Source organism: Macaca mulatta, chromosome 1 (assembly GCF_049350105.2).
Source record: "Macaca mulatta isolate MMU2019108-1 chromosome 1, T2T-MMU8v2.0, whole genome shotgun sequence".
Classification (NCBI taxonomy): Eukaryota; Metazoa; Chordata; class Mammalia; order Primates; family Cercopithecidae; genus Macaca; species Macaca mulatta.
In genome coordinates, this window is record NC_133406.1 from 56,527,449 (window position 1) to 56,599,537 (window position 72,089).

Consider the following 72,089-nt stretch of genomic DNA (forward strand, 5'->3'; position numbering starts at 1 on the left):
GACACCCAACATTTAACTAATTTGCCCAGAGTACCAAGGTGGTAAGTAGTGGGCTTAAGACTTGAATTTGAAAAACGAATACATTTATATATGTATACTTCCACAGTCTGTGTTCTAATTACTATCTTCTGCTGTTTCAGTAGCTTCCAGTTCTCTCGGAAAGTAAGAACATGTTGTGGGTAGACTAAATGACTGAACTGGTAATCAGGGAAGACAAATCACTAATCTGGATATTTTTATTCCAAATTTTAATTTAGATTCAGAAAGGTTACATGAGGTAAAGTCCAGAAGTTCCCAAGGTTAAGGCCAGAACTGTCTGAATCAAAGGCTCATGTGATCACTGCTATAGAGACTGGCAAGTCACAGATAGTTAGTCATGACTGTATAATTTATTACTGTATGACTTTGGGCAGTATTCTTTCTTTGTGCTTCAGTTTCCTTAGTCACAAAATGAAAAGATTGGGCTAGATAACCCCTAAATCTTTTTTCTGTTTTTATAGTATCTTATCTTTAAATATTAAGTCCCCAAAAACACTCTGGAAAGGTTTGAATAGTTCTTATCTGCCAAAGAGATGAGTAGATATTATCTGTGAAGAGAAACAGACAAGGTATGTGAGAGAAAAGGGTTATTAAGGAGGGCAACTTGGTATAACAATTCATATGTTAGAAAAAGGGCACATAAATATTAGACTGGTGTCACTGAAAAACAAAGTGAGTAGAGGGATAAGATGGATGTTTGAAGCTGCTAAATTTTCTGGGCTCAGAATATGAAAAATTTTTAATTCTTGGTAGGGAGTATGGACTTGATTCTATGGGTAGCAGAATGTCTAGACAATTGCAACACGAAGTTATCAGAGTCGTATATATTTTACATGGTCAGTGATACATCTACTTTATGGGCTACAGTAAAAGTCTATTTATTTATTTATTTATTCATTTATTTCTGTTTTGAGACAGGAGCTCACTGTTTCCCAGGCTGAAGTGCAGTGGTGTGACCACAGATCATTATAGCCTTGACCTCCCTGACTCAAGAAATTATCCGGCCTCAGCCTCCCAAGTAGTTGAGATCACAAGCGAATGGCATGACGCCCAGCTGATTTTTGTAGTTTTTTGCAGTGACAGATTCTCCCTATGTTGTCCAGGCTGGTCTTGAACTCCTGGGCTCAAGCAATCCACCTGTTTCAACCTCCCAAAGTGCCGGGATTAAGGGGTGAGCCATTGCACCCAGCCAATCAGTTTCTTATTTTAAAAATACTTTCAATTTGACTTGAATTGTGACAAGTGAAGGTGGAGAAGCAAGAGACAGAGTTTAAAAAGTTATTGGAATACATTACAAAGGTGTAAAAATAACTTTGGGAGGCCTTCCTTCCTCTCCTCTACTTTCTATCCTGTGCTGTGTCTTTGTAGACTGCAAGGCATGAGGTTCCTGCTCTTACACAGCCTATCACAGCATAGACGAGAGCATTACATAAACAACACAGAAACTCATTCCCCAAATCACTTGACCGTGTACAAGGTGTAAAAGTTAAAAAAAAAATCTAAATTGAATGAGGTGAAATTTAGAGCTTTTAAAAGGCTATGTGGACATGTAACGGCAATTGTAGAGAAGAGTTGTAGGGTTTCTTTAAGTAGTTAGTTCAATGGTCAAGAAAATAAAGAACAATGAAAGTTGCAGTTGCCTGTCCTCCCACACGTTTATTTTTTTCCCTCCTTTCTTTTCCCCTCCTCCTCACGCTTATTTATGCTTTGCATAGCCATCTGTGTAAAAATCTCAAAAAGCTTCCTTTAGAGACTGTGATTCACCAGTCATTGCACAGTATTGCATTTCTTGATGACTCACATGTTGAGTAACCCATGTGCACCCTTCGTTTTGAACTGGAGATTGTGTCTTCCCTCTATAGTTGCTGAATATCATTTATAATGTCAGTTGCACATGAGTTCATCTACCACAGAAGCCATAGGAAAAAATCAATATACAGTTTTCAGCAACACGATGTAAAATGCAGTACGGAAATTTAGTAGAAATCCACTTCAAAATAGATAAGTCAAAAAGAAAAAAAATGTAAAATGCAAATGCAAAGAAGTACAGATGTCTAGACTTTGACCATATTAGACAATTTCAGACACTTTCAAATCTAAAATTTTAAGTTAATTATTCAGTATATTTAAATTTAAATTTAACTACATTAAGCCAAACCACATTACCAACATAAAATAATGACTCCATTCTAGAAATGACTGTAGTGTCTATCAATATACTGTATTCAAACATGAAATTCATTGCATATGATAGTGATTATTTCTGTAAAGCAAAGGAATTATTGCACTAATGGTTTTGATTTATATATGTATATGTGTAATTTTATATTATATATGTATATATTTTAGTAATATGCATATGTATCTATTTTTTAAATTATATAGTTGCCTTGCTTTAAGTAGTATGTATTTTTAGAAGTGAACTAATAAGTCAATATGCTTTATTTTCCTTTTCCCAACAGATCCTCATATTCTGAGCAATGACAACCACAGACACCCATATTATTTCCCCACTTTGTTCTTTTTCTTTCTTTGTTTACTTGACTGCCCTGCATATTTTAAATCGAAGCCTGAATTTACACACCTACCCTCATAATATTTTAGAATATATGTCTTGGTTACCTCCAAACTGTTCAAGTTTTTAAAACATTTTGGGTCTCACATTTTGTGTGTATTTTTACAGTAAATATTTTAAAGTGGGAGGAAGAATATCACAGAAAAGAATGACCACTTCCCAAACTTTAACGCAAATTGATTTTGGAGAAGTATTTTCTCATAGTCAGAATGCAGCTCTTCCAAAATAAATGACTATATCTGCGCCCAATGGCAGCAGGCTTTTCACAAAGTTGATGTCTGAGAGATAACTATTTCTACTTTATGTGAAAAAACTTCAATGCAATTAGTTGATCCATGATAAGGAAAACAAATGTTATTCATTTAAATGATGAAGACATGAGGGCAAATAACCATTCTCATTTAGAAATAAAATTGTGTTGTACTAATATTTCAGAATGTTTGCATTTTTAAATTAACGTTCATATCCAAATTATGTTTCTCTTTTTTTTAGTCAACTCTATTTTAGCTGCATCTGAAAATATTTTAGCATTATTACCAACTACTTTTTACCAACAAAATATTTTGTCCTTTATTTCAGCCTTAAGGAATCACTAAGCTCCATTTTGTTTACCACTAATGAAATAAAAATGTTGGAGGAAGTGAAATCAATTTAATAAAAGCAAAATGAACCTAAAATTGTCTGCTCCAGGAGACAGGCACTATGTGAGCATTGATAAGAGCTTGTTATAGCATAGGTATTACTGACAGGTTTAGAATACAGATCTCTTTAGTTGAAAATGTAGCCCAGCAGTTGTAAAGGTGATAACAAACACTCTTGTAATACCAAAGATGTAATACTATTATTTTTTTTTAAGAGAAACACAGGAAGGGGTTCTGGGGCTGTTTTTAAAAGTACCAGTCACATTTTATGAATTATTATATGAACTATTATTTATTTCATAGTTCCACATTTAAAAATTAACAGTGCCTTTTGCTCCTTCTTTTTGGAAATAGATTATGATGAAAGGAGCAAAGATATTTTGATGAAGTGACTACAGGGTGAAATTTTCAGGCCACATAAAGAGAAGGATAAATTCACTACACCTGTGCTTGTTCTTTTACATGAGCCTGTGGAAATCACAGTCCAGTTCTTTGACACGAAACTGGATTAACCCAAAGGATAATGAGTAGTTACCTTTAGGGGATTTCCCTCATGTGTTAAGGCATGAATGATATTTCTATTCACTAAAATTCAAAAAGAACTAAACTACAAACAGTCCTCATGATAATTACTAAACTTTTCCATGCATAGATAAGCACTTTGGAAGATACCAAAGTGTATTATTATCTAGAGTTACTCATAAAGATGACCTTAGGTGGCAACTCCAAAAGGTCTGGATTTGAAGCACCTATACAATTCCTACCATATCAGTTCAGGGCAAGTAGGATTTGTAACTAAGCTCAAAAATATGTTTAGTACCACAAAAGCATTAATGCTCCCTATGACTATATTGAAGGAGATTTCTGCAGTAATTCTTAAAGTCCATGGGTCTGGATGTTTGAGAACTCTTCCCAAACTCATCAAATCTAAATGTGGTGCTCAGTCTCCCGATTAAAGAAATATAGCATAGGGCAAGTTACATACTTAACTTAATATTTAAAATATGCATTCAGTATACATAGTTATGATTTTATTGCCTGGGATAAAATATTGTATGTTAACATCAGTAAAAACTAAATGGCAGTCATGGGTTGCATAGGTTATGGAACAAGTATAAATTAAAAACCAGAAGATTTGAGATATTATTATACCACTTATCAGCTATGAAATCCTAAGGAAATTATTTAATATCTCAAAGATCTATTTCTCAAAAGAAAATGAACAGCTGCCAACTCTGCTATCTACTTCATGGTGTTTTGGTGAGGAATAATTTAGCTAAGAAAGGCAGAATTTATTGTGGATAAAATGCATTTTGATACCAGGAAGACTAAAGTTTGAACTTTGATATTGCAAGTTTCTAATTGAAGGACCTTGCACACTTTACCTCTTAAAATCTGTTTCGTCTCCTGTAAAATGGTCAAGAAATGGTTGAACGAGACTGACTTGACTATCTATCTAGCTATCTATGTATCATTTATCTGTCTATTGGCTTATGTATCAAACAATCATCCGATTGTGAGTATTGGCAAATATTAATGAAGTAGAATAAAGTATTTTTTCATTAGTATTCCATGCAAATGTAACCCATTATTAAATGGAGTAGCATGAAAAAAAAGTGTTTATAAAATCTGCTCTTCAAATTAGTAACTTTACGTCTATACTTAAAATTCTAGTGGTTTCATACTATTGAAATTAGAATACAGCAACTTGGATATTGTATCAATAATGCTTGTTCATTTTTAGAAAATTAAATGCATTCATGTAACAAAAAATATTGTAAAAGAAAATATATAAAACGTGTATTGTCTCTATCCTTCCTTCTGCCAATCTAAAGAAAGTATTCTTAGGGTGTTTTGTTTTGTTTTGTTTTGTTTTGCATTGAGACACGGTCCAACTCTATTCCCCAAGTTGGAGAGCAGTGGTGCGATCTCGGCTCACTGCAACCTCTGTCTCATGGGGTCAAGCGATTCTCCCACCTCAGCCTTCTGAGTAGCTGGGACTCCAGGCACACGCCACCATGCCCTATGGTGTATTTTGTATTTATTGTAGAGATGGGGTTTCGTCATGTTGCCCAGGCTGGAGCTCAAGCGATTCACCTGCCTCAGCCTCTCAGATTGCTGGGATTACAGGCACGAGCCACCATGCCTGGCCAATCTCAGTTTTCTGTTAACACCTAGGATGGCAACTGCCCAGGATGATAACTAATGGGAGTTCTTAAAAACCTTCATAGGTAAAACTAATTGAAAGCAGAGACTAAAAAACATATTTGTATACCTCTGTTTAAATAAGCAGTATTTACAATTACCAGAAGGTAGAAGCAACCTACTGCCCTCTGTTCATCAATAGTTCAATGGATAAACAAAATGTGATATATATAATACCTTATACTGATGATCATATATATTTTATATATAAATATTTATAAATGTAAATATATAAATACATACACACACACACACAATGGAATACTATTCAGCCTTAAGGACAAATATTCTGCTACAATATGGATGAAACTTGAAGACATTATGCTAAGTGAAATAAGTCAGTCAGAAAAACATGAATATTACATGGTTCCACTTACATGAAATAACTAGAGTAGTCAAATTTATAAAGACAGAAAGTAATATGGTGGTTGCCAGGAGATAGAAGGAGGCAGGATAGGTGTTAGATGTTATTGTATAATCAGTACAGAGTTTTAGTTTAAAAAGGTAAGTAAAAGAAGAGGTAGAGATGATTGATGATGATGTTGCACATGCACAATGATGTGAATGTACTTAATGCCCCTGAACTGTATACTTAAAATGGTTAAAATTGTTAAATTTATGTCATATACATTTTACCGCAATGAAAAAAAATCTATCTAGCAATTTTCTGTACATTTCTCTGCTTTCTTTTACTTATGATTATAATTATAATCTTCAGGTTTGGTGTTAATATTCAGTATTTGCAAAAGTGATTTGAAAAGGGTATGGGAAGAAAAATGAAATGGGTCATTTTTGCACTGGCTCAATCCTTAAATTTTAATCTCCATTTCCTGAGTTTAAAATAAATTTGTTTAATTAATATTAAGATAACCAAAATGAATTCTGGCTTTGCTTCCTCTTCTAGGTAATAGATTTGGAGAGAATGCTTGTTGATTGATTTAGCAAGGCAAGTATTTTATAAAACCCCTCAAGTAGCTACTTATAAATAGAATTGATGCCTGTGTATAAATAATACTTGTAAAAATGATTAAAGTATTTAATATTGGAAAATATTTAGGTCTTTTAAAAAGAAGCTTGTCTAGTTTTATATTAATATAATATGCTTCATATATATTCATTAGCATTTTAAAGTTTTACCTTCCACGTATATACCTTAATCCATCCACAAACCTATGACTCAGAAATTTCTATTCTAGTACATACTTTAGAGCGTTTATTGCCCATGTGCACCAAGAGATGCATACAAGAATACTTACTGCAACAGCTTGTGTAATTCCAAAGCAGATAACAATTTAGATGTCCAAAAAAGAGAACAAAAAAATAAATTAAGAATACTTACATAATTTAATATTATACCCCAAGGAAAAAATTAAACATACAACTGTATGCAGCAATGTAACAATTAGAAACATATTTTGACTGAAGAAAAGCCAGTAGTTGTAAGAATATGTACAAAATGTTACCATTTTTGTAAAGTTCAAACCAAGCTAAACTTTCATTGAAAAGGTAACCCTGAAGGTCAGGAGGATGGAAAACCATCGTGAAAATTTGTGTAGGTGATGCATGGCACACTTTAAGGGGCATCGTTCATATCAGAACTGTAGGCCTTCCTTAGATTTGTAAAGTACACAACCTGCGCAACTGTGTGTGGAGACTTGGTAATAGTAACTTCTGAGAGAGAGAAGGGAGAGGAGAAGTACAGAGGTTGCTTTATCAATTTTGGTGCTGCTCTAGTTCTTAAATTGGATAGCAGATTTACAAGTGTTCATTATATTGCACATAATCTTTAGTATGTATCAAATAATATATTCCCAGAAATAATTCTGGGAATTATCCTAGTGCTGTGGGGTAGAAGAGAATGGGGATATAAAATTAACGATTTTCCACACAAAGAAAAGTGTTTTTTCACTCTGTTCTTTTGCCTCTGAAAGCCACTATTTTTTTTTTGCTCCCAATAAGAATAAAAGTATTTTAATGAAAATATTGCATCATATGTTCCCACTTAGCTACATAATATTCTGACAATAATTTCTTATTTGACAATGATTTCTTATCAAATGTCAGCCAAGTATGGAGACATCCAATCCTGATTCAATGAGAAAGTGTTATAATAAATCATCCCCATTCTCAATAAATACCTTCTGCATTTTTTACCTGGTTCCTCTGCTAAGTAAAATATGTCAAAGTTTCCTTGACATTTCCAGATTGAGAAAAAGACTTTGCTCCTCAAATCTGTTATGTTTCCAGTAGCCCCCTTTATTTCTACTCCATATGTAGCAAACAGAAGATGTTATTTTCTACATAAAAATAATAGGAATAAAAGTCAGTCGAAATCAGAATCAATTTATTGTAATGGTCAGCTTTTTCCAAGACAGATATACATATTCTCATAAATATTCTCAGTTGATTTTATCTAAGATAGTGTCACTTTAAAGAAATGCCTCCCATGGCCATGTTAAAATCACTTATCCTCAACAAGCATATTGCATCTCAATCTTAAAATGAACATGTGACTTAAAAATTCATTATATTTTCAAGTTATTTAAATCTACCCTTAAAAAGGCATGAAACTCCCTGTTGTATTTTGAAGCATGAAAGCAAAGTTATCCATGAGTTACTAATCTAGCACACGCTCCTGGAAAAAAAAAATGAGTTTTGCTTTTTAAAATGGCTGTAACAACTTATCAATATATATAATATTAGATATCATGAAGGTATAAGTTAACTGTGTATTCCTGATTATATCTATTTTTGAGAAAAAGCTCATTGATTCTGTAGAAAATGTAACATCTAGGAGGATGTACAGCTCAGTAGTAGAGTATTGGACTGCAGATCAAGAAAATGTAACATCTTCTTTTTATATGTACAGGAATATTCTGAGTAAAATGCTAATTTCCAGCAAGATTTTATTAAGTTACTATAATAAACATTCTGTTAGAAGTACATATTCAGATGAAAACTTATCTCTCCAGTGACATTTGAAACACACCATCTGCATTATGTGCTATAGCAGAATTCAGAAAACAGCTCCTTTCTTTTATATATAATAGTCATTCTATTATAAATCAGTTTAACATAAAATACTTTGCTTAGAAAAAGCGATACTTTAGCTATCATTTTCTGATGGGAACAATTTTTATTTTTCATGTCGCAAATGTCTATAGTATGCCATGTGCCGTGTGATACATTAGAATGAAGAAAATCCTAAAATCAAACAAACAAAAAGGTGGAAGAGGTGTATCGCAGAACAAAAAGAAGAAAAAAAATCTTTACGTTGGTTTAAATGTATTAAGTTGGAATAATGTAAGCCAAAGTATGTCTCTGTCTGTCTTGATTAGTTCAACTCATAAACCTAGTTTAAAAGGCAGTTTACTAAATTTTTCTACCAAAGGAGAAAAATGAGGGCAAGTACAGTATAGAAGAATTTTTAAATGAGACATACTGACAGAATATAACATGGTGTCCCATCAGATGATGTGGTATGATGTGGTGTTTTGACTGCATGGCTACAGAGGGCTATAATTTAAATGCCATTAAAGACACATAGGCTTTAGCACGGAGACAGGAATACTGTAAAATCTTTTAGTCTGTAGTCACAATGCAGATAAAATTGTTCCTTTGATCTTGCAATGCCAAAGTCTGTTGTCCAGAAGGGAAATGTTTTTGTGCTTCCGTCGTAAACTAAGACAGATTTCATTTGTTTAATCGAAGCCATTCTGTGAACACCATGTAAAATAAAGTGCATTTTATCAAGCAGAGCTTAGTTTTCTTCCATTGTTATTTTAGGTTACATTATGATTATGTAGTGCCCAAAAAAATGTGCCCAAAATACACACATCTGGGTTTAGAGTGACGAGACGCTAACTTCAAACGTCTTGATGTGGACAGTTTAGTGGCATTTGTATGCTAAGAGTTAAGAACATTGTAGTTCTCTTCTTTATATGTGTTTCTTTTTCAGCAATAGTGATATATTTTGTCATAAGACTAAGCAGAACATAAACACACACATTTGACCTCTGTAAGAAACCTCAGCAACTAAAATCTGTAATAAAATATGTGCTGCACGATTTGTAAAATCACACCCAATGCTCTCCAGATCAAGTCTCTAAATTAAAAAAAAAATTGTAAAATGTTAACAATTTTTAAGCATTAAGTTGTAATTTTAAATGTACATATTACATGATTAAGGGGAAGCTACAATGTGGGAGATTCTCAGATTCATTGTGTCTTATTTCTTTAAAAAAACTAGGAAAAGGAAGCAGTTGTTGGGATTTGCACGTAGTCTTGATGGCTCATTGTACATGAACTATTACATTTATGCCAAATATATACATAATTTTTGAATGACAGTATGTCAATGATAGCTTCTAGCACCTAATGTATTTTAGGTCTTAATGGCTTATATTGTGATTCTCCTTTATATTAAAAGATGAGCAATATTATTTTTACAAGGTAGATAGTGAGTTTGAGTTAGAGATACAGATATTTTCGCCAAGATTAAATCTAGTATTAAAAATGTTACTTATTTCTCTATTCTAATTAGACTTAAGAACTGTTTCCAGTTTCTTTCCTATGTGAAAATTTTGGGATGATTAAAGGCTGTATGTTTATTGGCCAGAACTAACATTTCCATTCTGTCAAAATTTATGTTATCAGGTGAGAAACTTTTGATAATAAACTTCACTAAAGTCAGGTTTGAGTAGCTTAAAGGCAAAATGCCTTATGCATAAATCATGTTTCTTTTATTTTCTGCCGTGATACATTTTATTTTATTGTGGCATAACAAAATTCTTAAAACCAACTTTCTGACCAAGAGGTCTTTGGAAAGTAAAGAGTGATTTTTATATGTGTAAGGAAAAGGGGGGGGGGGAAGCTTAATCAGCACTATTTCTGGCACAAATCATGCTCAAAGTGAAGCAATTAAAACATATTGGGCATTTCTGCACAACACTTATCAACAAGCAAACAGTCAAAATCAAAACCTGTAACTGAACTCTTCAATCATACTGTTATAAATATTTGATAATTTCAACCATTTGTCATGTAGCAAAGGATATCTATAACTTTTAGCTGAAAGGATGTGTTTTCTTTGTTCTAAATATTTGAGATCAGTTTGTATTTAATAGAAACAGAGGCTCAGTTTGCTGTCTGGCCCAAAGTGGAGACTAATGGAAATGCTTCTGTTGAAAAGATTTCACTTAGTGTATTTTATTACATTTGACATATTATTAGTAAAGATTCTAGAGGATGAGAACAGTCTCCCAGGTATCCTCTTTGTGTTTCCCCCAAAGCTCAATATGTATGTCAAATGATGAGTGCCCTGACTACAGAATGGTGTGCCCATGTCTCCTTTGTGTAAGTGGATCCCTTGGCAATTAAAAGTACATCACTGGCATTTTGTCCAGACCTCTGCAAAACATCAATGATGTGTAAAGACACCATTATATAAAAATAATTCTGCTTTGCTGATTCTGAAAATAGTTTATCTGACTATGAATGCCCAGGAACAACCCCAGATTGATACAGAATTTTTTATGACTCATTGCAGGCTGATGAAAAGTGAATTTTAGTTAAGATAAGAAAGGCAAGCACCATGAATGGCAAGAAAAACAATCTTAGAAAATGTGTTGTATTTTTTTGTGTCTGATTTTGAAATAGCTTTTTAAAAACTTCCTATCAACGTCTTTCTAGAATCCATAATTGCTAATGGTTACAAGGATCAGCCCCAGGCAAATTGCCTAGTGAGATTTTCTGCAGCAGTGAAGGTAAACAAACCAGTCACTTTCTAAACAAACATTGCTTTTATGGTTATTTAAGCCTGCAGTATACAGTGGAGCATTAAAATAATATGAGAATGCACAGTATCTTCTGGTTACATAGGAACACTTGGATAAAAGTGATCAAATGCTTAAACATACACAGAATCAGTGTAATACAAAATATATTATAAATACATTGCAAAAATATTTTTAACCAGAAGAGGATATCAGAAATTAGTCACTGAATACAAGGCATCAGCAATCACTTAAGATGAACTATTAAATTGTGTGAGAGAGAAAGAGAGAATAAAAAAAGAAAGAGAACAAGAGAGGGGAGATTGAGATTTAATCACTATGAGTGTAAAATTCCAGAAGAAATAATTAAGCAAGGAGAAATATTAAATTTAATTGGAAATTAGGTCAAATAAAAATATACATTGAAAAACTTTGCCAAATTTTAAAAGAAAGGTAGGGAAGAGGGAAAATGGAAATAAATAAAATTTATAAACAAAATCAAAATCATATGTAATTAATTATATTTTTGCAGAGCTTTTCTGTGAATCAAAGCAATCCTCCATCTGTTCTGTCGCAAGACAGTCTAGTTTCTTGGAGATCATTGGCAATCATTTTGATTAGCAAAGTAATTGTGGGGCAGTACTAAAATCCATTTCATTCTTAATTTGATGAACAAAAGACACTAATGCTCTTAAAGTGAGAATAACAATTATTTGTAGCCATTTCAAAGATAAATTTACAGTAAATCAATCCAGCAGTGATCCCTTTGATTATTTTTAAAGAATAAGAGCACTCTGACTAAACAATATATAGGTTTATCAGCTCAAAAACACAAAATAATTTTAGGCATTTGGTGACGCTAAAATGCAGTTGGATTTGCCCAACATTGAACAGTTCTGCTCTTTTTTTGGAGGTTTCGATTTCTAGAAAATTAATAAGTATCTGAAAATCTCTCCTAACAGGGGTGCTATGTGGGGAAATACAGAGCAGGATAATTCTCGCAATACTTACTCTCTAACTTAAATTAATTAATTCTCTTCCAATGATTTAAATAGGAGTATATATTTGGGTAGTCTTCTTCCATGTTGATCATTTGAGAAAATGATGGCAGAAGTGAATATGAGCAGAATGAGGTTTAATTCCCTACTATACTACTCTATATTTAAAATGATTACATTTGGAATATGATATCATTAAGAGAAAGACAACATTAACACCTGTAAGTTGTTCAGAATGTGACATGTTGTACATTTGTGTATAATTCCAAAATGTGGTTGCCACAAAATAATGTGTTCACCAATATCCAAGCTTTTTGAGCTGCCAGAAAATATCAAAACAATTGGTGCTCTTTGGAATGTGTAGTTAACTTCCTGCTAGGAGAGGAGTCACAGCTGCTACAGTAGCAGTGGGTTTCCAGATGTCAAGGCTGTGAGGATAGTGAGGTAATTGCAGGAAGGAAGGGATACAATTTTGTTATCACAGATTACCCTCCCCATTGAAAACTCTGGATACAGCATTAGTGTCAGTGCTTTGGATATGCACATTATGAACTGGAGGTCTTCATGTTGAAGTGTAGAGGTCTGTACATTTGCTTCAGTCGAAAAGGCTGGGCCAGACTTATTAAAATATGTGGGAAACAGAGTAAATGCTCTCAAAGCTGTATTATTGGATTTATAAAGCGTCTGTAAGTGTTAATATGCTTTATCAGCAAAAGTTGGTCTTATAAGGACAATAACCAAACAACAAAGTTTAACTATAAATGTTCCAGTACTATAGCTCATCCACCGAATTAAGAGAAAACAAAATGTTTAGATACCAATAAATTAATCAGCAAATCTGCTTAAGGCCTTCTTTGTATACTAGTGACTGAGTAGAGGAAACAGATGATGATTTTCCCAGTATTCAACCTAGAAGAATTTCTTTCTCAACTTCTCGTGCTATGTAGCCAGGAGAGTACAAATTACTGAAAACTCTGTTTTGCATTCAGAAGCTAGAATCACGGTGCCATATTTCCATATGGGAATTTTAAAGACTACAGTATTTTGATATATGTTAGTGTCAAAAACAATACATATTTGTCCACACAAATTAAAGTGAAATTAATTGAAGAAATTCACTTTGACAATTTCTGTTTTTTTTTTTTTGTTTTTTTTTTTCGGTTGAAGGGTCCTTAGGACTTATTGTACTGAATATAGATATTAGCTTAAATTTCTTTGTATATGAGTGGAATAATGGGTGCATTCGTTTCACCTAAAATAAGGCAGGGTTGAGGATATTGCGAGAGTTATGTGAAGTTGCCAATTCTGGATTCATTCTACCAGCCATGAAGAGAGGAACTTCTCATCTCACTCATACCAGATACACTATCCTCTGCTAAAACTCTAAGCTTTTCCTAGTTTTTGAGGACAGTTACATATCACCATTGAATCACACTGAGCTATTAATGGTCAACTAAACAGCCGAAAATCCCATGTGCCATTCTTACTTCATGTCTCCCACATTCTGTAGAATTTTGAAGTTAGAGATAGAACTTTATGCCTGTCTTGCTAAACCTGGCCTATTATATCTGACTAAGGGACACTGGATTGTACAATTCCAGAGAGTGCCACTCCTATCATTAACTCATAAATTTTCTTCCCGAGGTTACACAGCCTCTATGGCTGCAGGTGGCCTTGTCTACCTTTGAATTCTTTTTTTAATCATGGATAATTTATTCACTATAGTGGATGCCCTCTAGTTTAATTAGTAATATACCTTAAATTTAATAGAATCCTGTCAAACTCTAAATAAAGTTATTGAATTAGTGGGGTCTTAAAGTACACTTAGGTGATGACATATGGAAGGACAAGAGCTATTGGTACTTTAGGGAGGGTTGAAGACTGAGGACGTAAAATGATTAATTCTTTTGTGGCAGGTGAAATAAGGACAATTGTGGGAAAATATAAAAAATATTGATAACAAAGTTTTTGCTAGTCTAGGAAGATGAACTTTGACTTTGTAGTAGGCATTTGAAAAAAAAGGTTTTGGCGAATTCAAATCCCCGTTTAGGAGTTGATTATCAGTTTTGTTTTTCTTTTAAGGTTTCCTGTCTTTCACTGGCATGTAAAGAATCTCTCATTAAAAACAACCACTCTCCTAAGTCATTCTTTCCAGTGGTAATGCTGATTTGGTCTATTGCAAATGAGAAAACCCAAATGAATACAATTTCTTTATTTTTATCTACACTGCCTTTGCTATTTTAATAAAAAGAAAGTTCTCAAGTCAAAATAAGTTGTACCTAAAACTAAGCATGTCTCCAGAACAATGACTCTCTATAGTACTGGATCACCAGAGAACTTGTTAGGAATGCAACTTCTCAGAAACTATGAACATGAAGCCCAGCAATATGCATTCCGATAAACCCTCCAAGTAATTCTGACACAGCTAACGTTTGAGACACTTTGGCCTAGCAAATCTATAGTAGCTGAGTGTTTCTTCAATAACTAAGCTGGAAGAACTAGTGACCCAGTACTTGGTTAAAGGAAATTGTAATTTCGTTTCAATTTGAACATATTCACTATAAACATGTTTTGTCACATTTCAAATATACTGGCAAGGATAAGTTCTCATATCCACTTTTCCCCTTTATTGCATGTCATATTATTTGTTATCAGGGAAAGACTTTACTGTAATTTAAAAGTGCAACATACAGAAACAAAGCATTGTTACCCTAAGCTCTTCATAAAGAAAAAACTTGAACTATAATCATGCCATCATTTTATTATTTAGTTACTACAAGTTGGACTATAAATCCTCCCAAGTTTAATATCTGAATTTTGATACTACAGATTCATGGTAATATGTTCAGCAACATTACAATTAATACCTGAAAGGAAATGATCCCATATCTATCCTTAGTGAACAATGCTGGGTCTACAAAAGAAAAATGTATTTTAACATTCATTGATCTAGATAGCTTATTAAAATCTCAAATTTTTTTGGCCGGGCGCGGTGGCTCAAGCCTGTAATCCTAGCACTTTGGGAGGCCGAGACGGGCGGATCACGAGGTCAGGAGATCGAGACCATCCTGGCTAACACGGTGAAACCCCGTCTCTACTAAAAATACAAGAAAATTAGCCGGGCGAGGTGGCAGGCGCCTGTAGTCCCAGCTACTCGGGAGGCTGAGGCAGGAGAATGGCGTGAACCCGGGGGGGCGGAGCTTGCAGTGAGCCGAGATCGCGCCACTGCACTCCAGCCTGGGGCACAGAGCAAGACTCCATCTCAAAAAAATAAATAAATAAATAAAATAAAATAAAATAAAATCTCAAATTTTAAAAATATAATCAAAGAGAAATACTGGTATATTTAAATTTTGGGACCTTCACATCACCTAGTAAAGGGTTTTAAAGTAAGTGACCTAGAGAGGTGAAGTGGCTCATGCCTGTAACGTCAATACTTTTGGAGGCCAAACTTGAGTTCAGGATACCAAGACCAGCCTGAGGATTTCATCTCTACAGATAATTTTTAAAAAAATAGCTGGATGTGGTGGCACACATCTATGGTTCCACCTACACTGGAGGCTGAGGTAGGAGGATCGCTTGAGTCAGGGAAGTTGAGGCTGCAATGAGCTGTAATCACAGCACTGCACCTCAGCCTGGGCAACAGAGCGAGAACCAGTCCCCTAAATAAATAAATAAATAAATAAATAAATAAATGATAAATAAATAAATAATTCTCAGGAGCTTTGGGGAAAAAAAATCCATGAAAGTCATAAAGAATAAAGGGCAAATCAGCTAAGTCATTCCAGGTGCTCAATAAGGAAGCTATATACGCAAACACACACACTCATTAGATAGTTATAAATTTATACTGAAGGGAAATCTTCAACATTTAATAAATCATGAATAGTGCATGTAGCTTTTTTCTTTTTACAGATGAGCTAAGCTAAAAGTTACTGGTTTAACAACTTTCACCATTTTTAAAACAATAATGGATCAATTCCATATAATATATTTTTTTTTATTGTGTAAAGCTTAAGGTTTCATACTACTCTAATATTTCTCTTTTATTGACTTGCCTCCTAAGCTTCCATGTAACTATATTCCATGTAACTGTTATTTTTCCCTTTCTTATTTATTTCCACCAAAACAAACACGCGCGCGCGCACACACACACACACAGAGGTGTATTAAGTTAATAGCTTCTCTACCATCCCATCATTAGTTAAAAAAAAGTTGACAGTCCATATTTAAACATGATTATCAGCTCAATTTAATGATGATTTCCCAGGTTCTTTTCAGGTTTTATCTTTCACTCTCAATATTTGTCATCTCCCAAGAAATCCGTGCTTTAATACATGGACAAAACCAACATTTATGGAAAGGCACAGTGGAGGCTACTCTTCGGTTAAAATCAGCTCCAGGTAGAATCATCATAGTAGGGTCTTGTTTTGTTCACTGCCAAAGAAAGTTACCTCTAAAAACCTATTACCGTATTTATAACACACAAGAAAACTTTTTCATGCCCAAAGGCAAACATTTTGCATCTATTTACCTTATTTACATTGCAAATTTTCAAATAATGCACAAAATATGAGCCTACATTCAACATCTTTCAACATTCAACATGTGTTGTATAGCAAATATTTCAAGAGATGAATATACTATTGATATTCTTATTTTTATATCCTGCAGAAATGTTTGCATTGTAGAGCTCTTCTTAACTTACTACATAAACTTTCCCTGTGCAACATTCCTATTAATGTTAATTCAAAGGACCAATCAAACTCATTTTGCATAAAGTTAAATGAAGAAAGCAAACTTGCCTAGACAAATAGTCTAAGCAGATTTTGTTCTCTAGGGAACATTTGGGAATATATGGATATCACCATAGTGGGAGGGGGTACTATTGGCATCTAGTGGGGAGAGGTCAATAATCCTGATAAAAATCCTCAAATGCACAGCAAATTTCCTCAGGACAAAGAATTATCTGGTCCAAAATATCAATAGTGGCACCTGTTGAGAAATTCAAGCCCAGAGAAAAATAGTGTTCTCTAGGCCAATATAAATTGGCCATAGTTACTGTAATTTCCATGTTTCCTACTTGAAAAATGAAAGCCTTCCATCATAGCAGTATAACCCTGCAACATGAATGAAATTCACTTTTCTTATACTCAAAATCTCTGTTTCCACTCTAATTCTCAACTCCCAGGGACAGCTTTCCTTCTAAGTGCAGAAACTATGACTAATTATTACAGACCAGCATTGAATCTTTATTTATTAACTAATATTTTTGCACTGGCATTTTGAATTATGTGGTACATTGCCTTGTGTGAATGTTTAGCTTTGTTAATCACTTTCTTTTTCTGAAAAGGAAGTTATTACATTATGAAATTACTACTCCTTATAAAAATTAGTCATTTCACTATCTATATAATTACTATTCCTAATAAGACTTTTATTTCTATTTCATGACTTTCTAAATTTTCTTGTGATTGAAAATTAGTTGACAAAATACTAAATCACAGTCAAATTTCTAAACAATATAAGCTGTTGATCAAAATATACCTTCCATTGTGCCTTTTAGTTTTTAAAGGCACAATGAAAGGTATATTTTCTAGAAATGTTTTCTCTAGTGTACATTATGATGTTTTTATTTTTTAGCCAAAGGATGTTTCTAGGCTTCCTTGTCTAAAGATGTCACTCAAAATTTAGTATAATTTGCAACATAAAGATAACAATAGACAAATGTTGCTGTGAATTTATAATTTATCTAGAAATATAAAAAATAAAAAATTGGGAATAATGTATTTTTGTGCAATCTGGTTTCAAGTTTCATTGAGTTATATCCTTCAGTGCTATTTGTAGAATATGGGCAGGTGATACACAGCTGCACTTCCTGTCCCTGAAGATTCTAGGAAAGGCAGTTGGCGTGAAGCCTAATTATTTCTGCTATATTTGATTATAGATACCTTTATTAATACCACAGATACTGCACACCTACAAATTCTGATGATATTTTCATATCAATTGTTACAGAGAAGTCTATAGAAACAACAGGAAAAAATAGTCATGTTCGCTCTCCTTTGTGATGATTTCCCTCTACTTTCTTTGGCTAAGAGAATTCAATTTTCCATATATACAAATTAATTATATGATACTAGTTTATATTTTTGACATTATTATTTGAATTATGACAGCCATTGAGACAATTCAGATCTTGATAATATTCATCTGAATTTGGAGCCCATAAAATACAAATTAAGCCTGCCGACTGCCACATATTCTGATTTCTTAAAAAGAAAAAAAAAAAGATTATTTTTATTTCACTGAGATGTGTCTTCAGTGTTTTGAGACTGAAACATATGCTCTGAATAAATAATAGGTAGCACTTAATTGTGGAAATGGAGAACCCTTTAAGTATTGCTATTTCATCAAAATGTTCATCTTTAACTGAATAGATGACCATATTTTAAACATTTGAGTCAAAATATGTTTAGAATTAGAAAGCTAATTAAATTATGATTACCTAAATACATCTAAGACTTGCATTGTTAACCTTAAGGCAGTCTTGAAGGCTTTCAGAGCAATGACTTTTTGCTTTTTTAGTTTTCAAAAATCCTCATTTTCAGTAATATCACCACATACACTTTGTATGATATTTGAAATACTAATCTGAGTGGCTATTTCCTTTAAAATTGCTTTATTTCTCTAGAAAAACTAGAAAGCCAGTTTAGGGGTGTAATTTAAATTTTAAAAGCCTTGTTTAACAAAAATATTTACTGGCATATTTAATATGTTGGTTTTAAAAATATTATGTCTATTACATCTTCAAGAACAAACTATATTTTCTGTAGAATAAAACTGAGTGTCCCCAATAGTAGGATATAGCTGTTTATTGGTAATGCATTTCCTCCCCACCTCACCACTGACAATTTTTATGGGAATTCTTATGAATGAGAAGATGAGAGTTTTTTTCCTTCTTTTTTCTTGTTTAAGAATGCAAAGCTAATAATAGAAAAAAAAAAAACTTCTGATTTCCAACAAAACTGATGAAATAGCTTACCTTCTTTTCTTCTGGATAATCCCTTTGTTCTGGTTAAAACTATAGAACTGTGAGTAATAATTAACTGGAATACACAAAAGTGAAATAGGGATTGTACTGGTATCCAAAAATAATATTTATTTATGTACAGAATTTGGTTGGGTTTATATATTTTATACATATACAGAGATCAGGAGAGTTATTAGCAATTCAAGTAAGTTTTGCTATATGAATAATACACTCAGGCAATTCAATACATATTCTTGCCTATGTTGAATGATGGATGGTTACATTTTACTGTGGATATATTTTGATGATTATATTTCTTCTCAAACAGTTCTAACCAGTTTCTGAGAAAGTATTTCCTTCGCCTAAATATATGCAAAACTATAATTAAGCCAACAGCACTTATAGACAAGCTGAATGGCTTAGGACAGTTGATTTTCTGTGCGTCATTTTCTTCATCTGAATATGAGAGTTGTATATACAGTTTCTATACTTTCTACCAGCTCTGAGATTCTGTTAATTCTAATGAAAAATAAGAGTAAAGACAAATTACACATTGAAATTCTCAAGATCATAGTGAATATTATGCAAGGTAAACAGGTACCTACATTTATCATTTCATTGGTGATCCTGCTTCTATCAAAATTCATGCCTCAAATTATTTCATCTACAAATGTTTCTGATACCCATAGAGCACAACACCTTCAAACATGAACTAGTGGACAGGGGACTTCTGAGATGCACTGTCTCCTTTCTAAACATACTCTGTTTTCTGGGGACATCCAGCGTGGAACAGTAGTCAGAGGCCAAGAAACTACAGGTTAAAAAAAAAAAAAAAAACTGGGAAAAGGGGAATGAGAGGAAGGAAAGTAAAATATAGAATTGTCAAAGAGATAAAATCAAGTGGAAAGTGTGGAGACACAGCAATGGGTCGGAGAATAGAAACTAAGTGGGAAATGGATTCAGCGAGGAATCACCTACAGTACATCTTCAAAACTGGGAGCCTGATTCACTGTCAGACGCAGAAGTGTCTTCTTCCCAGACTCTGAGCTCCAGTAGCCACATCTTTAAATTGCCTGACTCCAACAGCTGATTTGGTTGCCACCACATAAATAGAAATTATAGCTTTCAACCCTTCATTTTATCTCTCTTACCTATAATCCTCTAGTTCCAGTCTGTCTGACCACTTGACAAAGGTTTTTTCGTTTTTGTTTTGTTTTGTTTCAACATTATTGCAGCATTGGGGGAACACTTAAATACGTTTTACACATAGAGAACAGTAGACAGCCCTGGAAACCCTAGATGAGAAAAGATATATCCTGCTGGGAACATAAAATAGCACACAGGACACACATTAATGATTCTTGTAATTGTGATTGTCATATGTCTTATTAAAAGCCATCATTTACCTGGAGGTCTTTCTTGAAAAAAAATGCAAAGATGCTTTACAGATTTTACTTAAGAATGTTTCTCAAAGCCTTACTGATCTATTTTCATAGGTATGTTGTTTGGTTAGGTCCTTCAAAGGGCTTCAAGGTTTACTTTTATATTTAAAAAGAGTGAAGATGAAAGCTATTATTTGAATACAGCATTGCATTCAGTGGCACCAAGATGCTTATTACAAGTGCCCCGATGAGACAGTTGAAGCGTCTCATGGAAGCCAGTCTCCTCTAATGTGTATTTTGGTGCCCTGTCTGCTGGTTCGCCTAAGTGATGTGGCATACATTTGATGAAAGGACAGTAAATGACATCAATTATAAAAGACATCTACTAATGAGAGGAAGAAGAGGAAGAGAGAGAGATTGAAAAAAAGAAGAAGAAATTCTCCACAATTGAAACAGCAAAGCACTTCGATTGAACTAAAAGAAATGACGTACCTTAATGATGCCCTAATTTTAGGGTACCACCAACCAAGCTACTCACTTTTCTTTGGAAACATGACATGTTTCTTCAACTTCTGTACAACTGTCATTGAAGATTTAAATCAATCTGCCTTCGGTTTCCATCATTGATTGTTGGTAATGTTGCCAGGATCTCTGTACAAAACAAAACAAAAAGATATTATGTGAAACTCAGGCCATGCTGAGCAAATTAGCTGAAATTTATTTTTATCCTCTTATGGGGATGTTTTCCAGTTCAACAATCCATAGGGATCTGCCAACTTTTCACATTCTAAATTTTCTCCTTTCTAGGGCTACTAATTTGGTCGCAGAAAACATTTTTTTTTTTTCCTCTATAAATAAGCTTTGTCAAATAGCAACCAGAGATTAGTGAAAAGATAAACTGGTTTTGGATATTTCTGGTATACTAATTGAATATAAGGTCTACATTTTCTCTCAATGCATATTCCATGCAAAGAAATGCTTTAAAATATTACATTAAATATTAGCATAATTGTTAAGAAAATCTAAGATTTTATTCTCAAACATCTTATATAAATATACTTGCTTTTAAATCATCCAGTATCTCTAAAGAGACTTTATCTACCTAATAATAATATTATTATTTTATGTTAACAACGTTCTTCTAGTCTATGATAATAAATTTTCAAATAAGAAAATATTAAACATGATTAAGAAGTGTGATTTTCCCCCTTCAATTGTGCTAAATAAAGATAAACAAATCTGTTTCTTTTCTTTTCAATATTGAAGTATAGAATCCTGATATTTTGTTTTAAAAAAATACTGTAAGAGACTGCTTAGAATTTATAAGTTTGATGACCTTCTTAGGTTAGTCATTACATATTCTCTCTGCAGGAATGAATTTCTATTACTTACATTTCAAAGCACTATCAATATTTTCTTGAACATGTTCTATATTACAATATGTTTTCTTCCCATGGTATTCTATATTCAAAGCTCTAGAGACTGCTTAGGAAGCACAACTAAAGAGGTGTGAATGACCCTGTTGGCTGAAACTGCAAGGAAGTATATTGAAAAGCTTTACATGTCATCCACTGCTGTTCTTGCCTTCCAAGGCAGAGGCAGTGGGCTTGGCAGACTGGGAAAGGGCATAATCTTGCCTGCTTTTTCTGGCTGGATTTTTGGGTCACTCTGGTTCACACTGGCTCACTCAGCTATTCTGTGTACATATACTTAGTAGTTAAATGACTAACAAAGGAAGGGTGAGTTAATATCAATCAATCATATAAACAAATATAAATAAAGCAGATATACTTTAATAAATTAAAAGTCACAGAGTATCAGATTTAATTTTATAGCATGTGAAACATTCTGAAAAGTGAACAAATACACAAATCAACTGGTCTTTGGTGTAGTGACTACATAGCTTTGGAACCTTTGGACTGATTTATTTTACTGTATTCACCAGGGACTTCCTGTCCTTATTAATACACTGAACTGTTCTGCATATCAAGCTTGAAAGTTTTAAAAGACAACAAAAGTTTTGCACACTCCCTTCAACTCGACATATTAGCGTTTTGTAGTCAGTGCTGGCTTTGTAGATTTAGTGCCCATTTTCTTCAGTTGGCAAAATTCTTCATATTATAGATAGGTAAACTAAGGCTCTAAAACTCACTGAGATTTCAGAGTAGCTGAATAGGGCTAAAAAGTCCAAATTCCCAAACCAGTGCTCCCATTTGATAAACAAATAGATGAATACTCACATTATTTTAATATCTCAAATGAAATATTAATTTTATTAATAAATATTTTAACTACCTTGTTTAAATACTCCACAGTATTTTTCTTAGATTAGAAATGATACTGAAAATGTATCCTGACATGAATGTTGCTCTGAGACTTAAAGAGTTTGTATAAAACATTTAACAGACATAGGATTTACCTAATATTCTCTTTCCTTTCAATTTCCTTTCAATTATCTCTCATTAGATTATAAAGTAATTTCTCAGTCTCTTTTCTCTGTCTGATCCTCCTATTGACCAAATAAACTTAAGAAATTCAGGAGCTTGGAAGGGGATGAGAGAGAACAAAGTGTGTTGTCAATTTTTTAAAAATTTGTTGTAAAACTTTCTTTTTAATTAAAATGTCCCCAGTGCAATTTCTTGGTCTACTACTCCTGACAGCTACTATTAATTATACTTTCACCTGTTAAGGGTCTAACACTTTCTAAAACATATTAAGCCAAGTTTTCTGTAAGTATTGAGCCTATGTGTTAAGAACAAAATGATACTGAATGGATTTGGGTGAATATGTAAGCGGGCAGGAAGAAAAGCGTAACCATCCTTAGTAAATGACAAATTTTCTTTGTCTCCCAGTCCTAGGCTTTATACCTATGCACTGCCTGGTGTGGTGTGGAGGCCAAGCAGACGGCCTTCACTGTTAGATGCCAGAAGAAGGGACTGCAGAAGCCAAGGCCCTGGGCACACAAGCTAAAACTTGCATGCTTGGCAAGGCTCAGATGCCAAGGTTTGAATCTCTAATAAACCACTCGCTGCCTCTCCAGTAATGATACCCTGGGGCTGCTGGGAGGGGATTCTTTTTATAGGAAACATACTCATAAGGATTTAATATTATCTTTCAGAACCCTTTGATTTAATGGATTTTTTTTAAAAAAAAACTTTTCCCCCTTATTTTGTAGAACCTGTGATGTGAGCCAGTGTTAATTCCTAATCCAACAGTAGTATATAATCAACATCTCTCTACTGAGCTCAAGATTCCTTTTCCTTTTTAGCCATGTGCTTAAAAAAATTTAAAATATCTTGCCACTGAATGTCTTTTTACAGACTGAAAAGACTTTTAGGTTAAACAACATTTGTTAGGCTTTGATGCAATCAAATGCAATTTCAATCTTGAATTATTCAGCCCTGCCTCTCTGAAATTGCACATATGTGTCAGCTTTCAATTTTTCTCACTAGTGTTTTACACATGAAATCTATTTTCACTGAGAAAATGGAATCTTTGTGTCTTTGTCTCTAGGAGCGCTGCTTTCAGGCATGTTCTGGCAGGGGCTTTGACTGTCTAGGCACTGGGGGAGGGGCCTGGCAGTCATTTGTCAGCTTTTCTTGCATCTGTAATTTCTGGCCACTCAGCAGTATTAGAAGGTCTTAGAAACGGGGTGAGGAGGGTGTGGGGAAGAGCTTGTCATTGATGAAAGCCAAACCCCGAATAACTGCCCAATGTTAATGACCAAAGAGAGAAGGGAGAGTCTGAAAAACTTTTATTGTGCTTTAATGAAAAAGACTTTTTGGAAATGGCTAATTTACAAAATTGCACATGGTAACATTTTCAGATCTCAGTTTAGAAAGCCCCTGTCCATATTGTGTTACCGATTTCATTGCTTTTAGCTTGGCAAGGGCTCATGAAACTATTTTAATTTTCCACCAGTGGCTTCTGGTTATTTCTGCTCTTATTTCCTTGTAACAAAACTGACAGCCCAATTAAACATCTGCATTTTTTAATCTGAATTTCCCCCATAACTATTTTGCTTTTCTTCTAAAACTTCCAGATGTTTTGGTTCCTTTATGATTTTAATGCATGCGAGTATATTTCTTCCCATTTCAAAGAGAGAGAGCTAGAGGGACTGACCAGATGTTTCTATATGAAAAGCTTTGTAATACACCAATAATCAGGTCAGTATTTTTGTCTCTTTATGAGTATATTTACATTAGAATACATCTCATTGTCTTTGAGCACTTTACAATTTGAGTCGATCTATGCAACTTATTTTTGTGGGCCATTAGATTTCAGAATCCACATTGTGATCTGCTAGTTAATCCTTGTGGCAAAGGAAGAAAGTAACCCTCTGTTATCTCAGTATCTAGTAACAGGGACAGAAGCTACTGTGATTTGTTTCTTATTACTTGTCTCCCCTCTCCCACTTCCCACTCTTGTGGGAGATAAGAAGTTGTAGGTTATGTGAAGCAACAATGTATTTAAATTCATTTTCCAGATTTGTGCAAACATTGACGGAATCATCAATATCTTGTCTTGAAGTATCTGGACAAGAGTTTAAAGAGTCTCTTGTATATTTCAAGAAAACCTGTTTCCCTTAATTAATAACAGGAAGCCTGGTAAACAGACTTTTGCTGACAAATGAAACTGAAACAGTAACATATACACAGAAACATGGGAAAAGAAAACAATAAAGCATTGTATGGTTATTCCAGAAGAGTAGCTCAGTTCAGATACACTTATGCAATACTCACATAAAACCCCAAAGACAAAGATTATTAATCGTATATTTCTGACCATGTAAACACATGCTTGCAGAGTACAATTATTTATCCCACTGCTTACTATTTGAAAATGATCTCTGGCTATTTAGACATTTAACATTTAGGCAGAAAATCATTATTTCCTGGAATATAGATTTTCCAGACTATCAAGTAAACATGAAGAAAAACAATCTTTATAAAAACAAAACAAAACAAAACAAACAAAAAAATTATTAGAAGATTGTAAAAGTCCATTCTTGCTGCATACTTCTGGAAATGCAATGGGAACACGTAATAAGATAATTTTAGTGTAAGTTTTTTTTGGGTGGGAGGAATGTATATCCTATTTGGGTAGTGTATATTTATGAGGTGTCGGGCACACTAAATGCAACAGTCATTAATTAGAGAGTTCACTGTGCAACTTGACCCACTTGTGCTTAAAGCTCTGGACAATGCTGCCCCTGGAAGGAATGGGTCTTTATCTTCCAACTGTATCATAGAATGGGAACTCACTGATCCCAATATTGACCTTGACAGTAGCAAATTGAGGTTATACGTAGTGTCCCTGCTTAGAAACACTGAGTTTGAGTTTAAAATTTTTGTTTTGATTTTTAAAAAAGAATTAGTTGCTTAAGTTACAGTTAACTATTAGGAATGAATTGCTTGATCCTTAAGTGATTTTTAAAAATTACGTGTTAAAAGTGATTAGCTGAGAATGGTTAAATGTAAAATAAGCTTAAGCAGATATTTATTTCTGTTTATTTTAAGATGAATAAGCGAATAAGCAACAAAGGGGAACATAAGAACATGCTTTTTTAAATGATGTATTATATTGCACATTAAAGGATGTATTTTGATGATTTGAGAGTAATTAAAAGACCTAAACTGTGCTACATAAGTAGAATTACTTGACTTCTTGGTAGGCTCTCATAAGTCGTATCTCAACACTAGAAAAATGAAAATGGAAAGTGTCCTGGGTGGCAAGGGCAGTGGTTTGTGACATGTGTAATATACATTCATGCAACTGACTTAGGAACTAAAAACCAAATTTATTTTTTTCTTAACCATACCCACAGTGGATATAAAATTGAGTCAAGGAAGTTACACTCAAAACGGAATAGGTCCAATTACAAATAAACAACACTTGTTTCATATTTTATATATATCTGAGTGAAAGAGAAGTACATATGACACACTTTAACTCCAGAATCTTATATTTATTGTGGAAATTGGAATCAACCAAATAAATACTTTGAATTTAAAGGAACTGTTGTGTTGGAATAATTATCAGAGTAGACCTTTGCTAATTGCAAGAGAAAGTAAAACATGTCCTTGGCTGTAAAATTTCAGTGAGTTTGTAGGTAAGCAAGAACAACATGCAAAAATTTAAAGTGATGAAAGTGTACTTATTTGAATTTTTGTTAAGTATAGGATGGACTCTATCTATTGTTTTTTAGGTATATATTAATTATTTGGAGAAGCTTTTTGGGGGAAAAAAGTGTTAATGAATCCTAAATCATAAGAAATGTCAATAGAGCTGTCGTTTGTTAAATCCTTGTAAGAAGAAGAGAAAATCAATCAGGTTTCTTACTAGAATTATGCTATTTGCAAATTGATGCTTTGGAAAATATAAAATATCTTTCAAAAATTTTAGATAAAAGTCTTCTTGGAAAACTTTTAAGTATCAACTAACTTATAAGTAATAATCATAAATTTATATAAAAACAAGGAGGATATCCAAATTTAAAATAATGATTTTCACAGGCAGATTCATTATCATACTCTCATTTCACAATATTTAAAGGTATTCTTGGAAATGGTTTATCATAAAGACCATGTACATGATATGACTTACATTGTTTAGTGATATGATCCCAGAGTCACCCCAAATCTAGTTACACTTATTTCTCAGGTAGGTTAGGTTGAATAGAACTCCCAATACCTGGCAGGAATAAAATTTCTCCTCCTTTCTTTGGCTCCATGAGAGCACAATGTACTAGTCTTTAGATGAATCTAACAGGAAAAATTTGGTGTATACATTTCAGAGAACAATGAGCTCTGTGCATAATTGTCAGAGCATCAGTAAATCATCTTGCTTGTGTAGGAAAGTACGAAAGAAAGTTTCATTTCTTGAAAATGAGACCTGGAAGAAAAAACACTATTGACCTCAGCATTATACATGCCACTGAACTTGAACAAAGATTCTAATCAAAGAACTGAAATATATAAAGCAAAGTTCCAAGTTAGACTTTTGTAAATGTTCTCATAGTAACGTCTTTTGGTTCAAGTGGTTTGTGTATGGTGTATAAATTTCATTTTTGTTTGCTCATCCTATAAACACACGATTGGTGATTTCTCTAGTATACTGTCTTCTAGTTTCCATTTTCTTTTTAGTAATCTGCCCCAGAAAACAGTAAAAATTCGCATCTTGACTTCTGCCTTTCCCTCTATTATTAATTTATTCATTTAGCTAGTCTTTTGTAAATTTTCTCTAACAGATATTCTAAAGGGATAAAATATATGGGCATAAGTGGAAACTGAAAAAATTATTTCTTGACTACTTGGTGCCTTCTAACACTTTCAGTAGCTCCTTTAATCCATCTGATACCTAGTAAATTTCCAATACAAGCAGAGGAATTTCTGTTGTGAATGTCAGGTATGAACAGGGTAATCCCCTCAACAGAATTTGCTAAAGAGCAAGGAAACAGTATTGGTAAAATTCTTTGACAGAGAATTTAGCAGTTTCAACACCTCCCTTCCTGCTCCCTTTTAAGATTCATTGTTATCATCAAACAAAACTCTAAGACTATTTCAGACTTCCCCAAACAAGGAAGTTCTTTCAAACTCCAACCAAGTTTCTGGAGATCTTTTTGTCTTGCATTGTCGTGTGCTTTGCTTAGAACATCCCAATAGATTTCCTGTCATTGTCATCATTCTAAACACTGTGACCTGTAATACACACTGAGCCCACTGGAGGAAAACATGTTATTTTGTTAATAATGTGCTAACAGCAGAAATTATTAAGATTGAAGAGCAGTTTTTAAAAATCTATTCAAATGTGAATAAATGATGGTTTTGATAGGACCTACATTAAAGTAACAATTACAGTTTTATTTGTAGCGTAACTTTAGGTCAAGGCTGGACATGCACATTTACTATAAATATCAAGAGTGCTGATTCTTCTTTAATAAACAACAGAACATGCCTAACATATAAAAATCAACCTTTTTATTTTGGCCTTACAATTAAAACAAAATGGTGAATCATTGCTGCCATCCAATTAGCATCCTTTTTTCTAATTTCTCACCATTTACATGTCTTCTTCCTTCAAAGAGAAATCAAATTTGCTTTGCTAGAGTGTAAATTATGTTTATAAATTCAAATTTTGTAGAGCAAAAGTATAACATTTGTCTTGGTGGTTTAACAAGTAGAATATTCATAATATATCTCATCCATAATATATTCAGAAACACATTTAGCTCTGCTTTACAAAAACTATAGATATTTAAAAATGAAAATAATTTTGAAGTATAGTTTCATTTTTTTTTGTTTAAATGAGAACTCAAATGGTATTGCTTGCGAGAATTTCTGACTTTTAAAAACCCATGGATTTATTTATAGATTGCTTAGCAAATGTGTAAGTATACATTAACAATTTGTTAAATTTTACTTGCTTCTAGATAAAGGGTTTGTTGAAACCTTAAATATCGTATATAAATTCTCTATGAAAGGAAATTAGAACAATGTGTAAGCAACTTTTGGGAATTGATGCTGCTCAACTCTACATTTCTGTTCTTCACGGGTTGCAGTATCTCTAAAGTGTTCAGCTCACTTTTATTGAAGTGTGATAAATAGGCATGTCAAATTGTATACAGAGAATAGAACACAAATCAGCTCTGCCTGTTTCTGTTGTTTCTTCATTCTCTAAATAGGTATCCATTGCTCATTATAAACAGGGGATGTGCCCTTTTATTTGGCAGGTCTTATTTCTTCATTGACTTCCACATTTCATGGAATGGCAATAGAATCAACAGCCATTTATATATCTGGAAGAAAGATTTATTGGACAGAAAAACAACAGATTTTCTTTCCTTTTTAGTATATTTTGTACGTTCTCTTATAAATTCTATGGCAGCAAACAGTGACTGAGTGAAACTTGCTATACAAATTTAAATCTTATAATTTCAGGTAACAAAAATCATTCCTTTAACAATGTTTATTATGCAAAACCATCAATATTTATTTTTTGTTATGCACAGTACACAATTTTTATTATACATAATGTAGCAATATTTTAAAATAGTTTGCTCATAAAATTAACACCATAAATAAAATTTATTATTTGTATATTATTTAAAAAGTTATTTTTATACTATGTTACTAGACTTTTATCTATAATTTCAAGAAGAATTATTTGGTTGTGGTCTTGAAGCTCTATGAGAAAAGATTTCTTGTGCTAATTGTAAGCTTAGTAAACTTAAATATTTGAGATATTTGTGGTTTTGAGTGGCAGAGTATTTTTTTTATTATTGTTAATGGGATTAGAAAATTCTGAACTTTGGAACCTAACAAAACAACCAAATAACCATTTCATTATACTCTGTCATCATATTTACGATACTCATTGGAAGTAGAACAGAACAACACTAAATAGAAGACAGAAGATGATACACTTCAATTTCTGCTCTTACATAATCTTTTGAAAACATCTAAAATTTGCAATCAGGGTTTAAGCATGCCTGACTTTCAACGAATGCAATTTCCAAAAAGACAGACTTGAGCATCAATAACTCTGACAGGATAAATTACTCTATTCTACTTTTAGCAAATCTACATGCATCTATTATAGCATCTTCTTAGAAAAAAAAAAAGTCACTTTTTCCTCTTTCATTGGAAGGAAACCTAGCATATAACCAATGAGACGACTCCCAGTAAATATGCAGTGCCATCTTGATTGCTCTTGGTGACTATCCATACTTAAACAGAGACTGTTCCTTTCTGTATTTTAATAAATCCTTAATTCTGTTTCTTATACTCTTCTATCTCCCATACTTACATCTGCAAATTCCCCTATGATCAAGGATTAGCACAACACTGAGGACTGAAATGAAAAGAAGGATCTAAGAGAAAATACCTTGAAAGAGACGACAGAACTCATCTTTGATGGAACAAAGAAAAGGTTAAAGAATTCCCTTTGGATACCTGAAAAAAATGTTTTCCTTTTTTTTTTTTTTTCTTAGAGAATAAGCAATTTGTGGGAGTCACCAGATTATCAATTATTTAACCTCTCAAGACTAGTGGCAGGTTTTCCCTTTCTTATTTAGCTTAAATGATTATTTAGGAGTTAGGTCCTCAGAAAGTAAGGATTGTTTTCAATTCTCTGTTATTCTTTGTACCACTTAGCCAGAATATCATGCATTTTAGGGGCTGTCAATAAATACACAATGCATTAAATTCTCTTTGCGTTTCCAGAGGAAGGGTGTAGGGAAAAGAAATAAATGAATGCCTGACTCAAGAGGCTGAGAGTCTATTTGAGTGAGATGTGGGTCTAGTGGAAATATGCAGAAAAGAATCTTGTAGAAGAAAAATGACTCACAAGTATGTGAGGGGGAAGACTTTTTAATGTCAGTGTCCATATTTCCTGATTAAAGTGAGGGTATTTGCATCATGTTCTAGCATTCTAAATATAAAAGCAGCTAAGAATCTCCAAGAATCCCTTAAATTCTTATTTAAGAACAAGAAGAAACGAATAGGTTAGAACTCAAATATTATAACAAAAAAGTATTCTCTAGCACAATAAAATCATTACAATAAAACCTGTTAGCTGATTGGTTAGTGTTTTAGAGTGCTGTAAATGCGTAGTAACTGAAAAATGTTTCAGAATTTAAAAAATAGGTCATTGGTTAATGATTCAGAATAAACAAATATGTGAATGGTCAGGACTAACAATAAAGTTAGACTTTTTCTCCTGGAAATAGTTTGTTAAATGATATCTTTGAGGATGCTTTTAATAATATTTATACTTTAAACACACATATTTAAAAACAAGGCAACACAGAAAATATCACTAATACGATATATTTTCCCCATAGAATGTGCTTGTTAAAATTGTTCAAAAATGAATTATTGCAGGCTTGTGTTCAGCCTAAAAAAATGCAAAACACTGCTAAAATCACTACACTAATCTTTTGAAAATAAGATGCTAACAATTTTTTATGAAGCTAACCATTTAAGTCAATATTCAGAATTTTTCCTCATGCTAAAAATACTTTACATATTTTAAATCAAAACTCCTCTTGAATATGCAGAAGAAAACTGAGAACAAAATGTGAAATTTAGTAGAAGGAACAGTAGCTTTGGAGCTCTGGGATCTGTCTTGACTTGTGACACAAAGCATGTCACCCAGGCCTCTCTGAGAGATGGGGTTAATCCTAACAGATGAGCTCCCTAGAGAGTAACTGTGAGAATAATTACCATTATAAATATGATATAATGAAGTCCTCTCAAAAAAGATGCTCTTTACATCTGGCGGAATCTTACTTAGTAAAGTCTTATATAATAATTTGACCTTCACTGTAACTTAAAATATACCAGAATCCAGCCACTTCTCACCACCTCCACAGCTGCCGCCCTAACACAAGGCACCTGCCCCTCTTGCCTGGATTATTGCCATACCAGCTTCAGTGGCCTCTATGCTTCATCCTTACACATTATCACCACCCCTAGCCTAAGCTGTTCTTCACACAGAAGCCAGAGTGATCCTTTTAATTCTAGAGCCAAATCACATATGTCCACTGGTCAGATCCCAATAGCTTTCCATCACACTCAGAATAAAATCTTGAATCTTAACCAGAGCTTTCAAGGCCCTACATGATTTGCTCACCTCACTTCTTCACTGTGCCCCCTGCCATTGTCTCCTTGTTTACTCTAATGACCTCCTTACTCTTTTGCTCAAACATCCTAATAACATTCCTGCCTCAGGGCATTTGCACTTGCTATTCCCCTAGTCAGGTGTGAAGAGCTCTTCTTTGGATATTCATATGACTCCCACCATTCTTTCCTTCAAGGCTCAGCTCAAATAATATCATATCATAGAGGTCTTTCCTGATAGCTGTATATAAAATTTCATACCACATATAATAGTCTGTTCTCATGCTGCTAATTAAGACATACCCAAGACTGGGTGATTTATAAAGACAAAAAAGGTTTAATGGACTCACAGTTCCACATGTCTGGGAGGCCTCACAATCATGGCAGAAGGCAAAAGCCACATCTTAATGGCATGGCAGGCAAGACAGAATGAGAGCCAAGCAAAAGGGGAAACCCCTTATAAAACCACCAGATCTCGTGAGACTTACTGCCACAAGAACAATGTGGAGAAAGCTGCCCCCATCATTTAATTATCTTCCACCTGGTCCCTCCCACAACACGTGGGAATTATGGGAGCTACAATTCAAGATGAGATTTGGGTGGGGTCACAGACAAACCACATCATTGCACTTTCATAATTCTTGTATTTATCTTTTTAGTATTTATAGCCACCTGATTGATTACATATGTGTTTGCTGTGTATAGGGAATTTGTGTTTATCACTGTCTTCTCAGCAACTAGAAGGGTGCCAGATTTATAATAGGTACTCGATAAAAAATTGTGGAATGAAACAATGCATGAGCTAGCAATCAGTCACAGAGATACATCAGCCATAAGATATTTTAGGATTACATCTATTTGTTGTATTTCATATTCACTTCTTCTCCTAGTCTTATAATGGTACTTCTGTTATATGCAATTCATTTGTTTCTCAACATTTATTCTTCGATAAGTTCATTATTTGTGCTTTTTAATGATGAATGTTTAGGACATACTTCCATTAAAATCTGTAAAAGTAATCATTGTCTTCAACATTGGTCATGTATTGGGCATAGATTTGTAATTCATATAATTAGAACCCCACTCCGATCTAATTCCCCTCAATTCCTAAGGTTTTTGTATTCAGTTTATTTTAAAAATAGGACTATTTGAATATTACAATTTAGGAAGAGGCAACTTAGTACTCTTCACATTTCTAGAGATATTCACGTTCTAGAGCTGGCTTTTGGATTTCTTCGGGGATTTTTCTAAATCCTTATACATTAACTCAATATTTTAACAAATATTTACTTTTATCTATTAGATCAAGGGCTCTCTGCTGAATGATTGAGATCCTGCCTCCAAGGATTGGTCTTCTAAGGATGAAAATACAGTAACACAAGAAACAGTGTTGCAAGTAGCCTTAAAAGAATAGGGGTGAAAGTTCTTGACATTTAAAGAAGAGATTAAGTACCACAGTGGTAGATGAGTAAGTATTAGAGAAGGTGGCATTTGAGTTGAACTACATTTGGATATTCAGAAAAGAGCAAGAAAAAAATCATTTCAATAGGAGGAAATAGCAGAAGCAAATTTGGGAAGTATATGGAAAACAAAACAATAGGTTCACATAATAATGGGAAACCTTGGGCTATGATTGTTTATGCACTCAATTTCTTTGTTTAAGAGTATGCTTACTCTAATGCACAATATGGCCTAAATATAAGTGGACTTGTACATACACTTGAAAACATGTACTTCAAAAATAAAATTTTCTTTTGTTTTTCCTACTTGTGTAACTTATAAACTCCCAAAATCAATGTTTAAGTTACATTAGAAAATTCAATAAGTAATACATACAATTGCAGCAATGTAGGCATATGTAGCTTTGAGCCCTTGCAGAAAAAAAATTACGTAAGTTTTAAATATTCTTTATATTCAGGGTAATCAGAGTATGTGGCACACACTTTAAGTTGCTATTTAAATGTGTTCATTTTATCAGATATTTGCTTTCTTGCTAAAATACCTGCCTACATATGCACACTGAGATGGTTTTCATGTGTTCTATGCCTAGTGATTATGAACATGGAGAACTTGCTAGGGAAACTTAAGGTAAAACTGCTCTTCCATTTTTGTATTTTTAGTGAGAATCAACATGTTATCTCCTACATGCAATTCATGACTTCACTATAACTATTTTGATACATTGCATTACTAGCAAATACATGGCCAAAGAAAGACACAGATAACTTTTAATTGTTAGAAGGCTTGCATCATGTGTGAATCTCAGGCAGAGCAAAAAAAAAGTAAACTTCAGTTTGAATGTATTAGGCATTATCCTCATCCCAAAGCATTGTTTCCTTTATATAGTTTCTTTTTTGAATGATTTTAAGCAAGGCAGAGCAATTACGTGGGGTGCTGGCGGAGGCCCATGCAAACATCAGCCCCAAGTGACCAGCCACACACTCTCGGGAAGTCCATATGTGAATTAACAACTGAGAGTTTTTCCTGTGTGGGTTGCATTTTGCTTTTTATACTTTGAAATAATAAAATTATATCTGGCCTGAAACTACACCAACTTAAACATGTGCTCCAAATGTGTAAATAAAGACAAACGCGAAGAGAAAAATTAATGGCTGCCTGTTTTTAAGTCTTTTGTTTAGAGAATAAACACTTGAGGAAAAATATGAATTACATTTCATGCTTGAATCCATATTTCGTTTTTGGCAATTATGATGTCACCTCATCTGAACTGATGCCTGAGTTATCTTTCCAAATGCAGATTTGATCCTGTCATAGTTTTGTTTGCAATCTTCAGATGACTGTCAATTACCCGATACATAGAAGTGTTCAATGAACGTGGTTGTATAAATGAATCAGGTGTTTGCAAAGGAGCTAGATGTCATTCCCAGAATAAAAAGGTACACATATATGTTGAGATCCATTTTGAGAATGGAATGCTGTATAAATGCCTCCATAAACCCATGAGATTTTTCTGAGAATTCTGCCAGCAGATTGCCTTCACACTCAAACTGCAGCTCCTTTAGGTCCCCGGCCTGATGGCCTGCTCTACAGATTTTGGACTTGCCAGCTTCCACAATCATATAAACCAATTCCTTAAAATTAATATCTCTCTCCCTCCCTCTATACATATGTATATGTATACATTTATATATATACACCTTATTTTTTTTTTCTCTAGACAACACTGACTAAAATAGGAAAGTTGTATGGCTTGAAGATGACCATCTGAATACTGACCAGCCTCTTCAAATATATTTTGCTCTACAACTCCTTGGTAAATCCTGTCAAAGACTCCTTCTTAAAATTGTTTTAGAACTAGGACACTTGAAATCTGTTGGATGTGTCAGCTTCACTTTTGCACTGAAATTATTCCAACATGCAGGACTGGCTTTCCCAGTAGTCAGTACAGTATCTCTAGAATGTCTGGCCTGAAAGGTGACAACTTTGAAGGCTATTTCTGCTACGTCACAACCCTCCTACTGCTAGCTACCCTGGAAGGCAAAGGGTTGATAATGGAAGAACCAAGAACAGATGATAATGGAGGAAAAGCATGAGAGAATTCCATGCCTCATCAACATCTTTAGCAAAATTGTTTCTACTCTCTGCAAAAATTAATACTACATGGTAACATGATGTGGCTGGTGATGTTCTCATCTCATGATCAGGATATAAATAACTTTTAATTGTTGTTAGAAGGCTAGCATCATGTGTGACTCTCAGGCAGAAAAATTTTTCATATGATCAAATACTTTTTTAGATATTTGCCATGTCCTATTATTTTTGAGTATTTATGATAGGCAGTATAAGAAGGACACTTTGTAGAAAAGTTGAATGAAATCCTTTAGTTAATAAAAAAGTAGGATTAATTTAATATTTCAACCAGAGTTGAAGTAGTTGGTGGAGTGTAGACATGACATTGAGGGGCAATTTTCTTTTAGCTTGTTTGGATGGAGAATCAACTTGCTCTGCCCTCTACAGTTTGGAGCCCTATTCCAAGTCTTGGGAAATAAAGGGCATATGCCTCTCGTGTAAACCCCCAATTATTCTTTACCTATTGTTTTAAGTGGAGATTTCTGGCAATCACTTCAAGCTTTGGTAGCTCTTTCCTGTAGAGAATTATCTACTTATTACTATATATGTGTAGGTTTTTGTGAGCTATCTTTATGGATATTAATTTAAATAAAGAAATAAAGTTAGGGCCGGGCGCGGTGGCTCAAGCCTGTAATCCCAGCACTTTGGGAGGCCGAGACGGGTGGATCACAAGGTCAGGAGATCGAGACCATCCTGGCTAACACAGTGAAACCCCGTCTCTACTAAAAAATACAAAAAAAAAAAACTAGCCGGGCGAGCTGGCGGGTGCCTGTGGTCCCAGCTACTCGGGAGGCTGAGGCAGGAGAATGGCGTGAACCCGGGAGGCGGAGCTTTCAGTGAGCTGAGATCAGGCCACTGCACTCCAGCCTGGGCGACAGAGCGAGACTCCGTCTCAAAAAAAAAAAAAAAAAAAAGAAATAAAGTTAGGATTTTTTTTACTTTACTATACTATATTTTTACACTTTATATTTGATTGCCTTTTATTTCTTTTATGCATACCTTTATGGGGAAAGGTTTCTTTCCCTACACTTGTCTCTTCATATGTAGTGAGTTTCATTAATGTAACACTTTAAGCTCTCCTATTTATTCTACTCCAGACACACATTTAAATGGGAAGTTGGGAAGGAAAAACTGTGCACACGAGCCTGCATATCTCCATATCTTCTTTTTCTTTCTTTCTCCCTCATCCTCTCACTGTCTAGCTCTCATGTTCTCTTCCTCTCTTTGTATTGCCTACAGAAGGCAAATCCTCTCAGGTGACCTCTCCATGCTATAAATTTTCAGCCTACATACTTGAAGGTGTGAGTCACATTCTGCAAAATGATCAGCCATAGCAATAATAAAGGTGATATTCTGTCTCCACTGATTTTGCTTTTTATTTCAGAACTTGAGTGGGGAAGAAGGGTGCTATTTATTGACTTCCTCAAGAACTCCAACTATCTAATGCATGGATTCAAACAAATATAACCTTCTTTTCTGCGTGGAATGAAGTATTATCAACACATATTTACCAATATTTTCTACTACTGTTTTGGTACCTTATTTTGTTTTTTAATTGTGATTCAGAAATATATGTGCAGTAGGTCCTAATTATCACATTCTTATTTTTCTTCTTAAACAACAAATCAATTGTTTCAATTAATTGTGCTGACACTTCATTTCTCTGAGGTGCAAAGATAATCTGTACCTAAATTAGGAAAATAAGTCAAAAGAATACGGATTAAGACTTTTGATGGCAAACACCTGGATTTTGCCCAATGAACGAATGAATATAAACTTGACCAAAAAAGAAAACAACTTCAACAACTTTCTTTTTAAAACTGCTTTACCACAGATTGTGTTATTTTACAAAATTGACATATTTTACCCTTAATATATCTTTTTAAATTCTCATTGCATTAAAGCACAAAGGGAGTCTCAGCACAGGGTAACTCTGCTCTGAATTATGATTTCCTTATTTCTTCGTACAGTGTTCCCATTAATTCAGAGGTGTTATTTCTCTCCAGTGAGAAAAATCATCAAAATCAAGAGCAGGAAAAAAAAAAAGGCTATCTTTTCATTTACTCTCTCAGTAATTGAAACCCCCATAACACTCTAGCATCTAACATTGAACTACATCAAAGCTATAGCAATTCAGTCAAACTCTGGAAGCTGGCTGTATTAGGGACAATGAGCTACAATTATACTCTAAAAAACATCATCTGAGACTATACATATGCCAAAGTCAACACTTTAGAGGTGGCTAATAAAGAGCCATATTGATACCGAAAAGCTCATTAGGGACAATCAGCTGTGTTAACGGGAAAGAATGACATATTCCAGAGGGAGCACCATGGCTGTTGTTATCATAGCTGCTGGGAATCCTACTGGAATGCCATTTCCACAAAAATTAGAAGAGAGCATAGACTGTCAGGGGCTGCCTTTCATGGCACTTGAAATCCCTTTGGAGCTAGCATTGCACACCTGAGGCTCTATGACCAAAATAAAAATGTGGCTGTTGCTTCTGAAGTCTTCCTCAGCTTCATCCAGATTCCTAGGTCAGAGCACCCCATGCACGGCTTCTGTTTAGTCCTGACAATGTGTTTCTTTGCTATCTCCTTGCAATTTCATTTTCTTTCTAAATCAATTCCATCTGTTATCTTAAAAACCATCTTAGCTTAAAATCTTTTTAGCAGTTTCATTTGTTACCTCTTCCAGGTTTACCCCATAGAAAGAATAAAAACCCCTGATGTTTATGTGGCCAGTTTCTAGGAAGTATAATTCTGTCATCTGGCCAAAATACAGACGTACCGTACTTTATTACACTTCACTTTATTGCACTTTGCAGAAATTGTGCTTTTTGCAAATAAAATGTTTATAGCAACCCTGCATTAAGCAAGTCTGTCTGTACCATTTTTCCAATAGCATGTGCTCTTTTTGTGTCTCTTTGTCACATTTTGCTAACTCTCTCAATAATTCAGAACTTTTCATTATATTTTATCTGTTATGGCAATCTATGATCAGTGATTTTCTGTATTACTGTTGTCATTTTTGTGGGTGCATGAACTGCACCTATGTAAAATGGAGAATTTAATTGATAAATGTTGTGTGTGTTCTGACTGCTCCACAGACCAGCCTTTCCCCTGTCTCTCTCCCTCTTCTTGGGCCTCCTTCTTCCCTGAGACGCAGCAATATTGAAATTAGGCCAGCTCTACAACGGCCTGTAAGTGTTTAGGTGAAAGACAAGAACCACACCTCTCATTTTAAATTTAAAGCTATAAATGATTAAACTGGGTGAGGAATGTATGTGGAAAGCTGTGATAGACCAAGAGCTAGGCCTCTTGTGCTAGTTAGCCAAGTTGTGAATGCAAAGGAAAAGTTCTCCAGGAAATTAAAAGTGCTACTTCACTAAACATACAAATGATAAGAAAGCAAAACAGCCTTATTGCTGATTTGGAGAAACTCTGAGTGGTCAGGATGGGAGATCAAACCAGCCACAACATTCCCATAAGCCAAAGCGTAATCCACAGCAAGACCCTAACTCTTTAATTCTATGAAGTCTGAGAGAGGCAAAGAAGCTGCAGAAAAAAGTTGGATGCCAGTAGAGGTCAGTTCATGAGGTTTAAGGAGAGAAACTGTTTCTGAAACATAAAAGTGCAAAGTTACACAGCAAGTGCTGATATAAAAGCTGCAGCAAGTCATCCAGAAGATTTAGCTAAGATAATTGATAAAGGTGGCTACACTAAAAATATATAATTTCAACGTACATATACAGTCTTCTATTGAAAGAAGATGCCACCTATGACTTTCATAGTGAGAGAGGAGAAGTCAAAGCCTGGCTTCAAAGCTTCAAAAAACAAGCCGACTCTCTTGTTGGAAGCTAATGAACCTAGTGACTGTAATTTGAAGCCAATGCTCATTTACTATTCCAAAATTTCTAGGGCCCTTAAGAATTATGCTAAATCTACCCCACTTGTTCTCTGTAAATGGAACAACAAAGCCTGGGTGGCAGCATATCTATTTACAGCATGGTGGACATGCTGTATTTTAAGCCCACTATTGAGACCTACTGCTCAGAAATATAATTTTCTTTTAAAATATTACTGCTCATTGAGAATGCTCTTGGTCACCCAAGAGCTCTGATAAAGCTCTAATGCAAGAAGATTAATGTTATTTTCATGCCTACTAACACAACATCTATGTTGCCGCCCATGGATCAAGGTGTAATCTTATTATTTAAGAAATACATTTTGTAAGGCTATCACTGCCATAGATAGTAATTCCTCTGAGGGATCTCAGTAAATTGGAAACCTTCTGAAAATGACTCATCATAGTAAATGCCATAAAGAACATCCGTGATTCATAGGAGGAGGCCAAATTATTAATATTAACAGGAGTTTAGAGGAAGTTTAATACAACCCTCATGGATTACTCTGAGGAGTTCCAAGACTTCAGTGGAGGAAGTAACTGCAGATGTAGTGCAAATGGCAGGACAACAAGAATTAGACGCGGAGCTTGAAGATGTGATTGACTTGCTGCAATCTCATGATAAAACTTTAAGGAATGAGGAGCTGTTTATAATGAACAAGCAAAGAAAGTAGTTTCTTAAGGTGGAATCTACTCCTGGTGAAGATGCTGTAAATGTTGAAAGTACAACGAAGGATTTAGAATATTACATCAATTTAGTTGGCAAAGCGGCTACAGATTTTGAGAGGATTTACTTCAATTTTGAAAGATGTCCTACTATGGGTAAAATGCTACCGAATAGCATTGTATGGTACAGATAACTCTTAAATGAAAAGAAGAGTATATCAGTGTGGTGAGCTTCACTGGTGTCTTATTTTCAGAAATTGCCACAGCCATCCCAAACTTCAGCAATCACCCACCTGACCAGTCAACAGCCATCAGCATTGAAGCAATACCCAAAACCAGCAAAAAGATTACAACTAACTGAAGGCTCAGACGATCTTTAGCATTTTAAATAATATTTTAAATTAAGGTATGCAATTTTTTAAATAGTGCCATTGCACACTTAACTCACTATCATATAGGGTAAACACACTTTCATATGCACCAGGAAACTAGCAAATTCATGTGACTCACTTTATTGCAATATTTGCTTCGTTGCAGTGGTCTGAAACTGAAACCACAAAATCTCTGAGGTATGCCTGTATTCTTCAGGTTAATTGTGGATTGGAAAAAATCAAACTAAGCTCTTTTACATTTGTTTGACACATAGAGAAGTAAAAAGATAATGATGGTGACATTGATGAACAGGATAGAATTAGTATCAAGCTTCAATGATAAGAACAAGGATCTTAGAAATGTAGTCCCAAGTTTTAACATGACAAGCAGTGAGAACTCACTTATCAATTGGAAGGTGCTAGATGACCAATTTTCTAAAATCAGTGGTTCCATAAACTACTGCTGCTATGAGAGTCCAAGCTATTCCAGAATTTACAGTTTGATGAGAGTATTCTGTCTTCATCCGTCTAGCTCCAAGAGCATCATGGCATCCTACCACCTCTCCTGCTCTGAAATGATTCTGAAACCACTAGTTTTTTAGGTCTAAGGATTGCTGAAAAAGCTAATGGCATAGGGCATCAAAAGGACACAGTCATAATCTTGAAGATTCTTGAGGAAATCATAGGTCATAGTGTATTGGATCAGATCATGTGGTCAGTGGTTATGCTAATTGTGCTTATGCTACGTCCATCTAAACTCTCAATGATATCATTTGATGAAGATAGATCCTGAAACACTGAGAATGACATGAATGAATGTTAAGATTCCAGTTGTTATTTGGAGTATATCTGAACTCTTCCAAAGGTCTGTACATTTATTGGAACAAATATCCTACAGCAGATGCCACTTATTTGATCACATAGACAATGTCCCTGCTTGGTGATTTTCTTTTCTTTCATGACATGTGCATCATTTAAGAATTGGGGAAAATATGACTTTAGTAAACTAATAACAACATTTTTTACATACTATCAAAGCAAGAAGTAATTATTTGATTTAATAAAATGCCCTAAGAATTACATAAGAAATATTATACAGAAATGCAGATTTTTTTCTGAAACTGTTACATTTGATTAATTCTTGGAGTCTTATTGTAAAAACTGCAGATTTTATTCTAATATTGCCCTAAACATAATTTAGTGTTTATTTTTATTTTTTATTTTACTTATTTATTTTTTTGTGATGGAATCTTACTCTGTTGCCCAGGCTGGAGTGCAGTGGCATGATCTCGACTCATTGTAACTCCACAGCCTAGGTTCAATCTATTCTCCTGCCTCAGCCTTCTCGATAGCTGGCACTACCGGTGCACACCGCCATGCTCGGCTAATTTTTATATTTTTAGTAGAGATGAAGTTTTGCCATGTTGGCCACTCTGGTCTCAAACTCCTAACCTCAAGTGATCCACCTGCCTCAGCCTCCCAAAGTGCTGGGATTATAGGCATGAGCCACCGTGCCTGGCCAATTTAGTGTTTATTTTTATAATTCTAAATCTTTAGGACATTTACTCCTCTGGTCAACATTATGAACATCAATTATATTAGCAAAGTATTGAAGAAGGACAATTTAAAAAATGTAATTCCTGAAATTTATTGCTATTCACAAATTTATGATTTTTACAATAAAATGTTCTGCAAACATACAGAAGATATATTTTGAATACAAAAGAAGAATTAATTATGGTGCATATTTTAAAATGTCATTTTAAATCAATTTGCTTATGAATATATCAAGGGCAGAGAATACATTTTTCTCATATTTTTTATATCCTCCTACCTGTGTAGTGCAGTGTTTAGAATAAACAAAGGCTTAATAAATAGATATTGAATTAAAGTAGCACAGTGATCCAGTCTCTGTCTTCCTACCCTGAAAATTAACTAGGGAATTTGGTCAGCATCTCCTTTTTTGCCTTCTACTCCTCAAGGACAAAGTAGTAGATTAGCTTTACTCTTTACTTATATAATTTAAAAAATGAATATATGAATGTTTGAATTCATGACTCAAACATCATTTATGAATATGGAAGTTGAAGAAAAAAACTGATGAAAAATTATAAATGAGTACTCAAATATAAGACATTCTGGCTGGGCGCAGTGGTTCATGCCTATAATTCCAGGACTTTGGAAGGCCATGCTGGAGGATTACTTGAGGCCAGGCCTGCAGTGAGCTATGATTTTGCCACTGTACTCCAGCCTGGATGAGAGAGCAAGACCCTGTCTCAAAACCAGACACAAACAAACAGAAAGCATAAACAAAACTGTTTCTAATAATAGTTTCTGGTTTCTTTAATGACTTTTGCAGTGACTACTCAACATTTGGAACACTGATTCGTTTTTCAGGGATAAATAATGGAACTTCTTCAGGATACTCAACATGACTTCAGCAGACAATTTCAAATTTATTGTAGAATTTCTTAGAAGTTAGGGCAATACTGTAGAAAACTTTGCCACAATTGCTTCCTGTTCCCTACTATTATGTTGCATTTGACCTTCAAGAAAAGTTCTACCATAGTAGGCTGAAATTGCATATAAACACACTAGAGACATGTTTTAAAATAGTGGATACCTTCAAAACGAAGGTATTCTGAGGTATTCCTGCCTCAGCCTCCTCAGTAGCTGGCACCACAGGCACACACCACCATGCCCAGCTAATTTTTATATTTTTAGTAGAGATGGGGTTTCACCATGTTAGCCATTCTGGTCTCAAACTCCTGACCTCAAGTAGTCCACCCACCTCAGCCTACCAAACTGCTGGGATTATAGGCATGAGCCACCGGGCCTGGCCAATTTAGTTTCTTATATATATATATATGTATATATATACGAAATTATTTCAGCTCTAGCAAATAATAAAAACTGTTTTTCTGTTGTTTATGGAATAAATGAGTTTCTATAGTGAGTTTCACTACCTGACACAAAATTAAGAACTGTTTTTTTAGACAGCTGGGAACCAACAAGAAAATTTTCGGGCAATGACTTAACATTACTTCTCTAAGAGAGAAGTTGACTTGAGTCACACTTTCACATCTTGTAACTTTCAGTTGATTAACGCTTAAAGAGTCACAGGAGAGAAGAGAAGGACTTGTGAGTCCAACCAAGTCTCTAACTAAACCGAAATTTAGTTGTTTATGGAAATTTTAGAAAATGCCAAAAAAATTGAGAGGTGTGAGATTTTTGGATTTCTAAGTACTTCTAAGTACGTATTTTTAATCTTTGACAGACTCCGTTAACCCTGATCCAAGATTGAGACCATCTACAGATTTTATTTTTTAAACCATGAGAACATGAATTACGTTGATGCCCAATGGCTTCCCCAGAGCTAACATTCAATAAACATTTGAGATTGATTATAAAGTGACTACATTGTAACAATTTGATAACACTGTCCTTGGACTGAGTTTTATCCTTTTGTAAGGATTATTGGTGGCTACATGGATTTGGATGGAAGCCACTGCAGGCTGGACTACTGTGAATTGTCTTGTAACCAAGCTCAGTACACTTACTAAAATGCTGTGAGATTATTTTTTAAATTTGCAGCCATTATTGGTATATTTTTTGAAACATTAGTTCTATTTAGATGGAATAGAAGAATATAACAGGTAAAGGAGATAAAAACACTAAACAGATGAGCCATAGGGAAACATGACAGAACAAACTGATATTTATAAAAAAATATATAAGTGGTGTGGAAATGAAAAGTGTATTTCCACATAGGTAAAATCTTATTATGATGAATTTTAAGAGAGTTTAGTATACAGTAATTTTAAATAAATAAGTAAAATGAATGGAGTTTTCCATTTTGCTTATACATGTTCTATCTCAATCTTCCTTGTAATGGAACTTATTACAGAGATTTGACCTGTGCATCTAAGTATTGATTACTGATGATAATCTGAGATAGGGCCCACATCCCTTCTAGTATTAATATGGTCTTGCATTTGAAAAATTATTTATGACTTTGATGTTTCCCCCTCTCCCCACCTATTATTATGTTTTAAGACAAAAGTGGTGGGAAGCTATGAAGCAAAGCAGTCAGATGCAGAAGTAAAAAGTCTCTCTAGCTTCTGAGTTCAATTCCTAGCCGTATCCCATAGGCATTATAGCATCTTGAGCTTATGACCTGGCCATCCTGTTTCTAAGTTTCTTCATTTCCAAAATAGGATAATAATGGGAGAGCTGTCTCATAGAAATTTTATGAAAATTAGGTGCAATATACATAGTTCTATGATTTACCTGTAGTAAGCACTTAATAGATGTTTCTCGTATTATGAGATATACAGAGCATGTGCTGTTATGACTGTTCACAGATGAGGAAACTGAATAACAAAGGGGTTATGTCCTTCTGTAGGAAGTCTGATGTTTCTTATTAAAATGAATTGCTCAGCTTTATCCTTAGCAGGACTTTTATCAGAGCTAATACTTTTAACCAAATGGGTTCATTGTGACCTTTGTTTCCCTTGACGCAGTCATTTTTAAGGGGAAGTCCAAGGAATTGAAAGAATTATACTTTTATCACTCTAGATACTACATGAATATAGATTACTTGCTTCTCTTCTCAGGCCTCAGTTTCTTTGTCTTTCTGTAATCTCTAAGGCTCTTTTCTGTTAGAAAATAATGTTACATTATTTCACAAACTAGATCATTAAACTCTTGAACTCTAAATTTGACTCTAATAAACAAACCATCCTAAATTAAAAGAAAAGGAACCCACATTTTTTTTTTTTTTGTTTTTTTTTTTTTTTTTGAGACGGAGTCTCGCTCTGTCGCCCAGGCTGGAGTGCAGTGGCCGGATCTCAGCTCACTGCAAGCTCCGCCTCCCGGGTTTACGCCATTCTCCTGCCTCAGCCTCCCGAGTAGCTGGGACTACAGGCGCTCGCCACCTCGCCCGGCTAGTTTTTTTGTATTTTTAGTAGAGACGGGGTTTCACCATGTTAGCCAGGATGGTCTCGATCTCCTGACCTTGTGATCCGCCCGTCTCGGCCTCCCAAAGTGCTGGGATTACAGGCTTGAGCCACCGCGCCCGGCGGAACCCACATTTTGACCATAAAAATGGTATGGATTATTTTGTGATAATAACTAGGTACTGATATTAGTCACTCCTAGGCCAGTTCTTCCTTTTTTTTTTTTTAACATCCCAATTCAAAAAATGTTGGAAGGGAAATTCAGATCTGTAAACTTAGTCTAACATTAACAGCAGTTATAGAAATAAAGTTTTTCCTACCAAGTCCAAATATGATCATTAATAATGTACTGTGTATTAATAGGTGCACATGGTGTAGACACATCAATGCCTAATGCAATGACAAATCACATCCAAGTCTAATAGAAGTAAATATTACTAAAATTCTACATGATTTTTATTAAATAATTAATTCCACATTTTCAACTAAGAAACTACTTTTGATATTTATTTAATATGGTCTGCCATTGCATCTCTAACTTTTTTCCCTTCACTTTCCTCTGTCTAAAGATTGGGCTTATAGGACCAAATATCAGTTGAATAAATTGATATTTTTTTAAAAAGAAGGATGAAGAAAATCACAGACATTTCTGCAATTTTCATATTATGGATAGATTAAGAATAACTGAGTTTTGGATGCTATGAATACCTAAAAAGCAATTTAACGTGAATCTATTCTGTGTTTATAGAATATTCCAGACCCAGAGATAGTTTTGGTAAACAAATAGATTTAAAAATTTGTTTCTAATTATCTGTTTTATGGCATGATCTAAATAGTTATTGATTATAATTTCGTAAATGAATAAATTAAATCTTTTGTATAGACTTCAGTGGAAAAAATATTGTCAATATAATTATAACTATTTACATTTCAAGTATGTTTCTAATTCATGTTACATTTCTTCTTTAACTCACTTGTGATGTTTTTCTCCACAGACTACCATTACTCATGCTACACTCTTCATATTTAGATTTATATTATTATCACTACTTCTGACATTTGAATCTATAAGTTCAATCCCTTATGCTTATTCTTAATGGAAGTTCATTATATGTACATCACAGTTATAAACTAATTTAAACCTAAAGCATAGTCTGAATTAGTAAGATAATTTATAATTTATTGTCATTTATTTAGAAATAAGAAATCTGAGTTAAGTTTGCAATGATAAAATTCAGAGTAAAAGTGTTGGCAACAGTCACTCAATGATCAATTTTCCTATAATAAAATTTTATAATAATAAATTTGACAATACTCTGAGGACATCCATTTTGTAACTCTTAGTATTAATGTCTAAATCAGCGGTTGGAAAACCCCCACAGTCATATCATGTGGTTTCAGTAATAATAGCTAAAATCTATCCTGCAGTGAATCTTTTCTTTTTTTGAGCTACCCAATGGTTCCATATTATTACAGAATTTGCAGAGAATAATTTCTACCCCAAAAGAATCTTTACAAATTATTGCCCATGCTGTTTCCTGACTTTACTTGGCTTATCTGTAAAATACATTATCAGAACTGAGTAAGAGCCTTTTAAGCTATGTGATTTTAGATGTGATACTTCATAGAGAAAATCAGTGGGTTCTGGTGAAGAATGCTTTTCAGAAGACACATACAGGAACAAAAGTTCATATACAAATGAGTTTAAAATACGAAAATTTAATACTAGAAGATAATAACCTTGAACAAGTATAAGTGAGACCACATTTTAAATAGGATGGACCACTTGGCACATGCATAATATAGAGATTATTTTGAGAGCTCAGAATTTATTAATTGGCTAATGGTCTCATTTTTAGATAATCATGTAGAGATATGTCCTAAGACCTTGGAGATCCACCAGCCCTACATCCCTAAATTACTGATAAGGAAAATGAGGTCCACAGAGAGCCACCCAGCTGTTGAATAACATGTCTTCTGACTCCTTACCCAGTGCTTTTCTTGTTTGCTATTTTACCATGAGAAACAGATATAGGCATTCTGAAAGATAATTAATTGACCAGAATTGTGGAGAAGAAAACAAAAAAGACTGAAACAATAGACACTGACTGTGTAATTATCTGGAGGAAAGAATATTGGTAGCTTTTAAGTCTAATAAAGATACAAATGTCAAGAAAAAGAAAAAAATTAATAAATATTTAGTAAATATATTTCAAGTTCTTTTGGCCAAAGTATAAGATGAGAGCCTTTAAAAAGCAGCTTTCCATATTCTTGAATGTATTTTAGAGCAAAAATGTGATGTCTTTGAATAAATGACTTGGTATACAAAACTTACAGAATAAAGAATTTTAAATATATTATTGTATAGTCATAATATGTTCTTTTGAGAAATGGTATGGCTGCAATCATTGTATCAGCATTTTTTATGTATATCTAGTGTAAAAAGTCAGGAGTCACATTTATTGAGGGCTATAATATACTCTCTCTGAACCTGAGAAAAAAACAGAGTCTTTCATATTCACCTGTCTTCATCTTTAGACCATATAAGCCCAAACATTGCCTGGAGTAAATATTTACTAGTGGATACTAATTGTCCAATTTTGAAATAACTCGTAGTTAATAAATGTGAGTTGAAGATAGTTTAAGTGGATAGCAATCTCAAATATCTCAGAAAGGTAGTATAGTTGCTTACATCTTTTAGGCATTGAGATCTTGACTAAAGTTTTAAATTGACTATAGGTATCTCTTGATATAGTGCTACCTAGATAATTTAATTAGTGAGGGGGGAAATCATTTAAACTCACCTTTATGTACCTCTGAAGTTTTTTGTCTATAGATTATGTTTAGGATCACGCATGATAGGAAAGGTGCTGATGCAGATTTCTACTCTGATGCCGTGGCAGAGACAGAGCATTAGAGGTTTGTATGGCAATGCATTACCACATGGTTCATGTAAATCTGCAGTAATACTGTATTCAAATAAGGATCTTGGTTTCAGTACACTTGTTCAGAATTGCGTTTGCCCCTTTTAAAGGAAAATCTAGTTCCAAAAAGCAACCCTACTGTCAATGCTCTTTCTTTAACTATGCTATTGGTGCCATTTTCTTGGCAAATAAGACAATTCTTATGGATTCTTAGAACATTTTACAATAAGCACCTTACAAAACCCCTTGAGAGTGTGGCATATGAAAATTAATGCATGAAGCTAACTGTAATACATGTTTCTTTATGAAAACAATAAAATGGGAGAAACAGAAATAATGTTAAAGAATAATATTTTAACCATATTACCAATTCCTTATGTAACATAAAAATAGCTAGAATGTAAGACTTAATTCCAAAGAATTTGAATAAAAGAAACGCATGAGGCATATTTTCTCAGTTTCTGCAACCATGAAAGTTAGTTGAAGCAGGTAGAAAGATCTTTTAATTTAAATCTTCAATCAACGTTATGGTTTTAAACTAAAAATCTATTAATAAGTATAGTATCCAATGAATATACTTATTTGAAAAATTTCAATAACTTAAAGACAAATTTAAAAACTGGTTAGGAATTTTATATTTGAGACCTTATTCTTTTTATTGTTTCTGATATGTAGGTGATTAAAGTGTGACAATAGACACACGAAAGATAAGCTGCAAACTATGAGACAGTGATTACTTCCATAGCCAGAGGGAAATCAGGATATGAAATGAGGATGGGAGTCTTCAATTGTGTATAAATAATTCTTTTTTTTAATAATTTGGGGGTAAGTATAGCAAAATATTATAAATTGTAAATCTTTTTTATAATGCATAAAAAAGTGGTGGAAATATGCATATGTATATTACATTGCTTTTACTTTTCTGTGTAGTTTAAAATATTTCAAAATGTAAAATAAAGTTTTTTCTACCTTTTAAAATTCAAGCTAAAAGAAATGTTTATATATTATTTCTCCAGTGAGATTTTAAAACCAACCTTTTCCTCAAGTTAGATATTTTATTGTCTTCACAATTCAAAAGCATGTATTTAAAATACATGAATTTACGTAATGTGGATAATTCTTTGCTAAACAAAGCATTCAGCAGAAAAGTAAAATAAAATTCTAAATGTTTTTAATGTAATCCAATACTTGCCTAACTTTATTTCCCTTTTTTATGTTTATATAGTTAATATTGAGTCATTTTATATGTTTTATGCATGTTATCTATAATAACATTAGATTTTAGAGGCATATACATGGTTGGTTTGTTAAAAATATCTGTTAATTAGTATGTAAAAATGGATTTTCATTTATATTTATCAAACACCATGTAAATACATAAATATATTTTACAAAATGTTGTAGTAAAAACTGTCTACTAAAAGTACTAAAGTAGTTTGTGTATTCATCTCTTAGTTTATAATTTTTAAAAGTAAAATTAATCCTTTAAACAAATACAAGCCTGGAATAGAAGAGCTTTATTTATTACTAAAAGTGTATGTGTGAAAATATAGAGGAAATAATTATATAAAGTTTTCTATGTCGCCCTCAAAGTAAAGTAGCTTAAATAGAAATCACTGTTTTAGATATATTCTTACAAGAATTCATTCTAACAACAAATGTGCTAATCTGGTTTAAATGTAAGTTGCACTTGAATAGCCTTCGTTATATTTTGAAGAAGAGCAATATGCACTGTTTATTAATTATAAAAGGAAACAAACCTAAGTTTACTGAGTTTTTACACTTTCTAATAAAAATGTGAGCATCATAACTACTGGATTATTTGCTATGTTCAACACACTCCGTTCACAATTTAAAGTTTGCACATAGTGTCTAATAATGGTCAAGCACTGGCAAAAATGTTGCACCTGGAACAGGGAGGAGTGAGAAGGGCAAAGGTCAAAACCAGGCCTTAATAAGCATTGACTAAATAGACTTTAGACTCAGTGAAAAGTCCAGACGACCCCTGCAGCGTCATCTTACAGCTCTGATTTTCCTCTTTTCAACATGTAGTATAATCCATAAATACAACCAAATCACTAACAGCTTAGTCTTTGGTTTGGTTTTTTATCTTCCAGAGTTTCCCCCCACTACCCCCTTTACAAAGATTTGAAAAATTAACCCCTTTCTGTCCTCAGACTAACCAAAGAATGAATTTCTTCATAGTCACTGTTGTCAGCTTAAATCGTTAACTCTTTTCAGGGCAAGAGGCACTTTGTAAAGTGGTTCATAATAACCAGAGTAGTGACTGAGTGTTTCATTTTCTCCCAATATATTTTGAATAATGTCCTGATAGATAACTAATAGTAACAGCCAATCAAACAATTATACAAATCAGTGAATTATGTCTCCTATATAAATGTTTTTAAAGCAATAAAATTAGATTAATACTGAAAACCTTATGAGGAATTTTTACTTCTGGTTTCCCATCACACAGTGGTTGCGTTTTCATGAGGTTTTCTTGATAATTCACAGGTATAATAAAAATGTCTGTAACCAATTTTTGACACACCCTCCTAATTTCAAATTATTTGATACAGTTTACACCCTGATATTGACATAGTCTCCTCTTTTCATACTTGTGTTTTATTTTTCTAGTCCAACATGTGCTGAAGGAGAAGTTAGTTCCTTTAAGTTAAAACAGTAATTTCCCTACAGGAAATATACCGAATCAAGTATAAACCACAAGAATGAGTCGAGCATCTACTTCAAGTGCATTAGTTGAGAGAAGCCTTCCACTCTGAAGTGGGCACACTTCGTGAACCAGAAGTGAGAGCTGCCCAATCAAATTCAGTGTAATCGCGTGATTCTGCCTACTACCCTGCAAATTTTCAGAATGCCAAAGACATCTGTGTCTGTCCCTACATGTATCCTTTTGATGTCATGTCTACCCTGTTAACCCCGTTTCCCTTAGAGTTAAAAATATAACGTTTTAAAACAAAAATGTAAGAAGACAGCTCTGCCTGTGAAACATAAACAGCACCATGGAGGGTGAGGCAAAGTCCTAACTAAGCAGAAATAACTGGGAATGTAGCAAACTGGGTGGAAGTTCAGAAGTGTGCTATAGTCTGAAGGAGGATCCTTTAGAAGGAGCATGAAAACAGATAGAAGTAGTGTCCCTGGAGAGTTAAAAGAGGCCTGGGTTTCTCAAGGATTCCTGTTCCTGATTGTCACAGTCTTAGAGAACAGGAAAGAGGATATAGCAAAGGGCAGACATTTTGCACGATTGCAAAGCTTCCCTAACTGACCCTATTTTTTTATGCTCTGTTCGCCTACAGAATCAGGATACACGAAAACAGAGCAGTAAATCTCAACCATGACCCCACACAAATAAAAGTACCAAAACTTGTTTCAAAGATAACTGGAAAGTGTTTCTTATTTTATGTAATATTTTTGATTATCTACAATCTTGCAGAATCAAGACCAATTTTTCCAGAGTAACACGGAAAAGGAGAAAAATGGGAGTAGCTCAGAGTTCTATTCCTTATTTAAACCTATCTGTTCAGAATATCTTAGCATCAACCATCTGAAATTACAACACCAATGACATTTTGCTATTTTTTCCCAAGATCCTATTATCCATTACCTCCGACCAACAAAGTTAGATTCAGCACTATTAAAATGTATAGTTTTAAAAGTAAAGCAAAGTTGCAAATATGTATAATGTAACACTTTTATGCTTGGGTTTTTTTGTGTATACTTGGCTTGATTTTTCAAGCTTCTAAAAATATTGTTTTTATTTGAGGCAGGAAAACAAGAATTGGCTAAATCACTGCCCTTAGTTTTCCTAATGGATTTTTACACCTACATTGATGGTAAAATCATCAAATATTGGAAAATTCTTATATTTTGGAAGCACAAATTGATTCACAGAACATATATATAATATATACATTCTATATATAGAATGAATACATATACACACACATATATATATAAAAGATGATCTCAAATATTTAAATTTTACATGTTCATAAAGAATTTGTTTTGGTAGCTTAGAATGTTCCTTTTATATTTGTGAATCCCATGAACAAATACAGTTCAGTTTTCTCTGAAATTTTGATTTTAAAAAATTCTAACTGATCTTATCTTTCATAAGACTTGCATTTTTCAAACAATTGAAAAAACATGGCTTTTGATGATTAGGCAGCACATATTTTTGGACAACTAATAGATTTGCTTGAGATATAAGGTACCTGAAGAAGAATCAGCAAAGAACACCAAATCAGATAGTATTGCCGTGAGGCCACTTCAATAACCCTGATAATTAATTTGGAGTTTTTCTTATGTCTATTATATATTTTTTAAATATACACCTTTGGTTTATGGTTTTTTCTATCTTTATTAGGCAAACAAGTGTCAATATGTCTGGATAATTTGTTTTCATCTAATATTTTCACCATTCGAATAATAAATGTTTTTTCAAAAAATCTTTGACTATTTGCAGTAATAAATAAATTATAAAGATATTTATCTGAGTCAAGAATTTTTCAAAAAGAAAAAACATCTGGGAACTTAGATGCCCATTTTTAATACATACGTAATTCGCTAAGCTATACAGAATATGGAGATTGCCTTCTATTCTTGATTTTTTTTACTGGTTCAAGTTCAAATAAAATTTACATATTTTCTTTATAAAATGACTATGCAGATAATGAACTAAGAATATTATATAGTGAATATTTTCATGGTAAATTTAAAAAGCATATGTATCTTTCAAAAATAATGTTTTTTTAAATAACAAGAAAAATAATTTAGTACAATCATTCTTTCATCTTAATACAACCAATATTTTATCTTTTAACCACTAAAGTGCTTACTTGACAGTTGAAACTGTGTAAGCGAATAATAACTTTAAAAAATTACTTGTGATAAAATGATAGAAAAAGCCAACTCAAATAATTTTGATTGAGGATGAATCTTGCAGCTATATTAATATTAATAAAAATTAAATGCTTTTGATTAGTCTAGATTGGTTTGTAAGGGCAAAACACAAAGACAAAACTGAGGCAGTGAGCCTCACAATGCCTCTACTGATTTCTCTACTGGCCCTTCCTCTGCACATGGTCAATTAGAATTGAAAATCCTGTGCTGATTTCATTCGCTGGAATTTTTAAGCAGGTCAGGAAGAAAGATGTTATTGAAAGGAAAAGTCTCATCTAAATAAGAAAGGAGCACGTGGCCATCTGGTCTTAGCTATACATATAAAAAGTTATTTCAGCTGAACTGCAGGCTTAATGTTTAAAAAGATGTGCCAGAAATCAAACCAAAATCTGTTTACGGTAAAATATCCCAAATGTTTCTTTTTAAACTTTCAAATATGCAATACACAGTTCATTTCCTATCTGTGATTCATGAGCCCATTTGACCCCAGTGCCTCACTGAGCTTGACTGAGTTTCACTCAGTAGAATATTCAATCATTTTTAGAACACTTTTCCTTCATAGAGTGTCAACAAGACAGTGGATCTTTTGAAAGTTGAGAAAATAACTTTGATAGTTTTCACTCAAATTAATTTTGAGTATTATCTTCATGTAGGATTGCAAGAATAAAATTTGAAACATAAAGCAGACAAACCAGTTTCCCTTGTTTTCTCATCGCAACTTGAGGTTCCTGTGCATTCTCTGCACAGTGCTCAGGTATCTACTCACAATAATTTCAGGCCCTATGCCTAAAGGCTAAGTTAAAAAAAAATTCTCTTTTCATGAAGAGAAATTATAACTGTTGAGTCTTCTTTTACAAATCATTTTCACGGTAGTAAGAAACAGAGATGGTTTTAAAAATCACATTTTACACTGTTTGTCAAATTAGAGTCATATCTTTTGATACTCTTTTTTGACATGAGGTATTTGTGGTAATTATAACATCAATACAGTAATTCATCCAATATCTGATAATGCTCTTCTGGTGGTATAGACATAGCTAATTGATGTCGCAATCTGAATTTTATTGTATTGAAATACATTAGCAGTCTTCAAGAACTCTTATAATAAAGTGACAACAATTATTTGGGGTCAGAAGACTATATTCAAATACATTATATATATGTATACTAAATATGCTACATGCATGTAAGAGACATATGTGATTTTAATACCAACACATGCTAAACAAGGATGTAGATTTAAGCTAAGTCTTCAAATAAGTAATTGGATTAAGGATATTCTAATATATGAAACAAAAGACTCTTGACATATCCTTGACATAAAATACCCATTGGTTGTTTTTGTATATCCACTATGTTTGTTCTGCCATTTCAAATAAATCATTGCCATTGTGTAAGAAGAATAAACTGTACTATAGTAAATTGTTCTTTCTCCGTTATGCTCTGAAAAACCATTTGTTCTTGAATTGGCGTTACGTAGTTCAACTATTTCAATCAAGTCCATTATCTTCTTGTCTTTGAAAGATGCCTTTTCAGTAACCTGTATCCCCAATGGGCAATGCCATGTATTGTTTTTTGAAAGTAGGTAAAATTTAAACACAACTATTTGCTCATTTTAATCTTTGATAAAGAAATTATATAATTAATCATCAATCTTCCACTATATGTTGGAAGAACTGTTTATGTAAAATTATAGATTCAGGCCAAGAATTTCTTAAAGAAGTTATTTATTAGTTCTTAGTGGAGTCTTACCCCATAGAATGTCATCTAACTTGTGTAGCTTGTTTTCTCTAAGTACAAAATGTGTCAACTCTTTAGCTATATACTTTTCTTAACAATAGTAACATGAAAGCAGCAAAAGAACAAACATTTTTTCATTTGTTTTAAAACAATCACACAATACATTGGCAAAATGAATCTTATTAATTTGTTGACATATACGTAGTGCTGTTTATACATATATGCTTTGAAAATCCTTTCAGATTAATCGCTTTTTAGTATGCAAGAACGAAGAAGTATTAAGAGCAAATTCCAAAATTTTAAAAATTATGTATCAGATACGTGGTATTATGTAAAAACTGGTAAGTATCGCAGTCATTCTATTCTAATGAATATTAATTTAAATTACATATCAAAACTTGGTAGTTAAGGGGTAGTATGTATACAGAGTTGTTCTATATCTACATCTCAAATCTGGCAATATGTTTTGGTAAAAGTTTTAAACTTTATTTGCGTGAAATAAAATAATGTACTTAAATCTGTGCATTAATAAAAATCTGTGCACATGTTTGGTGACTAACTATCCAGTGTAAGGCCCATAAAACAGACTTGAAAATAAATAAATACAAACACTGTACTAGCTCACCCAAAAGTTAATTCAACTATTATCTAATTCAGAGATATACCCTTATTAAAGCACACGAGAGAGCATTACTTCTAAATCATTGGTATAAAATTATTCTCTCCTTAAGAAATAAGTTAAAAGTAAAAAGGATTTAATTGTTACAAAATGTTAAGTGGCAAATTAAAAACACCAAGTCATAATAAATTGCAATATTGTAGCATTGTTATCCAACTGGATTTCAAAATGCTCACCATTTCTACATCCTATTTATATCATCGAAATTCAGCCGCCTTTCAAATGTTCAAACAGCATATTAATAAGGCTTCCTAGAACCAGGAAACTCTGACTACATATATCTTGATAAACATACCCATCCTGCCCCATAAACACATCTTCAAAAGAAAGATAGCTGCAAATAAAATAGTCCTTTCCTGTGGGTGTCGGTTAACCCCACGAGCACGTGAACTTCCTATGGGCACACACCCAACATACATTAGCGATTAGGTGATTGAAAATGTTGCCCACAAAGGCAAAATTTTATATATGATGACATCACCAGCTAACCTGGATTTCTCTGTGATACAATGATATAATTTCCTGATTGAGTGTGTGTATCTTGAGATAGAGAGAGAAAGAGAAAAGAGAGCGTGTATGTATGTGTGTGTGTGTGTGTGTGTGAGAGAGAGAGAGAGAGAGAGAGAGAGACAGAGAGATGCTTAGAGAACAGCATCATCAGAAATGGTATGTAACCTTCTGCAAGGTTTGCAAGAATCTTTCGACAGACCTTTGACTTGTTCCAGATTTCATGCAGCGTAAGTTCATTCAAAAATGCATTCCCCACACAAACAAATTACGTTATGTTTAGTTAGCACACTATTAGTCCTAAAATATTCTGATAGGATCTGTTGAGATGTGATTTCTACACCAAAGGAGGCATGTGCATCTGTATGATATGGTGTGGGAGTTGCAAAGTCCCTTGAGACCTGCCTTTGAATGGGTAAGACGTCTTGGTTTCAAAGGTAATGAAAGGGTTAAAAATTGAGGCTGTCTAGGGTAAGAGAAAGGGGATATTGTTGTCTTTAATCTTTCCGCAGTATGTGTAAGACTTCCATCCCGGATCTGCACATAGCAGTGGAATAGGCTCGGCATGCATTGCGTGCAAGCTCCTTGATTGTAGAAGGGGAAAAAAATCTGGCTGGAGTCCAGACAGGCTGGAGCTCTGTTGATCATTATGTCTAGCCTTCAGGTGTCTCAGCACACAGTGGGCGGCGGTGGGGGAGGTGTAGATAACATGAGAGCAGACAAAGAAAAAAAATGGTGTATTTTTATAAGATTATGTGAAAATTTGTATTTATTTTCAAGTCCTCCTTAAGAAAATGAATCCTAACGTCTTGGACTTTTATAATTAGAACACAGGCTCTGCTCTGGCAGCTCTCTTTAAGCCATAATTAGTTATGTCTGGAGCCTTTGAATAATTCTTTTCAATAATTGATGGAGTTAATATTCTCTTTTAAAAATGAGGAGGACAATGTTTTTCACAAACTCTTTTTGTTGGAGGCTTTGTCATTCAAAATCTCCATCAGTCATAATCACACTGGTGTGATTTGCCTTTTAATTTCTTGTAAGACTTAGCTTATAACTTTTTAAGGATGTGGATAATTCTAGAAGTAAAGGCATAATGCATTGCTAGATTACTCTAGCTGAATATAAAAAGAAAGCAGTAATACAGCAACATTCTATCCATTTGTTTCCAATTATTTTATAAATTTTAAAACTGCATTGTATGTTGCTTCTGTTTGAAACTCCATCAAAAAACCTTATTATGAATGTAAGGAACTTAGATGCTAATCATATCTTTTGCTCGCTAGCAAGAAGAAATGCCAAATTATTTTATTCTTCAAGCATTCTTCTATAAAGAAGCTTCCGCATGCTTCCTCCCCACCCCCACATCCTCACTCCACCCTATTAGGAATTTCAAAAAAAAAAAAAAAAATCTTTATACATGGAAGGCTGGATCCTAAGACAGAAAGCTGTCTTTTCCTTCTCTCTTTACACTGGCCACTTTCAGTCGCCTTCACTTCTGCCGAGACTTTATTTCACATTGTGTGGACTACAACACCGAAACCAGTTCAGTTTCTATCCTTATTATAAAATTAAAAGTGGTAGTTAAAAAAACATATAAAGAAAGCCCTGGCTTGAAGCCATTGTTCAGAATTTAAGAGCTATTTGCCCCCAAGTGTCTTTGCAGTCTTTCATAGCTAATTATAATAACTGTCAGATGTGTGGAAAGTCTATGGTGCCCTTGTCAGTGGAGTCAGCAAAGTTTGCCTTTTATTTTTCTTGGGGACAGAGCAAATCTGATTAGACGTAAAGAGCAAAAAGAAGTGAACTAAGTACATATGCGTGTGCCTTCATTTTTTCTTATGAACAAAGCAGCACACTAGAGCGATGTTCCGACGCACAGCCTCCTACAGCTACTCTTTGGAACGCCTGACTTTTATTTTTAATTCTTTATCCTTCACAGAATAAAGTATGCAACAATTGTCCCTGGAATATTTTCCTGCCAGCTGAATACCCTTCAGTATACACATAAAAGAGTTCCCTTAAGAAATCTTCGAATATTGGATGTTTATGACATAAAACTATTTTAATCAGTTCACTTGACGGAAAGGAAGGTATACTTACAATTTCAAAACGGTTATTTGCTCTAGTTTCTTGTCCCCGGAGGCAGAGCAGAGGCTTTTGCCAGACTGTCCATGATGCAGGTGCAGAATCCCTGTTTTCATGCCGGAGAGGAAGGTAGAAAGTGCTTCATAAAGTCACTCGGAACTCAGCCACTTGTGCTCAGACATCCCTTGCTCCTGTGGAAGCTGTACTATCTGCAGTTCTGAATTGAACTAAATTACAGCCCATGTGAAAGACAGGAGCAGTGAGTCATGTGAGAGATACAGAGCTATCCTATTGGCCACGAAGACATAGCTTAGGCATTCTGCCTTTTCCACCATTGGTGAATAGTTAAAACTGAAAGCATCTATATCCTCCTCTTGAGCTTATTTGTCCTTTATGTGTGGAAGAATGACTGTAGGATTTTACAGTGACAGAATTAGTTAAGAAAGGGACTGAAGTCATCCTTCACAGAGACTGGTGGGAGGTGATTGGAAGCTCAGCTTTTTTAAGATTTCTTTTTTCTTTTTATCACCCTGCCCTGCAGTTTTGTCCAAAATTTGCCTGTTTGCCTGTCAGAAAAATGTTTTTTGTGTGTTTCTCTCCCTTCAGTTAACTTTGGAAGTGACAGAAAGTAAATTATCATCATATTCCTTTGCAGAACTGTCATGTTTTGAAGCACAAAATCAATTATTTTCCGTGATGGATTTTCAAATTTTATTTTTATCTTTACAGAGACTTTATTGCAGTTCTAAACTAACAAACTAAATTGTTCACTAGTGACACCAAACACGGAATTAACTTTTGAGTATTTCATTTTGGAGAAAGGAGGGGTAGAAATAACTGGAAAATAATAAAAGGCAACAATATCAAAACAAATCAAATAAGGGGCTTTAACTAAGCAGGGATGAAGAAGAAATACATTTCTCCATCAAAGTCACTCTTTAATTTACCACTTTAGGTAAGGCAGAATGTCCAGAAAACTGCCAGGCAGAAGGTATTTTTTAGTTATGCTAGGATTCTTTAATTCATCTAATTCCTTAAAAATCCTTAAATGTGTCTGTAAAGATTTAGAGGCTGTAAACTACTTTAGAAGTCATCAAATCTCACATTCCCTATGTTAAAGGTGAGGAAGGTAGCCTCTGACAGTAGTGACTCTCTTCATCACACTGATCCACCAAGTTATGCAAAATAAATGAAGGAAACATTGAAATAAATACTAGTTTCCTCTGTCTTACGTACCTACCAAGAGCCAGTTACCTTCTCATGTAATTCAATAATTGTACAACCCACAGAATAAGTTTGGCTACTTTCATTTCTCCTCGGCAAAAACAGACTCAAATGTTTTACTACCATGATAGTGCCTGGATTTGAACCCAAGTGGCTGATTCCATGCCTACTTTTTCCTACTAGGTATGTGTCCTTCCAAAATAACGATGGTTCTCATGCATAGTTCCTTCCTCCTGTACGGTAAGTAATGTGCAAAACCCTTTAGAGCACCTCATTCCATTCTCACAACTGTTAATGAGTCACTTATTCTATTATGCCCATTTCATTGATGAGGAAATGAGGTGTGTACTACTCAGTATTATGTAGGTGGTAGCTGGTAACTCGTGATTCAAACCAATTCTTATCTGTTTTACACACCATATGGATTCTCATCACAGTGTTAAATAAGGCTTGATTTTTCTTTTTTTTTTTTCTGGCCTAACACATTAGAATATTTTGGCATAAATATGGAATATTAACTGTAGTCATGTCATTGTCTGGTTCTGTTTGGTTCAGACCCAGATCATACCATTTAGTGACCCATATGGGACTGGAAATAGGCATCAGAGGAGCAGTCATGGAACCATATTTATCTTGGGGCTCTACAAGCAGCCTCACACAGGGTCTTGCAATCATAGGAGCTTCCGTATCAGTTGACGGGGCACATGCTCTCAGAACATCAGCCTGGGTCTTAAGGAGTCCTGCTGCTGGTTCAAAATCTGAAACCCACTGTTCAGCAGAATAGGCACCTGATCCTTTCAAAAATGGTGTCAAAAATTCCATTTCAGCCAGGTATCAAGATCCACCAACGAGTTTCCTGAGTTGTACCCCTCCTGCAGCAGCTGTAATCATACAAATGGGAAATTTGCATTGGCTCCCGCAACCCTCGTGCGGTTTGTTTGTAGACAGGAGGTGATTACTGAAGTGCAACTGCATCTTCACCTGCACTTTCTAAAGCACACATTGCTGTCACTTAGAGTATCATATAGGACAGGTTAGGCAGGTCCCAGATAGCATCGGAAGAGAGTTTTTAGTCATCTTCTGTTCGGAATACTTTTGTTTCTTTCCATAAGTGGTGCTTGCTTTCCTAAACAATCCACAATCCAATCACCTACCTCATGCTGTCCGGAACCCTTCCAGGTCAGCCCTCTCATATAGTGAGCATGTGATAACATTATGTTATCCCTATCTTCATCAAATAAGCTTCTCTATTATAGTGCAAATATTTCAAAGACTGAGCTGTATCTTGTTATATTTTAATCCTGCATAATAATCATCACAGTAGAGATGAGATAAATATTTGATTTTTTTTTTTTTTTTTTTTTTTTTTTTTGCCTTCAGTGACCTATTCACTGGTACACAACAGATCAGAAATAAACCTGGTGAGATAATGCCAACATACTTTTTAAAAACTCAGCACTTTAAAATATAGTCTAAAACAGTGAATCAGACACTAGAGAACAAGTAGGAAATTATTGTGAGACCACAGACTCTCCCTAATATAGGTCTAAATCGCTCACATACAACACTTATACTAACTAAACTAATGGTCATGGTATTAGCACGCACTTACCTCAGACTCTCTGCTGTCATCTACCAACTTCTTCTTTGTTCCTCTCATTCACTGTTTTTCAGATTTCCTTTTTGTCTCTAGCCCTGCTTTAGTTCAGTGTTCACAAAGGCAATCTATTCAACACTAATATCTCAGTTCAGCAACTTCCTCAATTTCGATGAGGTTCACCGCCACTCCCCATGACAATCACCCGTGCTCATGTGTTAAAGCCTGGAAACTTTTACTTTAAAATTGTGAAATCAAACCACCTGCTTTTTTTTTTTTTTTTTTTTTTTTTTTTGAGATGGAGTTTGGCTCTTGTTGCCCAGGCTGAGGTGCAATGGTACAATCTTGGCTCACCTCAAACTCTGCCTCCCAGGTTCAAGCAATTCTCCTGCCTCTGCCTCCCAAGTAGCTGGGATTACAGGCATGTGCCACCACACCCGGCTAATTTTGTATTTTCAGTAGAGATGGGGTTTCTCCATATTGGTCAGGCTGGTCTCGAACTCCCGACCTTAGATGATCCACCTGCCTCGGCCTCCCAAAGTGCTGGGATTACAGGTATGAGCCTCCATGCCTAGCCCAAACCACCTACTTTCTAACCACCAACTTCAATGTTTCCAACTCTTTATCACTACGCTTTGTTTTTCAGCTTCTCTGATACCTTCAATCCTTTGGTTTCTATGTTTTCTCCTTATCTATAACCCCTTTCATTCCTTTTCTTCCCTTTCCTTTCATACTTCATTCTCTCTTAGAGTTCATGATTCATGATTTCATACAGTGTCTGGACAATATCGTGAACTTTCTTGCCCTGTTTTTCTTCTGATGGCCACCTCCTCCCAAGAAAATTGGATTTTGAATCAATCCAACTGTTAAACTTTTCTAAGCTATTCTGGGCTTTCTAAGAGTTGCTGGAGAAAAGTCTCTTAAGCCTAGAAAGGATGTTACTATAAGCCAGTAGTGTCCAGATTTGACCAGTTACTCAGTGCTGTATTAAAAATCTATGTTTCCCCAATCAGCTCTTTTTATCATTTTCCACAATGCTATCCAATCTTTTCTCCACCATCTCTACCCTGCATTCTCACCAGATTGTGTTGCCTTCTCATTCTCAGGAGAACCAATGCACTTGCCAATATGTAGATTCACCTTTTTCTTATTTATTCTCATCACAATGGAAAAGTTGTTTTTCAACGTTTTCAAGGCAGATCACTCACTGTGTACATGGATATCAACCTCTTCTACTTATTTGGACATTTTTTCTTAGATGTTTTTATCTTTCTCAAATTGTCAACAGATCCCTGCCTACTAAACTCATTGATATTAACATTTTTAAAATGCTGTTTGTTTCTTTAATATTTAAAAATCTCCTCCATAGATACCTGGTCCCACTTCCTGTCTTCTACCCTTCCTTGGTAAATCTCTTCAAAGATTTTGTGATATTCACTATTGCTGCTTTATTTCCTTTTGTTTCTCTACCTAATCAATCTGGCTTCTGTCCTCATCATACTGATTTTTGACAAACACCTCTGTGCTACTAAAACCAATGAACAATTTTCAGTCTTTGGCTTCTCTAAAATGTTTGTGAACATTTGAGTTGGGACATATATACACTATGGAATACTATGCAGCTATAAAAAAGGATGAGTTCATCTCCTTTGTAGGGGTAGGGATGAAGCTGGAAACCGTCATTCTGAGCAAACTATCATAAACAGAAAACCAAACATTGCATGTTCTCACTCATAGGTGGGAACTGAACAATGAAAACACTTGGACACAGGGCAGGGAATATCAACACCAGGGTCTGGGTTGCAGGGTGGGGGAATTGGAGAGGGATAGCATTAGGAGGAATACCTAATGTAAATGATGAGTTAACGGGTGCAGCAAACCAACATGGCACATGTATACCTATGTAACAAACCTGCACGTTGTGCACATGTACCCTAGAACTTAAAGTATATTTAAAAAAAAAAAAAAGTTTGTGCAGTTGAACACTCTGTTTCTTAAGGTGTTCTCCTCCTTCAGCCTCATGTGTTCCAGCTTTTGTCCCATCTTCCTTATGTTTCCTGTGTTTCCTCCTCTTGTCTCTTGAATATTTGTATTTTTCAGAATCTCCCTTAGGCCATATTCTCTTCTCACTCCACAAGACTCTCTTTGAGTCATGTCATTCACCTAATAGTTTCATTTGCAACTCTGTACTAATGATTTCCACAGTTCTATCTGCAGAGCAGACCTTTCTCTTGAGCACCAGAGCTGTAGATCCCACTGCACCTTCCCTTGGATGGCTCACTGATATCTCAAAGCCAATACATCCAACACAGAAGTCATCATCTCATCTTAAAGTTGTGTAACTTTTATAGTTTCTTATCTCAGCGAATAGTACCACTATTCACCAGAGGCCAAAGACAGAAAACTTGAGGCTAATATTTATCTCTTCCTTTCCTTTATATAGGCTTTCATATCCAACTAATCAGCATGCACCATAGATCTCTTGAATCTGTTCACTTTGCTGCATCTCATTCGTAGTAGGCCTTCTTCAGTATGCATAATAGTTAACATTAGGTGTCTGTCTCCAGTCTTGCTTAACTCCACTTCAGCATGCTTGTGACTGTAACAATCTCTTCTCAAACTTGCAGCTGAATGGATCTTTTGAAAAGGCAACCTGATTCTTTCACTCCTCAGCTTAATAGTTTTTAGTGGTCCCCATTACTTCTAAGGCAAACTGTGAATGTCCCTGAGGAGCCTGCTTTTGTAAGCTCCAGTGTTTTATAAAATAAATGCATGGAAATGTTTAATTTATGAATAATATTATTATTTACTTAGTTAAGTCTCTTAAACTTGCCCTCAAAGCTTTTAAAATCTTCAAGTGAAACTGAGGCATCAGCAGAGGACATTTGTCCAGTGGAATGAAGAACTCCCAAGGAACTAACATTCTAGTCTTAGAATATGAAGACAGTAGATTCAATATCTTTCTTCTTCAAGAGGATTGAAAGCCCACTCACAGCAACAGAGAGACCTGTTTTCTCCCCCATCAGACAAATCTTTCGTCTTTAAACTCTAGAGGAGTTCTAGGAAATCTTATATATTTTTACATTGCTTCTTTCCTTTCCAGGGGTCTGTGAAAGTGAGGGCATCCCAAACAAACAATGCAATAATAGAAATTACAAGGTGGGTTAGGTCAGATGGCTTTCTAATTTTCTTGAGTTTCCCTCTTTTCTTTCACCACTGTTCATTTTTCATTTTTTCCTAATTCAGTTAATAGCAGCCCAACAATTGGTCAGTCTGAAACCTACCTATCTTTTTTAATTCCCTTCTTTCTCCTCTGCATGCCCACAGATAGGTGAATATTGTGGGGCTCACCTTTAAAATAGATTTGACATGCAATTACCTCTCACCATGTCTTTCGTTGCTGTGTGCACTGAAACCTCTATTATCTCCCACATGCATTACTGCAATCATCTTCATCTAGTCTCTTCTTCTACACGTGCACTCACTCCCACCACAATATGTTCTCCAACAGCAGCTAGCTTTTAAAACATAAAATATATTATGTTCTTTTCTTGCTTAGAATTCTCCAGTTGCTTCCCACTACATCTGCATTAATCACCTGATTCATTGCTGTGACCTGTAAGACACAACATCATCCTGTCATAATCCATACCTCACACTCTGATCTCATCTTGTGCCCACCCCCTCTCATTGCACTGCAATCACACTGGCCTTACTGTTTCAGACGTTCTACAAGCTGTTTGATTAGCTGTTCTCTCTGCTGTCAATGTCCTTCCCCTTGATCTTCATCTGCTGGCTCCTCCTCATCATCTGTATTTCTATTCAAATGTCACCATTCAGAGAAATGTCTTTTTTTTTTTTTTTTTGGAATGATACCTACCCATCTACCTATCTAACTTATTCTCTTGTTTTGTTTTGCTTGTTTTTTCATAGCAATTATTATCATAAAATGTCTCAGTAGTTCATTTACTTGTCTACTATCTCTCTTTCCCCATCTGAATATGAGTCTTACGAGAGAATGCTGGTCATCATTATTTTTTTCTTAAGTGCTTGGAACTTTCCATTACATATAATAGGCATTCAGATCTTTGTTAAATGAATGAATGAATGCCTCAATAATTAAAAAATTATAAGATAAGTCAAGTAGTGTACTTGAGGGGAAAAATCACCTGTCACAATAAAAATTATTAATCTAGTTCTATATGTTAAAAAATAAAGAACCACTATTGCATTTTCACTGAAGGCTAAAACCCAATATACAAGTTAACCAAAAATGTATTGATGTTGAATATTCAGAGGACTATCTAACAATCTAATTTTGATTAACTTTTTGTTGCTTGTGGTAGAACAATTGAGCTCAAGAACTCTAAATACACTTTATAATGGCCATGAAGTATATTCAGTTATAAAGAAATTGATTGAGCAAATGAAATTGGATAAAGTACTCAAAATGTAGTAGTAATGAAAATAAAAATAATACCAACAATTTAATTTATGAGTATGTTTCCCTCACTCTTTCAAAATTGTATCTATGTGCTCTTTAATAATTGTTCAAGACCAAATAGAGTGAAGAAAAGTGTATCTATGTTGTTGCCCTGTAAAAATATTTCTTTCTACATTAAAATGGTCAATTTCTATGTTCAACTTTCTGAAGAAAAATCTATTGAAAAATGAATGTTATTGATGGCAGAATTGGACATCCTAAACTACATGTTATTAAATAAACCCAAAATACATACCACTTTGTAAATCCTGCAATGTCTTTAAGAAAACATACTTACCAGCCAGGCACAAAGGCTCTTGCCTGTAATCCCAACACTTTGGGAGGTCGAGGAGGGTGGATCACCTGAGGTCAGGAGTTTGAGACTAGTCTGACCAACATGGCGAAACCCCATCTCTACTAAAAATACAAAAATTAGCCAGGCATGGTGGCATGCACCTGTAGTTCCAGATACTTGCGAGGCTGAGGGAGGGGAATCACTTGAACCTGGGAGACGGAGGTTGCAGTGAGCCAAGATCGTGCCACTACACTCCAGCTTGGGTGACAGAATGAGACACCATCTCAAAATAATGATAACAATAATATAATAATAAAAGAGAATATCTTACCAATAATAATCTTTTATATTAATATAGCACTTGGAACATCTCAATGCTCTTTAACTCCCACTGTTACCTATATTCACAATAGCACTATGAGGAAGGTGGTACTAGTATTTTTATCTCCTTAATATAAAGAGAGAAACTGAGATCTGGAAAATAATATGATTGTTGGAAAGTCACAATGCAACATAGGAACAGCATCATGTCTCACGATGACTGTGAAATTTTTCTGTATCTTGGACATGCAAATAAATTATTGGATTATGTTAAGATTTCTAATTTGACCTCAAACTTGCATACTAAATGGGAGAATGATTATGGAAATAGCTACTTTTCACAGGTATGCATAAAAGCTTTATTTATATAGTTCTTGCTAGTAATTTTGCCCAGGTTTTTGGGTGGTCTGGGCCTTGGGTGGGAAAATTGGGATCTGATGAAATGAGAGTTATCTGAGCAGGACTTTTCTTAACCATTCCAAATTTACAATGAGTACATATTGAAATATGTGGTCAGATCATAGGGAGTTGAAGTAAACAAGCTAAACAAGGCTGCCTCTTATTTTGCATTGAACTCTGTAAGAGATAACCTTTTCTGTGAATGTAGACTTTTTACCTTTAAGTGGCTGAAAGGTGTTTGATTTTTCTTAGTCTATTATCCTTTCTTAAAAGTGATGGCCACATTTCTTATGAGTACATAAAAGCATTCAGACATAGAGAATTTCTCAAATACATATATCATTAATGTAGAACAAATTTGAAAACTCATTATTTTGGTTTTTTTCTTTTCCTTTTTTTTTTTTTTTAAAGATTGGGTCTTGCTATGTTGCCCAGGCTGGTCTCAAACTCCTGAGTTCAAGTGATCCTGGCTCAGCCTCTTGAGTAGCTACGACAACAGGTGCCTATCACCACACTTGGCATCGGTTTCCATTTTTCATGTGGCTGCTTTGACATCATGTGGAAAAGAGAAGATAGGCAATCTTCCAATTTCCAATGCCTTGGCTGACAAAAGTCAAAGTATAATTTATGTTGTCTTCTAATCACAGGGAAACAGCTATGTAGACAGCATGCAGCCTATGAACAGATACTCTATATTTTAGAATTAAATTGAGCAAAACAAAGTATCATTATTGCCTAGTCTCAGATTAAAACAACAAAATTATATAAAAGAACAATGTTTTTATTAGAGTTTAAATTTCACTTATCAATACATCATTTAAGCTTTTACATCTAGATACCAAACAGGCATGCTTCTCCAAAATTAAAATGCACATGAAGTACTTGGAACCTTGTTAAAATACAGATTCTGATCCTGTAGGTCTGAAGCGCTGTCTTCAATTCTGCATATCTAACAATCTCCTGGGAGATGCAGAATCTGCCGCTCTGCTGAGCACACTCATTAGCAAGGCACTAGGAACCATTTAGAAATCTTAGGGCATAACATCGGAGGCTAACTACTTAAAGGTAACTTAATAACGATCTCCAACAAGAGAGTTTCTCACACCGCACTCTCTCCCTTTTTCTTTTTATCCTCTGTGTCAATTCTTGTCCTCACCCTCCAACTTTATCATACCTTGCTATCTCTTGACCATACATGATAACTTCAGGTCACAGCAATTCTTATGTCATCATCAGCCGTATACCAGCAAAATAGAATTTACAAAAATCCAGTTGAACCACTCCATAACTCCTAACGAAAGTCCTACTTTCTGCTATCTCAATTATCTATCCAAGGTGTTACATTTGTCTTTCATCCACAACTTTATTTCTGGTATGCTTTCACTTAGCTCTTGAAGGATTAAGAGCTCAAAAACATAATAGCCAACTTTGGCTTTGTTTTTGTTTGTTTGTTTTTTGCTATGTTTTTATACTAAAATGAATTTCAAAATAAGCTGCTACTTTTCTGAAATGTTTGCTCAGTGCTCTGCTAGGCTGGTTTTGTAGTGTTTTTCTACTGGATAGCACCAGTATGAATAAGTATATTTACCCATTTCGATATCCAGTGGTGAATATTTTTCTATTCAACTAACCAGTAGTAAAAATTTTAGGCAAAGTGACTACCTGGTGAAGAAATTTTTGATAAAAGGTGAGATTGTATTATGACCCTCAAATAACACCACTGAATGCCTATCTACTTCATTTTTGTGTTAGTATTTATGTTTCATCTGATAGCACACATATGATTCAATGAAGCCACTTTAGCCTCGTTTATATTAACTGAGTATGTATGTGGTTGTGACACAGTGGAATTCAAGGCTGAAGTACATTTAACACTATTTGGGGAGTGTACGTATTTATGGAAACTTCTGTTGAACCTTCTGTTAGTTTTCCTTGGGTTTTCTTTTTACAAAGGTTTACTTTCTGTTATTTCTTTTCAAAAATATTCCTCAGGCCATGATAATGACTACTTTGATACTTTATTTAATGAAAGCAAGGATCTAATGGTCAATTAATTTTACAAAATTATCCCATTGACCCTGGAAAAATAAAATAGAGGCAAAGTCACACGAAATAACAGTTTATTTCATAACTCTAGCTTCCTAATGTAGGTGAATACATGGCTTTCAAAGACACACCAAATTATCTATTAATGTCTTCAATTATGAAAATTGTTAGGCCTACCAGACATCATATTACTTTTGAGCTGTATCTATATATTCAGTTCCAACTCTACTTCCAACTCTTGGGTGGTCTAAAATTGAGATAATTAATTAAACTCTTTGAAAAGCATCTGCCATCCACATTTTATCTTGGATGAAAGAAATGATTTCATGCTTTACTTAAGGAAAGTTAATACCCAAAGGCTGCACATTAGCACTGTCTTGAATTAGAACTTGCCAAATCTGAAAATTGGCTACTCACATGCAATCTTCTTTAATAACTTATGAAAATTTAAATTGGATTAATAATTTAAGTAGAAAGTTCTACAAGGGAAAGCTTAAAATTTTAAAGTTTTAGAATAAGCAGAGAAAATATCAGATAGAAAATGTGTTGTTGGATGTACAATTTTAACGATTGTCTTAAAAGACATTAAAAGCAGAGAAAAAAAGTCCTTTGTAGGAACTTGCCTTAGACTAACGTACTATATATGAAGAGGGCAATAAAATTATTGGAAGAAAGGTTGGAAAGAAAATAAAATTATACCTGCCACCTGGACAAATTATTTTCTCCACTTTTACACCTTAGTCATTATCTGAGACAATGTTTGCTTAAAATGAGTAGGGGTTGGAGGACAGGGGAGGGGAATAGTAACGTCAGTTGGCTGCTTTAACGGATGATTGTTATGTTAAAAATTTCCAATTTAGTCTATTTTCTGAGAAAACACCAAATGGCGGATGACGCAGTGCAGCGGAAAGGCGGGGCGGGGCGGGGCGGGGCGGGGCAGAGGCGCCCTGGGGCCCTGGGATGGGGAACCGCTGTGGCTTCCATGGAGCTTTGGCAGTGTTATTCAGGGCCAGCCCCGGGCGGAGGCCGTGGAGCTCGATCAAGTCCCTGGAGGAGATCTATCTCTTCTCCTTGTCCATCAGGGAATCTGAGATCATTGACTTTTTCCCGGGGGCCTCTCTCAAGGGCAAGGTTTCGAAGATTATGCCGGAGCAGAAGCCGACCCGCGCCAGCCAGCGCACCAGGTTCAAAGCGTTTGTTGCCATCAGGGAATACAATGGCCACGTTGGTCTGACTGTTAAGTGCTCCAAGGAGGTGGCCACTGCCATCCGCAGCGCCATCATCCTGGCGAAGCTCTCCATTGTACCCATGCGCAGAAGCTACTGGGGGAACAAGATCTGCAATCCCCACACCATCCCTTGTAAGGTGACAGGCCGCTGCGACTCTGTGTTGGTGAGCTTCATCCTCTTTCCCAGGGGCACTGGCATCTCTCAGAACCTGTGCCCAGGAAGCTGCTCATGATGACTGGTATCAATGACTGCTACACCTCAGCCACGGGCTGTATTGCCACCCTGGGCAACTTTGCCAAGGTCACCTTTGATGCTGTCTCTAAGACCTACAGCTACCTGACCCCCGACCTCTGGCTTAAAACATACTCCCTCCTTCTTTTGGCTTAAAAATTAAATGAAGGAAGTTTGTAGAGTACTTAGCCCAGTGCCAGGTATATAGAAGATTCCAAATAAATGGTTGCGGCATTAAGTTATTGCTATCTGGTACTTTATACACATTATCTTATTTACTTGTGGTTATTTGCTTTATGGACTCATTAGAGGAAAGACCGGGGTTTTATAATTAAAACATACTTGCTCCTTTATGACTTTTAACAAACTATGTAATTTTAACATCTCTAAGTGAATGCAGACCTCTGAAAGAAGACTGTATTCACCAAGTCTCTCTATCAGGAATTCACTGACCACCTCCTCAAGACCCACACCAGAGTCTCGGTGCAGAGGACCCAGGCTCCAGCTGTGGCTACAACATAACGTTTTTATACAAGAAAAATAAAGTTAATTAAGCCTGGGGAAAAAAAAAAGTCCAGTTTAAGCTTTGGCATTAGGGATGATTTCAAGGAATGAAAAGCAAATGACAAAAATATGCTTCTTAGCTAGTGGGGATTGAAAACAACTGTACAGGGGGCACAGTCATCAATGGAGCATGCTGGAACCTGAGCTTCAGGTCTGGGTAGAAGGAGAAAAAGCAGAAATGGATTAAACTCAAACTTGAATACTCAAATGATTGTAGAACTCATCTGCAGATTGAAAACTTTCAGATCAAATACAAATCCACTGGCTCAATCTAGACAAGGGAATCTGGAATGATATGGGGGCATGGGAGGGAGGAAAATCCAGTCATACTGGAAGGTATTTACTTCTTTTTGTTTTGAGCACAACTCCTGCCAGCAGCTCAAGATAGACAAATACAGTGAATACCTATTGCATAGGATTCCCACACCTCTTTTCTCAGAAATTCCACTGTAGCCTTCCATTCACATGTTTGCAACTGAGGTAATCTTGTTCCTATTACCCAGCCCACAATGTATCAGTCCCGGTTTGTTACTTGATCTAAGTTCAGTTAATCAAGTCTTTTTCTTAGGATTTTAAAACTTTGACTAAGATTTGGCTTCAGTCTATAGACTAAGAAGGGAAAAATAGCCCATTTTCAACAAGAATATAAACTAGAGAGTCATGAAAGTCAACCATCAGCAAGAATGAGGAGTAACGCAGAGCCTAGAGACGTGGAGTTTTCTACAATGTCATAGATTTCAATCTTAATGCCAAGTTAGGTTCTGGCCCTTGGGTTTCTTGACATCTCTTCTTCAATGACCGAAGACAAAGGACCCATGGATTGAGACCTGATGTGGGCTCATCACAGAAACAAACATCCGGGCTAAACCGGTTTTGATGCAACTTTTAATCATTATCATCATACCGTGTATAATTAGGCCTCATTGTCCCTCTGACTTACTCAGTACATTCCATTTTCATAAGAAAAATGTACAATTTTTTTCCTTAGAGTCACTCCCATCTTCCTGGAACAATGGATAAGTTGTCCTAATGTTTTTCTCCAGCACCATGAAAGGCTTAAATCATTTTTTTGCTTATAA

The 72,089-nt window shown here is 34.5% G+C and overlaps 1 long non-coding RNA gene across 1 annotated transcript; it reads right to left on the reverse strand.

Moving 5' to 3' along the window:
* Window positions 1-19,371: 19,371 nt before the first annotated feature.
* LOC114679643 (uncharacterized) lies at window positions 19,372-58,840 on the reverse strand. The gene is made up of 2 exons (XR_003731714.2): window positions 58,637-58,840; window positions 19,372-21,298 (listed from the first exon to the last, which is right to left on the reverse strand). It is a non-coding gene; the product is annotated as an uncharacterized LOC114679643 (long non-coding RNA).
* Between the last annotated feature and the right edge of the window lie 13,249 nt (window positions 58,841-72,089).